Genomic DNA, 72089 nt, shown 5'->3' with positions numbered 1-72089 from the left:
GTTGTCGTGTCGTGGTTTGTGTGGCAGCAACAGGCAGCGCTGGTGCAGCTGGCACAAACTGTATTGGCTGTTGTGCGGCTGGCATGGACTGTGCATGCTGCGGAGCTCCTTGTTCATTCTGATCTTGTCTGAGTGGCCGTGATCTTTCTTGTGTTTTACCTATGCTGATATTATGTTTCAAAACTGGACAATCGTGTACGTAATGACCTGGCTTTTTACAATAATTACATGTCCCTTTTACAGGTCCTGCTGAATCACCGGAATGTGTCATACCCTTCTTATGTCCTTCAGCTGGAACTGTCTGGGAAACTAGCATTTTCATTTTCGTGTCTTTCATGCGTCTGTGTTCATGTTCTTGTTCCTCTCTAATTCTATTGTGATGGTATTGTAACATTTGTAACATTTGTGATGGAGTGTTACCTTGCCAGGTACTCTCGAATTTTAGTACTCTATTCTTTACTTGGTGTAGAGCATTTTCTACTAGTTTTGTTACAAACAGATGTGGGTATGATTCGCTACTTGCTTTTAGGCCACTATTTATACCAAAACATTTTTCAAATCGGGCATAGTAATCACTAGTGTCCTCATCTTGCTTCTGTTTACAGGCTGAAATTGTACCCCAATCTTCCTTTTTCGTAGTTAATAAACGTGGCAGTACCTGTACTAGTAAACCTGGTAATGCCTTAGTTTTGTCCCCAAGCCCTGCTCCTGCAGTTCGGGCCTTTTCTTCTTCTTCTAATGCTGACCATTCTATCTTTTGGTCTCCTACCTCCCACTCTTTTTCCTTGAGTTTTTCGTAAATGCCAGCAGGCATCAATACCTTCAGTATTGTCATAATGTCGGGATAGGTATACTCCCCCATGAGTAACATGTCTTTAATTTCTCGGTGAAAACCCGCTGGGTCTTTGTCATGACTGGGTACCACTTTCTTCATTTGTAACAATTCTATTTTCGATATGGGCGTATATACAAATACGCGTTTAAACTCATTGTCCTCGCCCTTTATTGGGTGCACTTCTCGTAAGGGATTCTGTCTATCCATGTAATACGTAGTTCTTTCCTTGACGGGTAATGAGACACGGTCTGAACATACAAAAAGAATATACTGCTTTCTTGATTCTAGAATTTCTTTAATTAATTTAGTACCTGAACCTCTCCATTTATTCATAAGCAATTCAGTCAATATGTCAGGTAAGGGACCAGGATCTGAATGTTGACTCCGATATAGTATAATGAGTTGTTGAATCATATAAATCCCAGCTAACTTCTGTTCATCTGGGGTGAGATTCAAAAACGTGCGTGCTACTGTATCATCACTATATTTTCCGGGACTGTCCACCCAATGGACAGCTGCCCTAGCTAAATCTTGTTCATCCATAGAATCGAGGAAATGATAACCCCTACGTTCTCGGAGTAGTTTGTCGGCGGTTTGGAACGAATGCTCGTTAGACCTTATATGGACTATGGGTGTTGGGAAACCCCTGTTATTGTCTGGACATATCGGACGTATCGGGTCAATAGGACATCTATTACTATTACAAGATCTTCCTCTACCTACATAGGCTATAGTGTCTGACTGTCCTGTGGGCAGTCCTGATCCTTCCTCCTCGTTTTGCTCGAACTCATCTATCGCTAATCTTTCTTCGTGTAGGCGTCCTATTTCTTTACGGATCTTTCGGCACATGGCTATTATACAATTTTGTTTATCATGTCTACCTTCTGATATATTCTGGCTCCATCTGGTAAGAATTTGCATTGCTTCCGGGTCTACCCCCGGTCGGTCTTCATTTCTGATCACACAATTTATAAGGAAACGCAACAGTTCCCCCTGTATTTCCACTTTCTGGTATTCCATAGCTCTGTTAATACATTCTGGATCTCGCCCTGTTTGGACAAAATGGTATATTTTATCTAGATGCGCAGTCATTCCTGGTAATTTCCCTAAATACACTGCGGCTCGTCTGATACGTAATGATGCTAGGGTCATTTCGTCCTCTTTTCCGGGCACAGGGTCATATCTACAATCTATCAGAAGTTCCTTAAGCGTACGGGCATTTATGAGTTTGGGTGTACGTGAATGTGCTGACTCTTGAAAAGTAAGTTTATTTATTCTGGGTGGCGTAGAAAAGATGTTGCTAGCACCTCCCGTAGCCCCATCTGGGGTGTCGGGTGTGAAAGGATTCGTTGAACGTGATACAGCAACTATAGGTGTGGACACAGCTATAGAAGCAGCTGTGGGAACAGATGTAGAAACAGATGTGCTTGCCGGAACTCGTTGCTGTAGAGATACGGGTACCGGATCTTGGCGTTGAACCTCCCTGATAGGTGGTCTATGTGGGGCGGAATTAGCATACTCGGGAGCTGCGTCATCTAAATATGAGGAAAGAAAAACATCTTCTGCGGTTCTAGGATGCCCCTTAGGATGTACCTTTATCGGGAACAATGGGGTTGGCAAGTCTTTCGGTATTTCTGGAGTAGCCTTAGGTAATCCTTCGGCCAGAAGGGGATACATACCATTCATAAGGGCATTCCTTTGTCTGTCTACTTGTTCTGATTTCACTCGGATACCTTCCTCAATTAATAGGTTTTCTCGGACTTCATTAGAATTCTCTTTACTCTTCTCTTCCTGTCTACGTGCTTTTTCTGTTCGTCTATGTGATTCTTTACGCCATAATTCAATGGCGTCTTTCTGTGACTGTCTGACTTTCCTTTTCCATAACTCTTCTTCTACTTTCATGATGCACTCTGCATCCCAGGTTCCCGCTGTGGGCCACCTCTGACTTTCTGGTAATTCCTTGGTGTAGTCTACCCATAAATCAAGAAATAATATAGCATCTAAGCCATGTTTATGATACATGAAGTACCCTGGAGTGTCCCTAGGAGGAATAGGAACGGCTTCTTCGAGTACCCCTTTTCTTGTAGTGATCTGTCTTAGTTTCGAAAAGAGCGGCATATTGAGAACTGATCTGATACTTAATCTTGAACACACTTAGTACAAAAGCACAATAATGAACAACCATTCATACCACAATATGCAGGACGTTTAACACATTAAACATTAAACATTAAACCTTTAACTGAAACAACAATGATGATCGTCTGCATAACTAATCACCAAGCATAATTCTTGACAATAACTAGATACTTCGGAATACTTGATATACTGCTAAACAGTACATATACACTGCTAAAACAGTGCAGACCGGATTTGTGTACCCAAATCCGTCTTGACCGGCACAACCTATGTGCACGTCAGAAATGCCTCCCCAGCAATGGTACTCACCGGGTAGCTTCGGAAACGGAAGGCCTCGGAAACTGGACTTGGACCGGACTGGACTCGACTCGACTCGTCGGAAACTGGACTCGACCTGGGACTTCGGAAACTGGTGGGCCTCTGTATACCTCGGATCTTGCTCTCTCAGCTAGGCTCTGGTCGGGATACTTCGCACTTCTCACCGCCTCGTCTGGGTGTTGATCGCAGCCTCAGTCGCCCCCGCTTGACCGGAGGGAGACACAGGAAATCCTGCTGGTACGCGTTATTGTCCGTCCAGCTGTGGCAGGAGACCGGGCCTGCAACTCACCGCCGGCGCGTGAGATGAGAAAGTGTCCCTGTTCGGGCGCCATTCATGTGGTAAATAATTTTCCTTTACCGGGACTTAATTTGATACGGAAACATAATAAAACAGCTCAGTAAAATGAGAGGCAGAATCCGTGGTATTAGAGGTTCGGAATGGGCTTTATTCCAATGAACGATTATAATCGGTTGCTCCAAGTTCCGTCACCACGAAGGTTCAGGAAGTGAAGTACATACATTATTGACATGAAATGACTTTTATAGATCATACATTACAATGAAGCGAATGCAATAGGCATAACAATTGATAAGGAAAATGACGATTTATCTGCGTAACCAAAAATGGGTGTAATAAGGAGTAAAAAGGAACATAATTGGTTATGATGTCATATATAGGTGGATCTATAAGATAACACTTGGCATAGATGCGCGCGCAGCAATATGACGCGTAATTGACGTGTAACTAGGGGGTGAAGGGGACTTGACGTTTAGCTCTACATGTGGAGACGAAAAGTCTGGGGGGTCAAGTCAACCTAATCCCAAATCATATCTAACATCCTATGTTTAAAGAACTATGTTATCCACAAAAGAAGGACTCTCGAACAGAATCTATTCTATACTGACTGTGCGTGCGTGTACAAGCGTCTAAGTGTCTACACTAGATGCGAGGGCAGGAATCTTCCATAGTAACAGGGCTATGAATTACTTGTATAAAGACAGAGAAGCCGGGCCTTTTGCTTGGTAACTGGAAGAATGTTTACTTAAACTACTGGACAGGAATGCATCGGCTGAGGGGGGAAGCAGATAATTCGAAGGTGAAATACAGTTCTTGGCAGAGAATAGGCTGATGTCAGGCTTCGTGAGCCGCGCAGAGAATGAGACAAAGTTCATGGTCACAGATGCAGGCTCAGACTGGAGGTTTCAGAGGCAGAAGGCAAGAAGAGTTTGATGACAGAATCAGGGCCTACTTGCCTGGACTGTAAAATGGCATAAGTGAACCATATAAAGGCGGTGGCCTTTCGTACTTAGGAATGGAATATCCGGCCTATTCATGGCGGATCTGACAGAGGACATGTTGACGGTGGACGCACATGTATTTGCGTCTTCATAACTGGAACTGGAGGGAACATACATGTACTTGTGACATGCACATAGAACCGTTGGGGTCCAAGATAGGGGACATAACTGACCAGAAAAATCCATATTTCCACAAATGCAATGTTCAGTCTGAGTTTCGAGTCAAAAACACGGGTTGCCAAGTACCAGCCAGACAATGCCCTCTTGACTCAAAGTAGAGCAAAGACCTATTTGCACAAAAAGGCAATTTCCAGTGTAAAAGGATTGAGGCTATGAAGTATCTCAGAAGCGGCTGGTGTCAGAGGAGATGGGAGCGGCGGAGGAGAGGAGGTAAAAGACGACGGACATTAAAAAAAAAAGAAATTACCTGCAGCCTGCACCATCACCGTCTTCTGCTCTTCTCCTGTCTCCACTGCAGACAGAGACTCCGAGACTCCCCTGCCGCCAATCCTGAAGCTGCTCTCGCGCATAAGAGGAGCTGCAGGATTGGGCTGAGCGCCTATGATTTGCGCTCCCAGGGGAGACCAGGAGCCCGTCCTGTGCTTTTCTGTATCCAACCCAGCAATGCAGCTGGGTGGGAGAGAGCATCAATGCTCATTGCAGTTTGGCCGTCCTGAGAGGGCCGGCCAAACCGTCATGCGCATTGATAACAGTGCATACCACTCCCTGTGGTGCCTGTTATCCCCTGTCTCTGCCCCCTAGACTCCTGTAAACAAAATAAAACGGTAACAAATGTTGGGTTATTATTGTTTTATTTAAATTTTTGTACGTTGCTGGTAAGGGGGGTGACGCTCCTCCACCATAGCGGAGGAGCTGCCCCTGAAGTAAATATCCTTCGAAGGCTTGGAGCTACTTTGTGTTACTCTTTGTGACTGCAGAGGCACAAAGTTTAGATACATTTACCCTATGGCTACGTTCTTTGTGCTACACTACACACACTAGTCCAGCAGAAAATTTTAAAACTAATTGTGGATTCCCCTCCAAATCAGAGTATCAGGTTTCCGTGTAACAAAGGCCTGAAAATAGAGAAAACGTACCTATTTCTGTAAAGGAAATTAAAGGTTTTGAAATTAGTTTTACAATTGCCGAAATTAAAAATCTGTCTTTAGACTTTAATCCATTGGTCTTTTAATCCAAGAAAATAAAAACAGCAATTCACGTTGTTAATAAATAAAAACAAGAGATTGGGAATACATTTACATAGTAAAAAGGTTATTATTTCCGTAACTTTTTTTTAAAGTTGAACCTTATTTGTTGATTCTTATTGTGAGAAAGTCACTGACAGGATGGAAATGAGAGAATGGCTGGAAGATTAATGTCCCTAAAATGATATGTCACAACATTCTAAACCAGTTTAACAAGAAAGGTTGTGAATCAGGGAACAAAGGCCTCAGCTCTTGGGGAAACTCTAGGTGGCAGGTGCCAGTCTCGATGCATAGCATCAATGTAGGGTGCAGTGAATACCATTACACACAGTTCTATTATGTAACTATTTTAATCTAAAAAAAATCTTCCTTTTTCCGCAAGGCAATTTTATCTGGGAGCGTGTGCAGGTGTGGATTCTACCAGTAACTGGCTTTGGAAGCAGTGCTTAATTTGTAAAGTGCTAGGGCTCATCTCGGAAGGCAACTGCAGCCTACACCATGCATTGCCCCTGCCAGCCCTGCACATGAGAGTGCCCATATAACACCTAACCATCACACTCCGACTATTTCAGGCCAAACACAGTTACAATAGTGGCGTGAGAGGCTGGTATTATTCATTTTCAATGCGCTTTGACTTAATAAACACGGTTGTTGTGCTCATCTTAAAATTAAGCAGACACCCCCACCATGTAGTGGACTGTCATTAGGGCGGTGTTGACAAGTGAGTGCCGGTGCCGAGCACTGGAAGCCACCAACTCAAATTAAGCACAGTGAAGCATAAAATCATTTTTGTAAATTGCATTATCTGGTTTGAAAGTTAACAACCCAGCATAGGAGTGGGGCAGGATAGTATTCCCTCCTCATTCAGATTTTTATACATGAGGTCACCAATGCAAAGCAAATTTTCACAGGAGTATGTGTCTTTTTCTGTTGCAATTTGTTTACCTGCACTCTGTCCATCACAGCAATTGGTTAAAAGAGGTAGCGTCAATTACTGCTGGTGGAGCCTCAGCTTCCTTAAAAGCATCAATTTGGCGCACAGATTCCCCTAACAAAAAACTGCTATTTACTTTCCACTTGAATTGCAGGGCAAATAATATTGTGTTTGTCCACAGGGAGCCAAAGGTTGCATTAACACTAGAATTAACTTTAAGCAAAAAATCGCCTAGGAAAAAATAAGTATTGAGTGCATCTACTCGCAAAGAAGTATACATGACTTTAAGTTTTTGATGGAGCAATATTCCCAAAGTCTGTGTTTGACTGTCTATACCCTCAGTCTGACTTGGCAGTGGCCTTAGTGAGAGGGGTGAGGGCAAGATGGAGAAAATACTGTTAGTGGATGCATAGGTCTTGTGATGTACCTACCAGGATACTTGGCTAAATGTTTTACTTTGTTTACCCCTGGTTGGTTTTCAAGATGAGCAAATAAATCTTCAGTGGAAATAGGTAAAAAGCAAAGTGCTAAAATGGCTGCAAAACTCAGACCAGACTGACAGCCTATGTACTAAATAATCTATGTTGAAGCAAAAACGTTACAAGAAGGAGTAGGTATGGCCAAAGTTGAGCAAGGCTGTAACTTGTGACAGTGCTCCTATCTGCCTCCTTCAGGTTATGCCCTAAACCCGTTGATCTGTTTGCCATGCTCACACTCTAAGTGCTCCCTCACTTAGTAGTTTACTTGGATTTGGACGCGTAAACATATTTAAAATGATGCTGTGTGGCGGTTTGGCAGCAAATTTAGGGGCATATTTATGTAGGTTTTGCATCGCCCTTGTACCTTGCATGGAGGCGTAAGGTTGACGCAAAACCTATGTCGGATTTAACAAGCCGCACAAGGCCATCTTTTTGTGGCCCTGAGTGGCTTGATAAATCCAGAGTGAAGCAAGGCAATGCAAATCGATGTGTTACGTTATTCTGCACCAGGGAGGCATTCAATGGGTGGAGCGTGGGTGTTCCCACGCATCCACCCATGGATTTTGGCACATTTCCAGATTTACCATTAGCGGTAGACATGGGAATGCATCAAAGGGCCACACCTCCCCAGGTGAGGGGTAACGAGGAGAAAGATCTATATTTCTCCTCATTACTTCCACTTTCTTTGTGTGTTACATTTTGCAGCAAACACAGAAAGGGGAATATGTGTCAGGGCTTTGCTTTTGTGTAGGAAATATTTCCCTTCCTGCAAAAAACAATCCTACTTACAATGCAGGCACCCATGAACCTTGGCTCAAGGGTGACTGCATTGACGCTAGGCCACACATTGTGCGCCAGCACTGTACAATTACAGGAATGTGGCGGATATTGTTAAGTACTGCAGCACATTCCTGCTCTTTCCCTATAACTCAGTGCAGTAAGATGTGCCCGTTATTCGCTAGGTGTTTGTAATAAAATAAACCAGGATAACGTTCTTGTGAAAAGCTTGAGTATGCTTAATTCTCCATAGGCAAAGCAGGCAACATGGCCACGCACAAATCTCAACTCCCAAAGCCCCACCTTGGAACATTTTCTATGTCATCTAGAATGCTCAACATGGCATAGCAGTCCTACTGTAGCTGCCTAACCATATTATAACACATCTCTTTACTTTCCATAACAGCTCTATATAATTCACAAAATGCTGATTAGGTTCGTATAGAACCTCGAAAGCCCACTTGGGACAGAGGACAGAGGAAACAAATTATGCATGACAAAAACCATACTAAAACGTAAAACAAAAACATAAAGAAACAAAGTAGCCTTCATGGCAATAAGGCTATGACACTAACTAGATTAAAATGCCATTCAATCAATGGAATGAGAAGAAAAACTATGGCATTTGTGATGCCATTTATTACATAGTTTGCAGTTCTATTCAGTCATAATGTCGCCTTTGAGCTTACACTGAGGGGTCGATTCCGATGTTGCTAAATATGCCTTCCCAATGCTATTTGTAGGCTTACCTGACGACCGACTCGTATCCGGATCTTCCCCCTCCAAACCAGCAAGTACGATGCGTCTAACCTGCAAAATTCCGACCGAATCATCCTCTCCCATTCGTGCACTATGTCAGTAGTGAACAGGCTCTGGAAACACTGAAAAACAATAGCATTTATGATGCCATTTATTATATAGTTTGCAGTTCTGTTCAGTCATAATGTCACCTTCCAGCTTACACACAGGGGTCGATTTCGATCACGGGTCAGACAGCTCTCCGAGAGCTGTCCGTAGCCTTACCGTGCGACTGACACGTACCCATAACCGGTCCGTCCTGTAGAGGAAGTACGATGCGCATAACTGCCAAAAACACGACCGACACGTAGGCTGTGATTCAAGCTCCATTCTCCGTCCGAGCCGTAACTCCTAACTCTGAACCGAGTCACCCGGAAGCAGTATCCATAGCAGTTTCCCGCCTGACAAGTACGATGCGTACTTCCTACGCGCCAGACGGGTCGCCACGTACGGCACGTCACAGCATCCGGAAAGCTACGATTCGCCCCACAACTCAATCCACGGCTACGAGACGGACCAGCTTGCAGCGGGTACTAGACGGAGCAACAAGCAGCGTGTACGACACAAACACATCATGAATTCCACCGCGCAGGTCATACCAGTACTCTACATCTATGACTGGATCAGGAACCAACGGCGCAGGCGGTAAGTCAGACACCTACCACACAAACAAACGACACGTACCCGTAAAATGGCACACAAACACAGGGGATCCACATTCTGCCCACTAACAACAGGCCACCATAGGGGTTGTATGGCCAGTACCACTACCACCCCCACCCATAGGGCTTATGTTCCCCAGCACCCCTGCCACCCCCAGCCATAGGGGACCTGGTGCCCATCACTACTGCCACCCCCACTCATAGGGGACCTGGTGCCCATCACTACTGCCACCTCCACTCATAGGGCTTATGTTGCCCATCACCCCTGCCACCCCCAGCCATAGGGCATATGTTGCCCATCACTATTGCCACCCCCACCCATAGGGGGCCTGTTGCCCATCACCCCTGCCACCCCCACTCATAGGGCTTATGTTGCCCATCACCCCTGCCACCCCCATTCATAGGGGACCTGGTGCCCATCACTACTGCCACCCCCAGCCATAGGGCATATGTTGCCCATCACTACTGCCACCCACACCCATAGGGGACTTGTTGCCCATTACCCCTGCCACCCTAAGCCATAGGGGACCTGGTGCCCATCACTACTGCCACCCCCACTCATAGGGCTTATGTTGTCCATCACCCCTGCCACCCCCAGCCATAGGGCATATGTTGCCCATAACTACTGCCACTCCCACCCATAGGGGACCTGGTGCCCATCACTACTTTATTATTATTATTATTAGGAGCTTATAAAGCGCGCTTATACCCAAAGGTGTCCTGGCGCTGAGAAACTGATCATGCCTGGAGAGCGAGTGTCTAATCCCTAAACAACCAAGTCTTCAAGCCCTTTCTGAAAGAGAGAAGTTCCTCCATTTTTCTCATATGTGCTGGCAGACCGTTCCATGCAGTAGCAGCACCATATGAAAACAGCTTTCCTCCCCAGCTGGCCTTTTTTATCCTAGGCACCACTACTAGATTGCCCTCCAAAGAGCGCAGTGCCCTCCCCGGCACATACTGCTTAAAACAGGCCTTAAGAAACTCCGGGCCAGTGCCTTTTAATGCCTTGAAGACTGTACACAAGGCCTTAAATTGGGAGCGTTTGTGAATTGGTAGCCAATGAAGTTTCCTCATTCCTTCTCGGATTGAGACATGTTTAGGAGTACCTGTCAACAGTCTCGCTGCCGCGTTCTGCACCAACTGCAGTCTGTACAGGTGTTTCTTTTGCAAGTTAAGGTACAGACTGTTGCAGTAGTCAAGACGCGAGAGAATGAGAGCCGACACTACTAGCCGGAGACCATCCGTGGGAAGCAATGTTTTAACTTTCCTCAGAATCCTGAGGATGTGAAAGCAGGATGAGACTACACCACTGACCTGATTTCCAAAGTCCAGTTTCTGGTCCATAATCACCCCCAGATTCCTAGCTTTGGGTGTGGGCACCGGTATCTTCCCCAGTACCTCGGGCCACATGGCTGGGGACCAGATGTTGGGATTATTTCCGAATATCATTACCTCGGTTTTTCCAGCATTAAGTTTAAGGCAATTTGCAGCCATCCAACTCGCTATACCTTGAAGACAGTCATGACACCTTGCTGTCAGATCAGCTTGGGACCCTCTTTGTACCGATAACACAATCTGCGTGTCATCAGCGTATGAGGTAAGTTGGAGTCCATAGGATCTAATCAAAGCTCCCAAGGGACTCACATATACGTTAAAGAGAGTGGGACTCAAAGATGAGCCTTGCGGGACCCCACAGGGAAGGACAAAAGGTTTAGATCTCTCTGCTCCCAATTCAACACTCTGGGATCTGTCGGCCATAAAAGACTTAGGGCCTCATGTAGGTAAATAAATTTTACCGGTTCTTAAATACCGAGCCGTACCGAATCGGTAAATTAGAATCGGTAAGTTACATGTAGGTAAAAATTCGGTAACAGTTACCGATTCGGTAACAGTCGGTAAATACGAATCGGAATTCACCGATTCGGTAAATACCGAGGTGATAATTACCGAATCGGAAAATACCGAGGTGGTATCTACCGAATCGGAAAATACCGAGGTGGTATCTACCGAATCGGAAAATACCGAATCGGTACGTACGGATTCGGTAAATAACATCACATGACTTGACGAAACCGCTAATCCTGTGCAACGACAGCCCACCCAACCAGGAACTGCCCACACCCAGGCAGGTGTACACAATTAGCCGAAGTGGCCACACCCAGGCAGGTGTACATAATTAGCCGACCCTGGAGAGGCTCGGAGTGCAGAGGAGAGGCAGGGAGCAGTTGCATGTGCGAGCGGGAAACGAACAGCATGTCCAGCCAGAGCACACAGAAAGACGGAGGGGAAAGGAGGAGGAAGCTCAAATTCAGCCCCAAGGAACTCCAGGTGCTGGTGGAGGAGGTGGTGAAGCAGCACCAGAAGCTGTTTGGGAGGCAATCCCTGCAAGTGCCTGAGGCCGAAAAGCGCAACATATGGCTGGCCATCCAGGCGCAGGTCAATGCTGTGGGAGTGACCCACAGGGAAATTGAGGTCCTCAAAAAGCGCTGGTATGACCTGAGGATTGTGACCAAGAGGAAGATGGGCGACATCCAGAAGGAGGCCAGCCAGACCGGAGGTGGAACCAACAGGGCACCTGCCCTCACCGAACTGGAGGAGCTGGTGGCGGCCACACTCGAGCAAGAGAGCGTCGTGGGTCTTGGGGACGCCGACAGCTCTGCCAGAGCCGCAACACACCAAGGTAAGACGAAAGCACAGCAATGTAGCCGCCCCTACCCCTATCCCACATCCCCCATTGTGACACGAGAATCACACTGCAGTCCACACGTGTCAGTGCAGACAGGCAATGCATTCCGGGAGATGTAGTCAGGGCAACACTAACCATGACGTAAATGTCACAGGGCAACAAGGCATGTCACGCACTCGAGGCACAAGGAGACAGAGGACAGATTGGAATGTGAAATGATTTATTGTGACGCTTGCAATGCAGCCCTTCGGGGACACTGAGCCAATGTTGTTTTTCTGTCCACAGATGTGACATCATGCAGTACAGGGCATGCTGCAGGGGAGACGGCACACCGGCCACAAAAATCACCTCTAGCCAGCACGAGTGCAGACCAGGGAGCAGGCCCACTTGCAGCCGCACCACCTACGCAGCCAGCCTCGCCGCACACAGAGCCAGCATCACCTCACCGAGAGCCAGCATCACCACCACCAGAGCCAGCATCGCCACTCATGTTCGATTCACCGGCCACATCTCCGCTTGCAGGTGTGAGAATGAGGAGGTGTCCAGCAGCCAGGCTACGAGCCTTAGACACCTCGTCAGACGACAGCATGGGCCCAGAAGACCGCACCGGGCCCCAGGAAGGGAGCCATCCCACTGTGCCCCAAACATCACAGGCAGCACAGACGGGAGCAAGAGGGCGCCGCAGGTCGCGTGTCCAGAGTCCACCAGCACCCACTGACGGCCATGGTGTCTTCTTGGGGCTCGAGGGCCAAATGTTGAAGCAACAGCGCCTGCAATCAAAGGCAGTAATGTCAGTCCAGAGGCACATGCGGGTGATGAGGACAAGCTTAGTCAACATGGACACAAACATTGGCGGCATGGCTGCGGGCATTCGGGACATGTCCCAGTCAATCCAGCAGTTGTGCAGCAAATTAGATGCTGACATCGAAGCACGGCGCCGGGAACGCCAGAGAAGGGACACTACCAGCAGGGCACTCAACCGTCTGGCAACTGCGACTTCCCTACTTTGCCGGCGCTCTGTGACGATGCAGGAGGGCCTAACACAGTGCTGCAGCGACCTGTCACGGGGGATGGTGCAGGTGACAAGTGCACTAGGGGTGCTATTGACAAGTCAGGCGTCGACAACTGCTGCAGGGGATGCTGCGGAGAGCATCGACACCAGCAGCAGCATCACACCCCCCGTCCCCGAAGCACGCAGGAGCAGCAGGCGGCTTGGGGTTGGCTCTAGTGAGGATGCACAGGCCGTGCAATCCACCACTGCAGCGCGTATGCGCAAACATTGATGTGGCCCTGCTTATCCACTTGCCATTGGGTGACGTAACCCTGGACATACTCATTGTATAGATGGCATATTGCCAGATTGGCCTGTTCATGTGTTCATGGCGTGGTGCCACATTAAACTACGTCATGACTTCTCACGACTCGCTGTGTCCCCTCACTTACTCAGAAATAGTTGCATGTGATCTCTGCCCGTCTCTCTCTCCCATCGATTGCAGTTGGCACTCTAGCTGCGCTGCCCTCTGGCTGGCCTGACTCATCCTCGTTGTCCTCAAAATATGTTAGTTCCACATCTGTACCTTTTTTCGTGGCAAGGTTGTGCAGCATTGCACAAGTGGCAATTATCTTGCAGCAGGTGATGGGTTTGTACCGGCGTGCGCCTCCGCTCTTGTGGAGGCAGCGGAACCTGCTCTTCAGCAGTCCAAACGTGCGCTCCACCACATTGCGTGTAGATTTGTGGGCCACGTTGTATCGTCTCTCACTCTGGGTTGCTGGGTGTAGGTAGGGAGTGAGGATGAATGAACGGCATGCATATGCACTGTCGCCTGGATGAGTAAAAGGGAACCATCAGTTACATGCCTCTATACACTCTGATTTGCAGGTTTCAAGGGGCGTCACTGTTACTTACCCAGCAGGTATCCCTCTCCGAATTCTCCGGCTCTCAGTCGTGTGTAGATCCCACTATTCTGGAAGATGTAAGAGTCGTGGGTGCTCCCAGGAAACTTTGCAACAATATCTGTGATGATGTTCCCTGCATCACAGATCACCTGCACATTGATGGAGTGGGTGGACTTCCTGTTCCTGTAGATGTGCTCTGTGTCAGCTGGAGGACAGATTGGGATGTGTGTACCATCAATACAGCCGATGACATGGGGGAACTGTGCCATGTGATAAAAGTCTGTTTTTGTTTTCTGCAGTGCAGCCTGTGTGTTTGGGAAGCTGATGTAGTGGTGCATTCTCTGCATCATGGCATCCAGGAACTTCCTGAAGAAACGTGACAGGCAACTCTGGGATACCCCACCCACCGCAGCTATCACCACCTGATAACTGCCGGATGCCAACAGATGTAGGCTGCAGAGCACCTGCACATGTGGGGGTATGGCGTGCGCCCTTCTTATTGGCTGGTCCAGGAGTGGGTGAAGGTCCCTGATTAAGTCCATGATGGTTTCGGGGTGTAGCCTGTACCTCTCATGTATCTCTGCATCAGTCAGCTGGAATAGTGTGATGCGCTGTCTGTAGATTTGTTCCTCCCGTCGCCACACCCTCAGTCCTGCTGCCTGTAGACGTAGGCGCCTTGCAATGACGTACATGGCGGCCATGTTGTCCACGCTGTTGCATTTTGGGATTGCTTATATGCACTGTTGATGGTTACCACCTGCTTTCCATCCGTGTTAATTACCGACTCTTATTTACCGATTTTCCTGGATTTCTTAATTACCGACTGCTCCTACATGTCATTTTCAATTTTTACCACTTCATATTTACCACTTCATATTTACCGATTCGTTAATAATGTATTCGGTAAATATGAATCGGTATTTTAGAATTAGGTAAATATGAATCGGTATTTACCGCCTCATATTTACCGAAAAGTGGTTTTTGGACTCCTACATCTCACTTGTCTGAATACCGGTCGGTAACGGCATATTTACCGAAAATCGGCCGTTACCGACCGGTATTTGGCTACCTACATGAGGCCCTTAAGGAGGTTCCAGGCAGTGCCTTCCACCCCGGCCAGAGCCAGTCGGTCCATCATAACACCATGATGGACCGTATCAAAGGCCGCCGACAGATCTAACAGAATGAGGATCGCCTCACCCCCTTGATCCACTGCCACTCTGATTTCCTCAGTCGCCTTAACCAGGGCAAGTTCTGTGCTGTGACCAGCACGAAACCCAAACTGTGTGGGATCAAGGGCCCTCGACCTTTCAAGGAAGGAGGTAAGTTGCTTGTTTATGGCCTTCTCTAATAATTTCGCTGGTAGTGGGAGCCGCGAAATAGGCCTATAGCTATTCGGGTCACACTTATCTAGAGTGGGTTTTTTAATTAATGGTAAAATGGAAGCCGCCTTCCACCTCCTGGGATAGCTACCTGACTCTATAATAGAGTTAAACAGTGGAGTGAGTGTGTCGGCAATAACCTGTGGACAATTCTGAAGAACCGCCACCGGGCATGGGTCACTGGGGGCTCCAGAACGTGCCGTCACCAGTAAACCCCTAACCTCCTCTGCTTGTAGCGGGCTGAAGCCACTAAGTTTATCCTGCGTCTCTACTGACCCAGCCTTCGTACTCCAAACTGCCATTCCAACCTCTTTGTAGACTTCAGAAAAGGAGGAAAAAATCCCTGCTACCTTGTTCTGAAAGAAAGTGGCCAATGTTTCACAAAGGTCAGGGCTAGTTGAGGAGATCGGTTCAGCTGGGATCGTGAGTTTAGTTAAAGTTTTAAACAGTTCTCTGGAAGATGAACTTGCCAACTCAATTTGCTCCGAAAAATATATTTTCTTTGCCTCATGTATTTTATTTTTGTAAATAGAGAGGCTATTTTTATATTTTTCTTTATCGGACGGACTGTAACCCTTCCGCCATAGTCTCTCCAATCTTTTACAGTCCGATTTCATGGTCTGTAGCGCATCAGAGAACCATGGCGCCGAGGGAGAGGCCCTTCTGGGCGTAAAAGATTTAACAGGTGCAAATATATTGCAGGCCCTCTCAATCCATTCAGAGTATGAATCTGCAGCCTTATTTGCATCCTGTGGGACACCAGGGGCGCTGGCCATTAGGTAATTACCGAACTTTGTCCCATCTATCTTTTTCCAAGCTCGGGTCACAATCTCCTCACTAGGCTTAGTCTTTGGTAATGTCTGGGTTCCAGTAGGGAGTGTGAAAATTATTGCGGCATGATCAGACCAAGGGAATGGCAAGACTTCCACTACATCCAGATCCGTTCGATTGGTAAAAATGCCATCAAGGGTGTGGCCAGCCGTATGCGAGGGGCCCACCACCCTTTGTTCCAATCCTCCGGCATCCATAAAATCCAGCAATTGCCTGGTATCCGGATCTAGTTTATCATCCAGGTAGAAGTTAAAGTCGCCCACAACAGTAAATGAATGGGCACAGAAACCATCCTCTACCAGGGTGCTGAGTGACTCCAAGAAGGGCGCTCTGGGACCTGGGGGGCGGTAAATCAACAGTGCTCTGAAAGTATTTTTGTGAGAGAGGCGGATAGTGATAGAAAGTGCCTCGCATGCTTGGTTAGATGCCGTGGAAAATAAAGGCTCAAGACTATTGTGATAAATAACAGCAAGTCCGCCCCCCCTTCCTGAGGGACGGTCCAACGTAAAACACATGAAATTAGCAGGGAGAGCCTTCACAATGTCTGGGCCTGCGGCACTGTTAGTCCATGTTTCCGTAATGAAAGCCAACTTAACCTGATGCTGTTCCATGAGCAGACAGCAGTCCATGCTGTGCTTCACTAGTGATCTAACATTCATCAGCAAACACTTCCATGGTACGGGTTTTCTTAGAAGTTGTGGGCCTGAATCCAGACTACCCCCTCCTCTACCCTTGCCTGCGAGGGTTTCTAGCAGTGGGGCCCTGCATGACCTGCAAGCAGTACCTGCATTTCTGATGATCATTTCAGGATGGTATTTAGGACAGTCAGCCCTCCCCCCTTCAGGGTCGAGAAGCCTCAGCTGGGCAGAAGTATAACTCACCAACCCCAATGTGGCAGAGCCAAGGTGATTAGCCCTCAGCCCGGACCGAGCGCGGACGGGCGCAGACGGGCTTACCTTAGGCGCGCCTTCGGCGCGCCAGCGGCGCGCCCGCTGCGCGGCCGAGGCATGCTAAGTTTAAATTTCCCCTGCCGGCTCCCGCGCCCAATCACAGCCCAGTTCCCGCCTCCGGTCTCCACCAATGACCCGCAGGTACTACGTCACTGGCGGAGCCCCGGAAAGAGATCGGCTCAAGCCCCAGCCGGTAAGCCTGTACAATCAGTGCAATGATAAAACCAATTAATACTTCCTACTAAAATGCAGCGTTAAAAGCTTTCTAAAATCAGTATTTGTTAAAAAAAGGAGCGTGACCTGGCGGGTATAACACACAACCCGTTCTCCAGGGATCAGCCCCGCGCGCACGAAGCAGCTGAGTTTAAATTTCCCCTGCCGGCTCCCGCGCCCAATCACAGCCCACTACTGCCACCCCCAGCCATAGGGGACCTGTTGCCCATCACTACTGCCACCCCCACTCATAGGGCTTATGTTGCCCATCACCCCTGCCACCTCCAGCCATAGGGCATATGTTGCCCATCACTACTGCCACCCCCACCCATAGGGGACCTGGTGCCATCACTACTGCCACCCCCAGCCATAGGGGACCTGTTGCCCATCACTACTGCCACCCCCACTCATAGGGCTTATGTTGCCCATCACCCCTGCCACCCCCAGCCATAGGGCATATGTTGCCCATCACTACTGCCACCCCCACCCATAGGGGACCTGTTTCCCATCACCCCTGCCACACCCAGCCATAGGGGACCTGGTGCCCATCACTACTGCCACCCCCACTCATAGGGCTTATGTTGCCCATCACCCCTGCCACCCCCAGCCATAGGGCATATGTTGCCCATCACTACTGCCACCCCCACCCATAGGGGACCTGGTGCCCATCACTACTGCCACCCCCAGCCATAGGGGACCTGTTGCCCATCACTACTGCCACCCCCACTCATAGGGCTTATGTTGCCCATCACCCCAGCCACCCCCAGCCATAGGGCATATGTTGCCCATCACTTCTGCCACCCCCACCTGTAGGGGACCTGGTGCCCATCACTTCTGCCACCCCGAGCCATAGGGGACCTGTTGCCCATCACTACTGCCACCCCCACTCATAGGGCTTATGTTGCCCATCACCCCTGCCACCCCCAGCCATAGGGCATATGTCGCCCATCACTGCTGCCACCCCCACCCATAGGTGACCTGTTGCCAATCAACCCTGCCACCCCCACTCATAAGGGACCTGTGCCCATCACTACTGACACCCCCAGCCATAGGGCATATGTTGCCCATCACTACTGCCACCCCCACCCATAGGGGACCTGTGTCCATCACCCCTGCCACCCCCAGCCATAGGGGACCTGGTGCCCATCACTACTGACACCCCCACTCATAGGGCTTATGTTGCCCATTACCCCTGCCACCCCCAGCCATAGGGCATATGTTGCCCATCACTACTGCCACCCCCACCCATAGGGGACCTGGTGCCCATCACTACTGCCACCCCCAGCCATAGGGGACCTGTTGCCCATCACTACTGCCACCCCCACTCATAGGGCTTATGTTGCCCATCACCCCTCCCACCCCCAGCCATAGGGGACCTGTTACCCATCACTACTGCCACCCCCACTCATAGGGCTTATGTTGCCCATCACCCCTGCCACCCCCAGCCACAGGTGACATATTGCCCATCACCCCTGCCACCCCCACTCATAGGGGACCTGGTGCCCATCACTACTGCCACCCCCAGCCATAGGTGACCTGTTGCCCATCACTACTGCCACCTCCACTCATAGGATGGGTGATGCACCACACATCGATCATATTCCAATATTAGGTATGTCAGCAAAATGCATCCCCCCTAACATCATGACAACAGTGTGTAGTCTGTGACAAATGCCCACAACAGTGATTATGACTTCGAACATACAATGTAACTAACAGCACATGTGTGACCAACAAATGAGTGTGCCCTACACAAGGCAAACATCACCATAGCGCTGTGTCAATGTAAAAAGAACACACCCTCACTGTGTAGAACAAAAGTTAAGTGTGGGCTTCCAAACTGCAACAGATGTTGAGCATTCTGGTGATGGGGTCTAAACCCCCCTCATCACAGTGACCAAAAGGTGTCATCATGGTCAAATCTGCAAATAACAAACAGCATGTATGATCCCTGCTCCCAACACATTAAACACTTCTGGGGCGAAGTAGTGGTTGTGTCCCAATCCCACAGAGATGTGATGAGGCTAACAGTGCTGTGAAAACATAACACACTCTCGGCCATGTGCAGACAGGCACCACACATGGGGGATGACAATGCATACAGTGTACAATGACACAAGAGCAGAAGTGACCATCACAAAGCATACACACATCTCGAAAATAGACACACTAATCAAAACAACCTGTGTAGACTGTAGGTGTCAGCTCACAAATTCCCATTCCATGCCAGCAATGGCACCTAACAACCAGGATGAATGTGCACAATGATGTGATATGACTCACAGGGACAGCAGGAAAACTCACAGAAACAGCATCCAGACAATGACCCACAATAGCAATACCAATGCACTGATGCAGATGCACATTCACAAACAGGCAACCTCACACTGCACATCTGACACAACATGTGTGTGTGTGTGTCTCAGCATCCCCAGGCAACTACACAACACATGAGGGGGTTTGAACCACAGTGACACAGATGTGGACACAGTGCCATACAAAAGTAAACCATCATTGGGACACCCTTAGTGGGCAATCAGGCATTGTAAGATGAGAGGGAGCACAACAGACACATGTGACACAAGCCAGAATGAACACCAACTAACACAGCAAGTGACTAACACACAAAAGCACTACCCCCAGTGACTGGACATTGGGGTGACACAAGCATGCTTGACACCTCCACTGTGATAAAAAAAGACAGATGTCGTACAAACTGGGAAATCCAGACATGTGTCCTGTTCCACAAACGTACATCCCACATACACAAACACAAATCCCTCAGCATGGCCCTTCATCCATGGACAAACGGGAGCTAGGGGACCATCCATGCAAACATTTACATCAGTCCACCCTCAACACCACACACCCTGAACTGCAACAATGTGCATCTGTGAAGCCCACATGGACAGGTGACATTGCACATGCACACATGACAAACAAAGAAATGTTGGGAGGAACTAAGGTGCACAGACTCATCACACAAGGACAGTTTACAACCCTGGGGAATAACAGACATACTGCACAGTATGCGGTACATGGCCATGACGTCAAAGCTCACGTAACCTTCAGAATACCTAACACAGTCCCAGGACAATGCAGAAGCCAAGGAGAACCACAAGTCACACATGCTGACACCTGCCAACATTGCAGCCCTGAACCAGACAAGTGGGAGCAGTCACACACACATACACATGCCTCAATCACTGAAAGGTACCACCTAAGGACAACTACATGACATTCCAAATAAACAAGTGCCTTGGGGAACCCTGACGGTGTCCCATCTGTGTCTGACAACATCATCACCACTCAGAACTGACAAATCCCAATGATAATACACCAATTAACAGTAGTGTGTCATGCACCCACACATCTGGTAGCCCATGGCAAAGTAGTGGGATGAACCCAGTACCTCTCAGCAAGCATCAACAACAGGAACATATCAAGGGAACACTGCCGTGTTTGAAAAGGGATGTGGACACACACACATGCTCATACAACACACACCATTGGCCCAGGCTATGTCACGGGACAACACACTTACTTGAGGGGACCCAACCCCTGTGGAAGCCCAGCTGTGCCAAACATATTCACAGCATGTCTCACTCATGTCAGCAGAACACTTGGTCAGTCAGCCATCAGTTACCACACAATGAAGGCTCTGGTCACAACAGCCTGGGTACGTGAGTCTCGCCTAAGTCATCTGCACTTACTCAATACATATGTACAGCAAGTTGCACAGAGGACCCAGTTGCTCCTATACCAATGATGCCCACACCTGTAGGTCCAGTGGTGATGCGCACAAAGTCTGTGAAATTGACAAATTGGACACTGGGAAGCACATCATATGTGCATGGGTGCAAGCCAGAGATGTGACCACTGTCACACGTTGCTTGCCTGCCCTGCTAAGGACCGGGGTCATCCCCTCCGAGGGGCATACATGGGGCAGGCCAGGCACCGCAGGGACAGGATCAGGGCACAGCGGAAGCTGGCAGTGAAGAGGTGGTGGATGCAGGTGAGACACTTGCAACTGCAGTGGAGCTGACTGAAGTGGTGGGTGCAGTCACAACTGTGGGGCACAAGTCAGATGGGGTGGGTGCTGGCACAACTCCAGTGGGCAGGTCAGATGGGGTGGTCGTGGACTCCACTGCAGTGCCTACATCCATGTGAGAGGAATGGGGTGAAGGTAAGGTGGGCAGGACGGGAGGATACACGGTCCCCACATCAGTGGCACTAACCATCTGACCAGGTGTGGAGGAGCAAGTGGTAGGGGGGAGGGCCTTAGCATTTTGGGGATGGTGTATCTGTGGGTGGGAGCCCGGGACAAGGAGTGGTGGGGGAACCTCTGGAATGGTGGCCTGGGGGATGGAGGACGGAGACTTTGCCTTGGAGCTGTGTGGTGGTGGGGAGGTCTTGCTCTTTTGGCTCCGGGGGGACTTGCGGGTGGGAGTCTCAGTCTGACTGCGCCTGGGAGGAGGGTGTCTGGGTGTGAGGGGCACTCCCCTCTGTGTGTGGGGACTTCCTCTTCCCCTTGTAATAAGGATCTGCTGGGTCGGTGGGGAAGAGGTCAAGGTCACAGAGAAAGAGCTTCTGGAGAGATGGGGTTGCAGATGAGGCAAGGGAAGGGGGCTGGGAGGGAGAGGTTTCGGAGGACTGCGGAGTGGTTATGGATGACTGTGTGTGTGTCTGCAAACCCGCCCCTGTGAGTGTGGTATCAGTCCCCTGCGCTTGCTTCTGTGAACGTCTAGACCTTGGTTTGGGTGTTTGTGTGTTGCCCGTGTCTGTGGCTCTGGGAGAATGTGCAGGTGTTTGTGTGCTTGGGACAGGTAGGCTGCTAGAAATCATGGGTAGTGCAGGGGTAGGAGGGGTGCGGGACTGTTGGAGGAGGGACACTGCTATCGTCAGGGAGGAGGCCATGGACTGATTGGTGCTCTGTAGGGCAGACATGCCTGATGAAATGCCCTCCATGAACGACACCAGTTGTGTCAACAGACTTGTGTGTGCATGGAGGACCTTCAGCATCGACGTCTGCCCTACATGGATCTGTCTAAGTAAGTCCACAGACTCCTCACTTAGGGTAGCATGGGACACAGGGGCAGGGGGTGCGGTGCCTGGCACAAAGGAGACATGCTCACGAACACGTGAGCCTACATGGACCTCTGGGATGGAGCCGATGGGAGGGTGGTGATGGTGGTGATGGTGGTGATGGTGACGGTGGCAGGGACAGTCTCACTTGCTGGGGTTTGTTGGCTGCTGACACCCGCCTCCACAAGGGAGTCGTCCTCAGAGCTGCTGTGGCCCTCAGCTGGGGGATGGTGCTCTCGGCTCCTCTGTGTGGCTCCACTCGCCCTCTGTGCCGCTGGGTCCCCCGACTCCTCTCCTTCTGTCCCTGTCAGGCTCTGTGGCTCCTCCTGGTCCATGGAGCTGTCACCTCCTGTGGCCGTGGATGTATCTGGATAGGAATAGGAAGTAAGAGAACAACATCAGTCACCTGAACCGACTGCACACACCACAGTGAGTACATCACATCACAGGGCAAGCCCTGGCATCATCAGCTGAACACAGCTCAAAGTGTCAACACTGTTCAGAATAAGCCAATTGTCATTCTCAACATCAACCATGGCACACATATCCCTCCTTGACTTGCACACATATGTCTAATGCATGTTGGATGCTAATACCCCAATGTGCCGACATGCACCACCCACACATTATTTGGACATGCAAGCGAACATGTATGAGTATGTCACTATACACAAAACACATCTCTTGCTACTGACTCAGTACAGGTGTCCGGATGAAGGGATGGGCAGAGACTCATTTCACATGCTTGTGATGCATGCCAGCAACACACACTATGATTTACTCATGTCCTGATGGGCAATACCACAATGGGGTGCATGGTGCACACTTGAACACAATGCAGGATCACTCATAGCAAGTTAAATGCCATGGCACTGGGATACCCTGAAAGTCAGTCAACACTGTCTCCTGTCACAGGGGCAGGGCATCCAGACAACAACAATATGCACTGACTCACAATCCTAGCTCAGGATTAAAGCTAACTCTGCAGATGACCGGTGCACTTGCCCATCCCCTGCAAACAACATATACAGGACCCAGAAGACCCCACATCATGCAAATCAGACATATGAGTCTCTGCAAACACAACTCCCAGTACATTAACACACCACAGTTTGCCATGCATGTAACCTAGTTGCATGAAGGACACAGTTGCATACACCATTGTGCGATGTCAGATGATCACACACCTATATGTCACACAGGTCTTGTCTCTCACAGTCACATCTCAGATGTCCTGCTGACCCTCTGAATCACGGACACCCCAGTTGTATGTAACAACCAGCCACACCCTAATGACACAGAGGCAGACACCTGAGGGCACATGTCACTAAGCACAACCTGTAATTTAATACACAGGAGTGGGATTAAAGAGTGTTTCTAAATGTCCTTGAGGAGGCCTGACTGCCCAGGTATCCATGAAACGGTGTTTGGCCCTGGACAGTAGTCAGGTGGCTAAGCAAGTGTGACATAATTGATATACATACTCCTGAGGCCCCAAAATTGGAGTCCCCTGCTGCATGGGTTTGTTTGGAATACCCCAGCCACATGTGGCGAGTCAGACCAGCAATTGGAACACATCATAGGGGCACATACAGATCATATGTCAGATCTCAGGCATTGTGCAAACAATTGACCCACCCATGAAACACACAACAGAGTCACGGAAACATATGCTGTCCGGTAGATGAAGCATAGCTGACTGCAGGGACACAGTGCCATAGTGACAAAAGCAACAGACTGTGGGGGCCACAACTGTGGAACAGATGAGGAGGGTGCATCACACAATTTAGGGACCTGAGTATTGGACTACAAGACCTACGTAATGTGGAAGTGTGACCAGGCCAAAAGACTGCAATTAGCATGTCAGACATAGTACACAGATTAGGCATGGACTTACCCCCTTCCTGCTGCTGTCTGGCCTTTAGCTCCCTATCCAGGTCCGGGAAGACCACTGCCAGTATCCGGAGAATGTGGGGGGTCAGGGTCCGGTGTCCGCCCCTCCTGCACGGAGGTGACAGCTTCAGCTGGACTCTAGAAATCCTCCGGGTCCAGCCCCGAAGGTCCTGCCACCTCTTCTGGCAGTTGCGGATCCGGCGCTTGTAGAGCCCCACCGAACGAACAGGTGGGCATCAACCTGTGAGGATGACAAAGTTAAAAGTACATTAACACACATGCCCCAGAATTATGCTGCACACATTTGGATATACATGTCATCATCACAAAGGGAAATGAGATACACAGGTAGTGCAACCATGGGGAAGGACAAATCACCTGCATGTCTGACATGTTAACAATGCCTGGATATTTTAAGCTTGCACTAATGCACTTTAGCAGCAGGACACCTGTTCATTACATGTACCTACACACTTTGGGGGATGAAAGTAGTCAGTGAGAATGCTTGCCACTGGTTTACACACTGCTAGTACTGCTAGTCAGACAACATGCATAATTAGGAAGGCAGTGGACTGCACACTCACCTGCTCCCCTGGTTTCCCATAGAGCTTGCTGTACTGTGGAAGGAGCCCATCCAGCAGGGCCTGGTTCTCCTCCTCAGTGAAGGCTGGGGCCCTCTCCAGAGTACATGCCAATAGCAGGAGCCAGAGGATGCAGAGACAGCAGCAGTGGTAGCAGGGATGTGGTCCAGTAGCATGTAGTGAAGGCAAGTGAGCTCCCTAGGGTCCAGCCAGCCTTATATCTGTGCTGCAGAGGCAGACTCTGTGCCATGTGTCCGAAGTGATAGGTCCCACATGGTTGCATTCTATGAATCTGGCCAATCCATGGAATTGTACGACTCGTACACGCCTTCCGCATCGTTCAAATCTTCACCTTCATGAAACACTTGAAATACGCATTGTCACCCGCGTCGGACCTCATTGCATTCAATGGCAAAGCGTATGCACGGCTCGGTAAGGAACCGTGCAATGCGTATGCATTGTCACCTGTGTCGGACCTCATTGGTGTGACTATTCTATGGATTCAACACACAATTACTTGCCAGGGACACCTGCGCACACCTACCACACTACAGCATTGGCCACACAGTGTCCCATGGCATATAATGCTGCATTCCCTGGGTGTTTGGGGGGGCACATTTGGTTTGTTGGGTGGCACTTTTGTGCAGCCACTCCCAGGCTGTGCATGTGTACGTGGGGGCAGAATTCTTTGTATGTCGTGTACATTACCACTGTGATGTGCAATTGTACAGTAACGGGCATGAGTCACGGACACAGTTTCATGTTGGATATGTTTGGGGCATGTCACATACACCCTGAGTCCAGGGGGTGATGACATGTACATCACAGTGAGACCTGTAGCCACAATACTAATGTGCACCCACAGCCTGTGTGCATGTTGTGTCTCAGATGTGTCTGATCAAATGTGCCCAATGGGTGACAGTCTCCACATCCTTGTGGTATGTGCATCAAACTTGATGGTGTGTGCGTGTCTAAGAGACGTACATGTAGGGCCTGCAGGAACAACAGTGGCCACTACCTGTGGGACTTACGCTTGCCTTGTGGTGTGTACGTGATACGCTATGTCCATGCCAGTGTCGATGTGGCAATACAGGGACCCTGGGTTTCTGCATGGCACAGATCTGTGATGCCTGGGAGACATCAGGCCTCAGTTGTCACTGTGGTGTGTGTTTGGAACATCACAGCAGTACATTGGTTGGGTGACACAGCCAGATGATTGGCCATTGCACTACATGGGACTCATATGGACATGTGGAATTGAGATGTGAGATGATGGTCATGTAGGTGACATATGTGTCCATGCCCAACAGCACACACCTCAGTACATTGTATAATGTCATGATCTAGCATGTGAAATTGAGCCTGTTCATGGCCACATGGGTGGATCAACTGACAATTTTCCTTTGTGCATCTCTGTACTGCAGGGCACCAGCTGTCCATAGACCATTCCCAGACCTTGCGACCATGCAGGAACACGACTGCATCAGACGGTACCGCTTTACCATGCCACTGATTGAGGAGTTGGCGGAGCAGTTGGCGCCACATCTGCTACTTGGCCGGACATACCCTACAGTACTGACCCAAGAAGTGAAGGTGATGGCAGCCTTGCACTTCTTTGCTACTGGTACCTTCCAGTACACTGTGGCTACTGCTGGTGGTATGTTGCAAACGATGTTTAGTCGGGTGCTACACGATGTCTTGGAGGGGATGTTGCATTTTCTAGACCTGTACATCAAGTTCCCTAGCCCAGCTGAACTCCCTGAAATAAAGGATGCCTTTTATACACTGGGGAGGATGCCGAATGTCATCGGATCTATTGATGGGACACATGTGGCCCTGATACCACGCAAAAACCAAAGGAATTGATGGACGGAGTGCTGAACATTGCAAGCACTCACCCCCAGTCAACTGATCTGGGTTTAATCCATCACTGTTCTTTAGCCCACTCTGCCACCCCAGTTCAGACATGGCCATATGCAAATCAGTCTGACCCTGTGCCTCATGGGAACAGTCCAGCCCGAACTGCCAAACCATGTCTTCCCTGGACCGGAAACAAGCTTCCTAGGACCGGTTTCTGGCATTTCAGCCGTCTTCAGCCAGGCTTGCTTGAATCCAGTGGCAAAGTGAGCAAGGGACTCACGTCTGAGCATACCCTGCCAACTTATGGCGAACAAAGCAAAAACCAAAGGAAATGATGGACGGAGTGTTGAACATTGCAAGCACTCACCCCCAGTCAACTGATCTGGGTTTAATCCATCACCGTTCTTTAGCCCACTCTGCCACCTCAGTTCAGACATGGCCATATGCAAATCAGTCTGACCCTGTGCCTCATGGGAACAGTCCAGCCCAAACTGCCAAACCATGTCTTCCCTGGACTGGAAACAAGCTTCCTAGGACTGGTTTCTGGCATTTCTGGCTGTGAGTGTTTGATTGGTTCTGATGCTCCGTCCATCACCACCCCCTTTTGTACCGCTTTGTTCGCCATAAGTTGGCAGGGTATGCTCAGACGTGAGTCCCTTGTTCACTTTGCCACTGGATTCAAGCAAGCCTGGCTGAAAACGGCTGAAATGCCAGAAACCGGTCCCAGGAAGCTTGTTTCCGGTCCAGGGAAGGCATGGCTTGGCAGTTCGGGCTGGACTGTTCCCATGAGGCACAGGGTCAGACTGATTTGCATATGGCCATGTCTGAACTGGGGTGGCAGAGTGGGCTAAAGAACGGTGATGGATCAAACCCAGGTCTGTTGGCTGGGTGTGAGTGTTTGATTGGTTCTGATGCTCCGTCCATCACCACCCCCTTTTGTACCGCTTTGTTTGCCATAAGTTGGCAGGGTATGCTCAGACGTGAGTCCCTTGCTCACTTTGCCACTGGATTCAAGCAAGCCTGGCTGAAAACGGCTCAAATGCCAGAAACCGGTCCTAGGAAGCTTGTTTCCGGTCCAGGGAAGGCATGGCTTGGCAGTTCGGGCTGGACTGTTCCCATGAGGCACAGGGTCAGACTGATTTGCATATGGCCATGTCTGAACTGGGGTGGCAGAGTGGGCTAAAGAACGGTGATGGATCAAACCCAGATCTGTTGACTGGGTGTGAGTGTTTGATTGGTTCTGATGCTCCGTCCATCACCACCCCCATTTGTACCACATTGTTCGCCATAAGATGGCAGGGTATGCTCAGACGTGAGTCCCTTGCTCACTTTGCCACTGGATTCAAGCAAGCCTGGCTGAAAATGGCTGAAATGCCAGAAACCGGTCCTAGGAAGCTTGTTTCCGGTCCAGGGAAGGCATGGCTTGGCAGTTCGGGCTGGACTGTTCCCATGAGGCACAGGGTCAGACTGATTTGCATATGGCCATGTCTGAACTGGGGTGGCAGAGTGGGCTAAAGAACGGTGATGGATCAAACCCCGATCTGTTGACTGGGTGTGAGTGTTTGATTGGTTCTGATGCTCCGTCCATCACCACCCCCTTTTGTACCGCTTTACCACCACAGGCACATGAGCAGGCATACAGGAACAGGAAGCACTACCACTCCATCAATGCTCTGGTGGTATGTCTTGCTGACATGTCTATCACACATGTGTGTGCACGGTTCCCTGGTTTGGCGCATGATGCCTACATAATGAGGAGTAGTCGCATTGCAACGCTGATGTCACAGATGCCAGCTCAGCATGCCTGGCTTGTCGGTGTGTACTGACTGTTTCTCATTGTGTGTGTTTGTCAATGTTGTATTCCGCACTCCTACAAAACTCAGCTACTTGTTCATTTTTGTTTGTGTAGGTGACTCCGGATACCCCAACATGCCGTGGTTGCTGACACCCCTCCGGAACCCTGTGACACCAGTCGAGATGCGCTACAATGAGGCACATGGTCGGAGCAGGAGGGTGATTGAGCGGACATTCGGCCTCCTTAAAAGCCGCTTTCGCTGCCTGGACAAGTGTCAGAACTCTTAGGGCGGCATGCGGTCTAGGGCCCGCCCCACCTTGCTTGCCATGTGTTAAACAGCGCATTTCTGTTGTTTTGCCATCCTGCGCCACGAAGCATTGCATTTCTGTTTTGCCATCCGGCGCCAAGAAACTCTGTGGCAAAGCTCATGAAGCCGCTTCTTTGGCAAAGCGCAGACTGTTATGCTTTTATCTAAGGTGACTGATAATGTGTTGCTGCATGATTTCACATTGTTTATTTGTTGTTATTTAACCATGAACCTTTTAGTTCAGGAAACAAAGAAACACTGTGTTCGTTTAAACTTGATTCACAAGACTAGAGCTTGGTCCTCTTTCCCATATTGCTTTGCACATGGGTGTGCTCACGCTGACGTTAGCGGCAACGCCCATGTATCCCTGCTCACTATTCCCGGGATTTTGAAGAGTAAAGACCTCTGGTTTCCTTTAGTTTCTTTGACCTTTCTTGGAGCAATTCATTTTGAAGGTCGGAAGCTTGGGACGATTTCTTTCATTGAAGGCAGAGGTACACTCCAGTTTGTTTCTGTTTCAGGAAACCTGCCGTTTGTTTTTTTCTTTGCGTGTGTGCCAGTTTCCTCATTTCCAGCTGGGCCGCTTTAATGTTTTGATGGCTGCTAATATTTTATGTCTTTGTAGAGCCTTCATTGTTTTTGTGTGCAGTTTCCAGCAATTAGAACGTGATCTCCCATTTCATTTAAGAGGCTTGTGGTAGTTTTGGCTTCTAATACAATATCTACTTTTAGTGCTGCCTGATTAGCAGGGCATTTTCTATGCATAGTAAATAGGCTCATTTAACATTACTATAACTGAGACAAGTACAGTTCTTTATTTGAATCATTACATGACTGTGAACGGATTCATATAACACTGTGTTGCTTTCAAGTAAGTGGATTCTTTGAATGAATCTTTCTGAATGATTGTTGAGTGTTCTTGGGCACAATTTGTGTTGATTTCTTTGGGCATTATATTACGGATTTTGAGATTGCAGTTCATATAAATAACAGAAGGTAAAGCTGAAACAAAGGGTTATTTTTGAAGGATTATAATATTAAAGAGAACACCCTAGCAATTTCGGATTTTCTAGGGTAGTAGTTGCCTTCATCTTGATTGTATATTAGCGAGAGAATTATGAGGACACATTGCTAATGTTTTATGTTGTATAGCCATTTTCCTTTGCAGATCTCCTTCCCAGCTGTTCCCTTCCCGCTTTCCCTTTCCCCTCGCTTGATCACTTCAATCCTCTGTAATATATAATCGCAGAGTTGAAGGTATCGAGAGAAGGGTCCTTGTATCTTCACATCCAGACCCTGAGGAAGGAAGCTCAATCTGACAGAATAGTGAGCCCACGGATAGTATTTCCTCCCGGTCTGCACGAGACGGTACAATGGCCACCTTGGACGACTTGTTTAAAGTTATTACGCAAATGCAGAGAGATTTGGCGGAAGCAAAGTCCGCAACAGTAGCTCTTAATGCTAAAGTTGATCGTATGCAGCAACCAGGTATTGGTAATCCATTTCCTACGACTTCTACATCGGCGTCTTGAACTTATTCGCAATCCTCGACCAACATTGTGGTTAATGTCCCTACGCAAATCCCTTTGGCTCCTCCTGTGCGTTTTGCGGGGAACCCTTCTAAAGTACAATTTTTTTTAACTCAGGTGGAACTTCATTGTACGTGTAGACCTGCCGCGTTTCCGGATCCGCAATCCAGAATAGCCTTTTTGATTTCATATTTGTCAGGAGATGCAGCCACTTGGGCAGTCCTTTTAGTGCGGCAAGATAGCCCACTTTTATATAATTGGCGACGCTTTGTGGAAGAATTTGAGAAAATCTTTGACAGACGAGCAGTTACGTTGTCAGCTGATCGAGAATTATTGGAACTTCGCCAAGGAAATAAAGACTTAATTTCGTACTTGTCACATTTCAATAGGTTGATAGCTGAAACGTCATGGCCAGAAGAAAAAAGAGCAGCTCTTTTTTATCAGGGTTTGAAGGACCAATTAAAAAATGTACTTGCACAAATCGATCCTCAACCTACAACTTGTCCTGAGTTAATTAATCTCACATTGCGTTTAGATCATAGACTTGTGGAGAGAAAAGCTGACAGGAAAAAACCTGAAAAAATTGGTTGGCGTTTTGAAAAACTGAAAACCCAATCGAGCACTAATGACACTGCGAGTGAACCTATGGAAATAGGAACGTTACGACAACCATTATCAAAATATGAAAAAGACGCTCGTCGTAAGAATGGACAATGTTTATATTGTGGACGAAAAGGACATTTTGTAAAGGAATGTCCGGTGAAACTAAAAGGAAAAACTTTTAATTCCAAAACAGTGGCAGTTACAACTGAGAGAGTGGAAGAAAACTGATCTGCCCAAGATGTTTTTCAAGGGGATCTCTTGGGTACTCTAGCCTTCCCTTCAATAAATTCTTGTATTTCAAATTATAAGGCTCATTTTCGTCAATCTGTCCAAATCACTTTGAACACCATTGTGCATCAAGTGGAAGTTTTAGTGGATTCAGGAGCCACAGGGAATTTTGTGGATTTGGAAACAGCTCAAAGATTACAAATTATGTGTACAAAAAAAGAAACACCAGAAATTGTACAAGCAGTCGATGGAAAGATGCTTTCTGGAGGACCAGTAACCATGCAAACAACAAAAATACACATGTCGTGTACTGATGCTAAAAAGAATATACATTACGAAGAAGTACAATTCGATGTTATTCAGGCTCCACAATACGGCTTCATCTTAGGTATGCCATGGCTTTGTTTACACAACCCTATGATTGATTGGGGGAAAAGAGAATTGACGTTTCTTTCCACATGTTGTACCTCTTATTGTTTAACAGTCAACCAAATAGCCACAGCTGAAGATAAAAGACATTACTTTGCCAGCGCAGTACCAACAATTTCAAGACGTTTTCAGTGAAGCTAAAGCCTCTGTTTTACCTCCACATCGGACATATGACTGTCAGATAGATTTGGTACCAGGTTCTTGTGTCCCGAATTGTCGTATTTACGCTTTATCTGAAAAGGAAAACCATCACTTACGTCAATACCTAGATCAATAATTGGAGAACGGATTTATACGCCCATCTCGGTCCCCAGCAGCGTCTCCTCTTTTTTTCATTCCAAAGGCTAATGGTGAATTAAGAACATGTATAGACTATAGAGCCTTAAATAAGATCACTATTAAAAATAAGTACCCACTTCCTTTGATCCCTGTCTTATTGGACCAGGTGAAAACAGCGGTCATTTACACAAAATTGGATCTCAGAGGAGCTTATCACCTGGTTCGGTTACGACAAGGTGATGAGTGGAAAACTGCTTTTAAAACAAGATATGGACTTTTCGAATATTTGGTAATGCCTTTTGGGCTCTGTAACGCCCCAGCCGCGTTTCAGTTCTTTTTAAATGACGTTTTGCGAGAATTCTTGGACATTTTTGTTATTGTGTACATCGATGACATCCTGATTTATTCAGATTCTGTCAAAAGTCATACAAACCATGTCACAAAGTTTTTAACTGCTTTACAGAAAAACCATCTATACTGTAAATTATCAAAGTGTGATTTTCACGTCACTCACGTTGAATTCTTGGGAGTGATTTTGACACCATCCGGGATGAAGATGTCACATAAGAAGATTCAAGCTGTAGCAAACTGGCCAACTCCAACATCGGTTAGAGATGTGCAATGCTTTTTAGGTTTTGCGAACTTCTACCGTCGTTTCATAGATCACTTTTCCTCAGTTGTAGCACCCATCACAAGACTGTTGAGGAAAAAGGTAAAGTTTGAATGGACGTCCGAAGCTGATTCTGCTTTTCAAGCTCTTAAAAGAGCCTTCACAGCAGCCCCGATTTTACGCCATCCAGACGTTCAGGAACCCTTTGTCATTGAAGCAGATGCATCTGATGTAGCCATTGGTGCGATTTTATCGCAAAGACATCCTAACACGGGCCAGTTACATCCTGTAGCCTATATGTCCAGAAAATTAAATGCTGCGGAGCAGAATTATACAATAGCTGAAAAAGAGTTACTCACCATCCACGACGCATTCAAAGAATGGCGTCATTACCTTTTGGGAGCAAGGTTTACTGTTACAGTATATACAGATCACAGAAATCTGCAATTTATGAGTGCGGCTCAAGTATTAACACCTAGGCAAATGTGTTGGATGATGTTCTTTGCTGAGTACGATTTTATAGTGACTTATCGGCCAGGACTTGATAATAAAAAAGCTGATGCTTTATCCAGGAGAGACTCTTCTTTACAAAAACTTGAAGGCCCACCACAATCTATTATTCATCCGGACAAAGTTGTGTGTGTATTAACAGCAGAACACTTTCTTGAACACATTCATACACACTTTCCTCCTTTGTCTTGGTCCCAATGGATGAAACAAAGTAAAGAACAAACTGTTAAAGAAGGAATACCTTTTCATGGACAACAAGTGTATTTGCCCACTGAAGAGTTACGAGAGACGGTATTTCATTGGTTTCATGTTCTTCCGTTGGCAGGTCATCCAGGACTAAAAAAGACATTGGAGAAAATACAAAAAAGTTTCTGGTGGCCCACATTGAATAAAAACATTACAAGAATGATTCAAGACTGTGAGGTGTGTGCACGAAACAAATCCGATCATAGTAAACCAAAAGGTTTATTACAAGTCCTTCCCACGCCTACCACACCATGGGAACATGTGTTTCTGGACTTCATTACTGGACTGCCTCCAGTTCAACAGCATTCAGTAATTTTAGTGGTTGTAGACAGTCTAACCAAGTATGCTCATTTCATTGCCTGTAAATCTTTACCAACATCTAGTCAATTGGCACAAATTTTGTTGCAACAAATAGTGCGTTTACATGGATTGCCCACAATACTTGTATCAGACCGTGGCTCCCAATTCTCATTTAAGTTCTGGCAACAATGGTGTCGTACTTTACAGATCACGTCAAACATGTCAACAAGTTACCATCCACAAACAGATAGTCAAACGGAGCGCCTCAATCAGACACTAAAACAATATTTACGATGTTATGTCTCAGAAGCAAAAGAGTCTTGGTTGAATCTTTTATGGATGGCTGAAATAGCATACAATACCTCACCACATTCATCTATTGGTACGTCCCCTTTTGTTGGGTTATATGGTTACGAACCTAATACTATTCCTGTGACTTTACCAAAAATTAGTTCCAATACACCAGTTGTACAAGATTCTGTTCGACTTATGCAAAGAATGCATCAACAAATCCATAAAAATCTTCTTCAAGCAAAAAAAAGGTACAAACTGCAATATGAAACCTGCCAGTAATACCTGTTCTGAGCGCCCAGCACCTCTTGTGCAGGGACAGTGGGGATATGAGGTACGTGACATTTTGGATTCCAAGTGGAGAGGTTCAGTGTTATGGTATTTAATTTCTTGGAAAGGGTATGGACCTGAAAATGATTCATGGGAGCCTGCACGTCATGTTCATGCTCCACGTTTGGTGAGACGCTTCCACCTCCGTTATCCTCAAAAGCCGGGCCCTAGACCGCGCTGGGGAGGGGGAAGTACTGTCAGAACTCTTAGGGCGGCATGCGGTCTAGGGCCCGCCCCACCTTGCTTGCCATGTGTTAAACAGCGCATTTCTGTTGTTTTGCCATCCTGCGCCAAGAAGCAGTGCATTTCTGTTTTGCCATCCTGCGCCAAGAAACTCTGTGGCAAAGCTCATGAAGCCGCTTCTTTGGCTAAGCGCAGACTGTTATGCTTTTATCTAAGGTGACTGATAACGTGTTGCTGCATGATTTCACATTGTTTATTTGTTGTTATTTAACCATGAACCTTTTAGTTCAGGAAACAAAGAAACACTGTGTTCGTTTAAACTTGATTCACAAGACTAGAGCTTGGTCCTCTTTCCCATATTGCTTTGCACATGGGTGTGCTCACGCTGACGTTAGCGGCAACGCCCATGTATCCCTGCTCACTATTCCGGGGATTTTGAAGAGTAAAGACCTCCGGTTTCCTTTAGTTTCTTTGACCTTTCTTGGAGCAATTCATTTTGAAGGTCGGAAGCTTGGGACGATTTCTTTCATTGAAGGCAGAGGTACACTTCAGTTTGTTTCTGTTTCAGTAAACCTGGAGTTTGTTTTATTCTTTGCGTGTGTGCCAGCTTCCTCATTTCCAGCTGGGCCGCTTTAATGTTTTGCAAGGCTCCTAATATTTTATGTCTTTGTAGAGCCTTCATTGTTTTTGTGTGCAGTTTCCAGCAATTAGAACGTGACCTCCCATTTCATTTAAGAGGCTTGTGGTAGTTTTGGCTTCTAATACAATATCTACTTTTAAAGCTGCCTGATTAGCAGGGCGTTTTCTCTGCATAGTAAATAGGCTCATTTAACATTACTATAACTGAGACAAGTACAGTTCTTTATTTGAATCATTACATGACTGTGAACGGATTCATATAACTCTGTGTTGCTTTCAAGTAAGTGGATTCTTTGAATGAATCTTTCTGAATGATTGTTGAGTGTTCTTGGGCACAATTTGTGTTGATTTCTTTGGGCATTATATTACGGATTTTGAGATTGCAGTTCATATAGATAACAGAAGGTAAAGCTGAAACAAAGGGTTATTTTTGAAGGATTATAATATTAAAGAGCACACCCTAGCAATTTCGGATTTTCTAGGGTAGTAGTTGCCTTCATCTTGATTGTATATTAGCGAGAGAATTATGAGGACACATTGCTAATGTTTTATGTTGTATAGCCATTTTCCTTTGCAGATCTCCTTCCCAGCTGTTCCCTTCCCGCTTTCCCTTTCCCCTCGCTTGATCACTTCAATCCTCTGTAATATATAAACGCAGAGTTGAAGGTATCGAGAGGTGGGTCCTTGTATCTTCACGTCCAGACCCTGAGGAAGGAAGCTCAATCTGACAACAAGACCGGAGGGGCCCTCCCATATGAGCCTGCAAAGGTGTGCAAAATAATCCTTGTATGCTGCATGCTAAACAACATGGCAGTGCGGAAGGAGGTGCCTCTCATCCAGGATGACGATGACAATAACCAACCTCCGGCACCTGTGGAGGATCCCGGCCTGGGCCAAGATGCCAGTGATGATGAGGATGAGGGTGATGTCTGATCACAGCTCATCTACAACTTCTTCACCTGAATGTGAGTTTCCAGGGTTGTTATGTCAATGTATGGAGGTAGCTTGGAATGTGTTGTGGCTGCTCTGTTGCTGTGTGAGTGTGTCTGTCTGCCACTTGACTGGATGCATGCAGTGATGTGTCCATTCAGGTGGTGTGTCCTCCACAATAGGGTAGTACTGCTAACTTATTTTTGTGTGGGTTTCTTGCAACATGTTGTGTGCATGTGTATTGCATTTCTCTCTGGTTCTGCTGTGCTTTTGATTGTGTCATGTGTCTGTCCTTCCCAGGGTACTTTGCCTGTTGTTTGGTCAACACTGACCCCCAACACCCTGAATCCAACACCAGTGTGGAAGTTGTCAATTCCCATCAACTGATGTACCACACATCCCTGGACTTCAATTATCCAACACTTTGTGAGCGTGTGTCCACTATTACGTAGAATTACCGTGCAACTATTGTGGAATAAACATGTTGCTGATGTGTAATGAACCTGTGCTACGCTTTGTTATGTGCGTTGTCTGTCTTCCCACAGCTGACTGACATCTGCTTACCTCACCTGTGGACTTGTTACCACTGACTGGGGTTGGTGTTGTGTCTGTGCATGCCAATGTGTTTCAGGTCTACATCATTGTGTGAGATGAGTAACTTGGCCATGGTGAGTATGTGTTCTGGTGCCATAGTGGTGTGTCTCCCTCACATGTGTCACATCACCATGATTCACGTTACGTTGGTCATATTGTTGCAGTATTTGGCATGCACTGTGTTGTGTAGCAGATCGACATCTCCATGACACATGACAAGTTGGAATCACAACAGAGGCAAGTATGGTGTACTGGTGAGTTTATTTTCAAACATGTGTGAGGAAAGAGCACAGGATGGTGGGTGCTGTACATTGGTTTTGGAATCCAAAGTTCACATTAGAGTTGGATGTGCTAGTAGATGAAATTTCCAGAGTAAAGTCCACAGGCATCTGCTACATTGGCCCAACATGAATCCTCCATGTCATGTGGGCGAGTTGTGTGCAATTGGACAAGGTGAACGGGTTGCGCACAAAGAACATTATCCAGAACAGGTTTAGAGGCCCTGGGGGATGTGCTGGGACATCTGCCTCTCACATGTCCTTCTTCGGATGACCCCACTTCTTCCTGGGGGGGGGGATCCTCAGGTGCAGGCCTCTGCGGTGCAGGGGACTCTCCACCAGAGTCCTCCTTCCTCCCTGTGGCGCTGGCAGATGGTGTTGCAACCGATGTTGTGGCTACACAGGGAGGTGTGGACAGGTTTGTGTTGATCTGGCGGAGGCATTGGAGTATGTCCCAATGCACCGCAGTAAGGGCATCCCACTTGGCCTCCATGCGGGCATGGTGGGCAGCCTGCTCCTGTTGCATGTCCTTGAGGATCCCCACTACCTGGCCAAATCCTCTGGTGCTATCCTGGTACGCATCTATGATGCGTGCCAGGTGGGAGTCATCATGCAGCCCAGACCCCTCTGCAAGGCGCGCCCTCTGCCTCCCACCCCTCCCAGCACCCCTATCAACACGGGCAGGACCAGCGGCGGGACGCACAGGTGACCCTGGGACCCCTTGGGTGGTGTTGCTGGTGGTGTTTGCTGTTGCTTCCGGGGGGTCCTGTTTCCCTGTGCTGTGGGTGTTCAGTGGCCTTGGTCTGTCCGTGTTGGCGGGGGTGCCCTGTCGGTTTTCATATGCTGGAGGCGTGGGTACAGGGGGTGCAGATGTTGATGCTGCTGGTGCTGCATGATGACTCACACCGGAGGGGCCAGGTTGGTCGCTGTCATCCGAAGAGGACAGAGACAGAGTCAAACCAGAGAGCTCAGTGTCCGCCAGAGTTGGGGACTAGGAATCCTCTTCATTTGGTGCTGGCTGCCCAGCACCACCTGGGTTTGGAAGAGACACACGATGTGAGTTATGTTTCTACATGCATCAATGGTTCACAAACATGACATTTTCTAGTTTACGAACAGATGCCTGCCTGTACACTGCTTTTTCCCAGCTTGTCACGGACAGACTTTGATATCGTTGTTGCCCATTTCCCAGCATGGCCTTGTGCTCCCCACAACAGAGCCCAGTGTCAGACATCCTGTCAGTCCCTTCCCACTCCCTGTGGGGCGAGTATAGTTCAGTGTGAGCTTGCTGGGCCATGTGGGTGGGTGTAGATTGTCTGTGACTGCAACTCCCATCATGCTCCTGGCTACACCCCCCTTCCCAGCATGCCCATACTTCCTTCCTCTTGACTCTGCTTCCCTGTGAGGGGGTGTGACAGCAATGGCAAGATGGCTGACTGTGTAGTCCTGGTGTTTGTTGGTGCCCATTTCCCAGCATGGCCTTGTGCTCGCCACAACAGAGCCCAGTGTCAGACATCCTGTCAGTCCCTTCCCACTCCCTGTGGGGCGAGTATTGTTCAGTTAGAACTTCCTGGGCCATGTGGGTGGGTGTAGATTGTCTGTGACTGCAACTCCCATCATGCTCCTGGCTACACCCCCCTTCCCAGCATGCCCATACTTCCTTCCTCTTGACTCTGCTTCCCTGTGAGGGGGTGTGACAGCAATGGCAAATTGGCTGACTGTGAAATCCTGGTGTTTGTTTGTCTACAAGTCCAAAGAGTGCCCCTGTGCTTCACACAGCAGCACCCAGTATGGTGTTTCTTTTAATGATATTTCACAGAGGTGTGGGTCAATGCATTCTACCCAGTGAGCTCTGTGGAGTTTGTGTTGAGGGGTGTGTGTGTCTCCACATGCTGCTACGTATGGTCAGAGCTGTCAGTCCTCCTTCCCACCCAGCCAGACATCCCACCATGAAACGTGCTTCCATTGTGGGGCATGCAAGTTGTCTACCAGGATGTCAGTCAGTGGTGTCCTGCTTCTGATTTGTGCACATGCCCTAGTAGGCCTTGTGCTCCCCACAGCAGGAGCCAGTGTCAGCCATCTTGTCCGTCATTTTCCACTCCCTGTGATGTGGGCATGTTTCAGAGAGGTCTTGATGGGTCAATCAGGAGGGGGAGCATTATCTGTGACTACAGGCCCCATCATGCTTTTGGATACACTCACTTCACCTGCATCCCCACAATTACTTCCTGTCAGTCAGCTGCACTGTGAGGTAGTGTGCTTGTGGTGGCAAACTCTCTGGCAGTGTCTATTTAGCTTTGTGCCACTGGCTTGCTCTATTTGTTTGTAGGTTGGTGCATGTCATGACACAGTTCCAAGTCACTATGAGATGGCAGGTATTGTGTTTGTCTGACTGGCATACACATCTTGGTATGATTATCTATTGGTTAGTGTAGCTTTGCTTGCGGTGCATGGTTTCACTGTCCCCTTGCCACACAATCTTGGGTATGTTGTTTGTGTACTCACCAGGCTCTGGTATGTCTGTTAGCCCATGGATGCTCTCTGGTGGTAGGATGTCCCGCACCTTCTCCTCCCAGGTCCTGAAGTAGACTGGTTTGGCAGGAGTGCCACCGCCGGTGCAATGACTCAGGGCGTGATCTTTTTCGATGAGTTTCTTGACCCTCCTGTGCACGTCATACCACCTGTTCTGGATATTGTCCTTTGTGCGCATTGCTGGTGCTTGAGCGTTAACTTTGTCCACAATCCTCACCCACATCTTGGTTTGCTGTGAAATGGGGGTCCTTTGGACCAATGTACCAAACAAATGTGGCTCTACTCTGATGATCTCATCTACCAGCACTTCTAACTCACTATCTGTGAACTTTGGATTCTTCTTTGGGGGCATGGTGATGGGTGGTGGTGGTGAGGGATGTGTGTGTGAGGGTTCAAGTGAGGGTGGGTTGGTGTTGGTTTTGCTGGCTGTATGTGTGTGTGCTTTTGGATGAGGTGCTGATGGTGTGTGGGTTGTGTGATGGGTGAGTTGTGAATGTGTCTGTGGTTGCTGTGTAATGGTGTTTGCTGCTGGCTGTGTCTCCTGTTTGCAAGGGATGATGGTAGTGATTGTAGTCCTTTATATAGTTGGAGTTGTGGGTGTTTCTTTGCCCCAGTTATTTTTATTTTATATTTGTTGGCTTTGTCATTGCTTGTTTGGTCCTTTTTTTGTCTTTTTTCCTTTGGGTTTTCAAGGCATGAAGGAGACGTTCATTTGATGGAAATGGACGCTGATGTTGGCTCGTGCGGGCTTCTCCACTTCGTTCACGCTGCCTATCTTCTGTGTTTCATGCGCGTCGGTCGCAAAGGTCTCTATTGCTTGTGGGCCCGGTTGTCTGTGCGTTTCGGTCGTGTGGCTTGGTCTCCGTGCAAGTCGGTCTGGTTCTACACGCATTGCATCGTACTATGCGGATCGGATATCACGGGTACGGGTCGGTCGGGTTCATTCCGGGTTTGTGTCGGTCGGTGAAATTCGCGTCAGTTTTCTGGACGGATCACTATTTTCCCTATGGCTCGGTCGTACGACTTGTATTCCGTACGTGTCGTATGTAACTCACATGCGTTGCATCGTACTGCACGGGTCGTACGGCGCTGGTCCATGTCGGTCGGTATCCGGTCCGGGTCCGTGTTGGTCGGTTTGTTTTGCTGCCAGAATCGGCCCCTGAGTGTTGAAGAATAAACTGAGTTCTCCTGGTGCGAAATGTAGAGTTGTTCATGACAAACTAGATGTAAGGAGTAGCAAACATTCAGTATCCATCCTTTACTGTCCTATTGGTACTAGGTTTTTGGAAGAATGCTGTCTTAAAGAGAAAAGGGTATAGCTTTCAAGAGTTTCTGAGACTCATTTGATTTTGCTTTCAGGCTGGGATTCAAGGTGTTCCAGAGTCTGAAACCCTGGAGACTCAGAGATTGACTACCATGTTATCATCATTTGAAGGTCCCTTCTTGAGTAAGGTGCAAAGTGGTCAATCACAGGTTCTTGACCTGGGTATGATGATCTGTCCTCTGTTCCAAAAGTCCTTGTGAATAGTACAGATAATCATTGTTTGGATCTTTAGTTGCACAATTGGCTCCACAAGGGATCAGTAGAGTGTATTTAAGGCTAGCTTGTTGTTGTCACATTTCTGAAAACAATTTAGGCACAATTTGGTTACCTAGTCCTCTAGGTGTTACAGTATGTCTGAGATTTTTTACAAGATCAGTGATAAATATATTTTATTAGTTGAATTAGCTCATTACTAATGACCTAGTGATCGCCACCCTGTTGTTGGATTGGAGCAGTGAAAGTATTTTCCTGATTCTTATAAACTTAGGCCAGTGAATTATCTGAACGCGTTTAATTAATTTAAAACCAATTACAGGAAATTGTTCTCTGAATCCAAAGCAGACTTGAATACATTGAATAGATTATACCCTTCCATTGCAGAGCCCAAAGCCATGATTAAGAACATGAGCCCACATTCTTTTCCCACTGTTTTCTGATTTTCTTCCTCAAATTCAATTCAACTTTCTCTCGCTACTTTCACATAAGCTAGAGGAAACCTCGAATAATAAAAAAAAAACTCCACTGATCCTTATTTAGGGGCCGATTCCGATACCGGTTCGGACAGCTGTCCGTAGCCTTACCTTGCGACCGACACATACCCGTATCCGGTCTGTCCTGCAGAGGAAGTACGATGCGCATAACTGCCAAAAACACGCCCGACACGTAAGCTGTGATTCAAGCTCCATTCTCCGTCCTGGCTGTAACTCCTAACGCTGAACCAAGTCGCCCGGAAGCAGTATCCATAGCAGTTTCTGGCATGACAAGTACGATGCGTACTTCCTACGCGCCGGATGGGTCGCCACGTACGGGACGTCACAGCATCCGGAAAACAAGCATATCAGCTACGATTCGCGCCACAACTCAATACACGGCTACGAGACTGACCAGTTTGCAGCGGGTACGCGACGGAGCAACAAGCAGCGTGTACGACACGAACACATCATGAATCCCATCGCGCAGGTCATACCAGTACTCTACACCTATGACCGGCTCAGGAACCGATGCAACGGCGCAGGTGGTAAGCCAGACACCTACCACATAAACAAACGACACATACCCGCAAAATGGCACACACACACAGGGGGATCCACATCCTGGCCACTAACAACAGCCCACCATAGGGGTTGCATGGCCAGCACCACTAACACCCCCACCCATAGGGGACCTGTTGCCCATCACTACTGCCACCCCCACCCATAGGGTTAATGTTGCCCATCACCACTGCCACCCCCAGCCATAGGGCTCATGTTGCCCATTACTACTGCCACCCCCAGCCATAGGGCTCATGTTGCCCATCACCCCTGCCACCCACACCCATAGGGGACCTGTTGCACAGCACTACTGCCACCTCCAGCCATAGGGGGCCTGTTGCCCATCACTACTGCCATCCCCGGCCATAGGGGACCTGTTGCCCATCACTACTGCCACCCCCAGCCATAGGGGACCTGTTGCCCATCACCCCTGCCACCCCCAGTCATAGGGGACCTGTTGCCCATCACCCCTGCCACCCCCAGCCATAGGGCTTATGTTGCCCATCACCCCTGCCACCCCCACTCATAGGGCTTATGTTGCCCATTACTCCTGCCACCCCCAGCCATAGGGCTTATGTTGCCCATCACGACTGCCATCCCCAGCCATAGGGGACCTGTTGCCCATCACTACTGCCACCCCCACCCATAGGGGACCTGTTGCCTATCACTATTGCCACCCCCACCCATAGGGGACCTGTTGCCCATCACCCCTGCCACCCCCAGCCATAGGGGACCTGTTTCCCATCACTAGTGCCAGACCCAGCCATAGGGCTTATGTTGCCCATTACTCCTGCCACTCCCACCCATAGGAAATAAGTTGCCCATCACTCCTGCCACCCCAGCCATAGGGGACCTGTTGCCCATCAATACTGCCACCCCCACCCATAGGGGACCTGTTGCCCATCACTACTGCCACCCCCAGCCATAGGGGACCTGTTGCCCATCACCCCTGCCACCCCCAGTCATAGGGGACCTGTTGCCAATCACCCCTGCCACCCCAGCCATAGGGCTTATGTTGCCCATCACTACTGCCACCCCAAGCCCTAGGGCTCATGTTGCCCATCACTACTGCCACCCCCAGCCATAGGGCTTATGTTGCCCATCACCCCTGCCACCCCACTCATAGGGCTTATGTTGCCCATTATTCCTGCCACCTCCACCCATAGGGCTTATGTTGCCCATCACCCCTAACACCCCCAGCCATAGGATGGGTGATGCACCACACATCCAGCATACTCCAACATCAGGTATGTCAGCAAAATACATCCCCCCTAACATCATGACAACAGTGTGTAGTCTGTGACAAATGCCCACAACAGTGATTATGACTTCGAACATACAATGTAACTAACAGCACATGTGTGACCAACACATGAGTGTGATATACACAAGGCAAGCATCACTATAGCACTGTGACAATGTAAAAAGAACACCCCCTCACTGTGTAGAACAGAAGTTAAGTGGGGGCTTCCAAAATGCAGCAGATGTTGATCATTGTGGTGATGGAGACTAAACCCCCCCCTCATCACAGTGACCAAAAGGTAAGTGTCATCATGGTCAAAGCTGCAAATAACAAACAGCATGTATGATCCCTACTCCCAACACACTAAACACTTCTGGGGCAAATTAGTGGTTGTGTCTCATACACACAGAGATGTGGTGAGGCTAACAGTGATGTGAAAACATAACACACGCTTGGCCATGTGCAGACAAGCACCACACATGGGGGCTGACAATGCATACAGTGTACAATGACACAAGAGCAGAAGTGACCATCAGAAAGAATACACACATCTCGAAAATAGACACGCTAATCAAAACAACATGTGTAGACTGTAGGTGTCAGCTCACAAACTCACATTCCATGCCAGCAATGGCACCTAACAACCAGGATAAATGTGCACAATGATGTGATATGATTCACAGGGACAGCAGGCAAAATCACAGAAACAGCATCCAGACAAAGGCCCACAACAGCAATACCAATGCACTGGTGCAGATGCACAAACCCAAACAGGCAAACTCACACTGCACATCTGACACAGCATGTGTGTTTGTGTGTCACAGTATCCCCAGGCAGCTAAACAACACATGAGAGGGGCTGAACCACAGTGACACAGATGTGGACACTGTGCCATACAAAAGTAAACCATCATTGGGACACCCTCAGTGGGCAATCAGGCATTGGGAGATGAGAGGGAGCACAACAGACACATGTGACACAATCTGGAAGGTAAACCACCTAACACAGCAAGAGAGTGACACACAACAGCACTACCCCCAGGGTCCAGACATTGGGGTGACACAACCATGCATGACACCTCCACTGTGATTACAAAGGCAGATGTCGTACAAACTGGGAAACCCAGTCATGTGTCCTGTGTCACAAATGTACATAACACATACACAAACACAAATCACTCAGCATGGCCCCTCATCCATGGACAAATGTGAGGTAGGGGACCATCCATGCAAACATTTACATCAGTCCACCCTCAACACCACACACCCTGAACTGCAACAATGTGCATCTGTGAAGCCCACATGGACAGGTGACATTGCACATGCACCCATGACAAACACAGGAACTAAGGTGCACAGACACATCACACAAGGACAGTTTACAACCCTGGGGAATGACAGACATACTGCACAGTATGCGGTACATGAACATGACCTCAAAGCTCACGTAACCTTCAGAATCCCTGCCACAGTCCCAGGACAATGCAGAAGCCAAGAAGAACCACAAGGCACACATGATGACACCTGCCACCATCGCAGCCATGAACCCGACAAGTGGGAGCAGTCACACACACATACAAATGTCTCAATCACTGAAAGGTACCACCTAGGGAAAACGACATGATTTATCAAATAAACAGGTGCCTTAAGGAACCCTGACTGTGTCCCATCTGTGTCTGACAACATCATCACCACTCAGAACTGACAAATCCCAATGATGATACACCAATTAACAGTAGTGTGTCATGCACCCACACATCTGGTAGCCCGTTGGAAAAGTAGTGGAATTAACCCAGTACCTCTCAGCAAGCATCAACAACAGGAACATATCAAGGGAACACTGTCTGTGTCTGAACAGGGATGGGGACACACACACATGCTCATACAACACACACCATGGGCCCAGGCCATGTCACTGGACAATACACTTACTTTAGGGGACCCAACTCCTGTGGAAGCCCAGCTGTGCCAAACATATTCACTGCACGTCTCACGAATGTCTGCAGAACACTTGGTCAGTCAGCCATCAGTTACCACACAATGAAGGCTCTAGTCACAACAGCCTGGTTACGTGAGTACTCCCTAAGTCATCTGCACATACCCAAAACATATGTCTAGCAAGTTGCACAGAGGACCCAGTTGCTCCTACACCAATGATGCCCACACTTGTAGGTCCAGTGCTGATGAGCACAAAGTCTGTGGAAGTGACAAATTGGACAACGGGAAGCACATCATATGTGCAGGGGTGCAAGCCAGAGATGTGACCATGCAAATGAAATGCTCATAGAGAGATGTCCACAAATAGTTGATCCTGACACACCCAGGTAGCTGCATAGGATGACATGGATACCCACCAGAATAGGATACATATCTCATGGACCACAGGGAGTACCTCACAGCAACACATCAGTATTCAACATTATAAAAAAAGCATCACAGGTGCAAGGGCATGTTAAACATCATAAACATAATGTACAGCTAAATCTAGTTAACAAGGATAAAGAAAAAAGCTTTATTCTGCATATTAAAAGTTAAACGTCTGTTCAAACAAAAGGCCAATTGCCAGTCCATGTCCAAATGCCAACGAGTGAAGTAGAATGACAACTGTCACACCTTGCTTGCCTGCACTGCTAAGGACCGGGGTCATCCCCTCACAGGGGCATACATGGGGGCAGGCCAGGCATCGCAGGGACAGGATCAGGGCACAGCAGAAGGAGGCAGTGAAGAGGTGGTGGATGCAGGCGAGACACATGCAACTGCAGTGGAGCTGACTGAAGTGGTGGGTGCTGTCACAACTGTGGGGCACAAGTCAGATGGGGTGGGTGCCGGCACAACTTCAGTGGGAAGGTCAGATGGAGTGGATTGGGTCACCACTGCAGTGCCCAAGTCAGACGGGGTGGTCGTGGACTCCAATGCAGTGCTTACATCCATGGGAGCGGAATGGGGGGCAGGTGAGGTCGGCAGGGCAGGGGGGGACACGGTCCCCACATCAGTGGCAGTAACCGTCTGACCAGGTGTGGAGGAGCAAGTGCTACGGGGGATGGCCTGAGCATTTTGGGGATGCTGTATCTGTGGGTGGGAGAACCCGGGGCAGGAAGTGGCGGGGGAACCTCTGGAGTGGTGGCCTGGGGGATAGAGGATAGAGACTTTGCCTTGGAGCTGCGTGGTGGCAGGGGTCTTGCTCCTCTGGTGCGGGTGGGGGTCTCTGTCTGACTGCGCCTGGGGGAGGGTGTCCGGGTGTGAGGGGCACTCCCTCTTCCCCTTGTAATCAGGATCTGCTGGGTCAGTGGGGAAGAGGCCAAGGTCACAGAGGAAGAGCTTCTGGGGAGATGGGGTTGCAAGTGATGCAAGGGAAGGGAGAAGTCTCGGAGGACTGCGGAGTGGTTGTGGATGACTGTGTGAATGCCTGCAAACCAGGCCCTGTGAGTGTGGTATCAGCCCCCTGCGCTTAATTGTGTGCACATCTAGACCTTGGTTTGGGGGTTTCTGTGCTTGGGACAGGTAGGCTGCTAGGAATCATGGGTGGTGCAGGGGTAGGAGGGGTGCGAGACTGTTGGAGGAGGGACACTGCTGCCATCAGTGAGGAGGCCACGGAATGATTGGTCCTCTGTAGGGCAGACATGCCCAAGGAAATGCCCTCCATGAATGACACCAGTTGTGTCAACAGACCTGTGTGTGCATGGAGTACCTTCAGCATAGACGTCTGCCCTACATGGATCTGTCTAAGTAAGTCCACAGACTCCTCACTCAGGGCAGCAGGGGACACAGGGGAAGGGGGTGCGGTGCCTGGCACAAAGGAGACATGCTCACGAACACGGGAGCCCACAGGGACCTCTGGGATGGGAGCCGATGGGAGGGTGGTGGCTGTGGTGGTGGTGGCGGTGGCGGGGACAGCCTCACTAGCTGGGGTTTGTTGGCTGCTGACACCCGCCTCCAAAAGGGAGTCATTCTCAGAGCTGCTGTGGCCCTCAGCTCGGGGGGATGGTGCTTACAACTACTCTGTGTGGCTCCACTCGCCCTCCGTGCCACTGGGTCCACCCGACTCCTCTCCTTCTGTCCCTGTAAGGCTCTGTGACTCCTCCTGGTCCATGGATGTATCTGGATAGGAATAGGAAGTAAGAGAACAACATCAGTCACCTGCACCGACTGCAAACACCACAGTGAGTACATCACGTCACAGGGCAAGGCCTGACATCATCAGCTGAACACAGCTCAAAGTGCTAACGCTGTTTAGAATAAGACAATTTTCATTCTCAACATCAACCATGGCACACATATCCCTCCTTGACTTTCACACATATGTCTGTTGCATGTTGGATGCTAACACCCCAATGTGCCAACATGCACCACCCACACATTAGTTGTACATGCAAGTGAACATGTAGGAGTATGTCACTATACACACAGCACATCTCTTGCTACTGACTCAGTACAGGAGTCCGGATGAAGGGATGGGCAGAGACTCATTTCACATGCCTGTGATGCATGCCAGCAACACACACTATGATTTACTCATGTCCTGATGGGCAATGCCACAATGGGGTGCATGGTGCACACTTGAACACAATGCAGGATCACTCATAGCAAGTTAAATGCCATGGCACTGGGATGCCCTGAAAGTCAGTCAACACTGTCTCCTGTCACAGGGGCAGGGCATCCAGACAGCAACAATATGCACTGACTCACAATCCTAGCTCAGGGGTAAAGCTAACTCTGCAGATGACCGGCGCACTTGCCCCTCCCCTGCAAACAACATATCCAGGACCCAGAAGACCCCACATCATACAAATCATACATATGAGTCTCTGCAAACACAAATCCCTGTACATTAACACATCACAGTCTGCCATGCATGTAACCCAGCTGCATGAAGGACACAGTTGCATACACCATTGTGCTCTGTCAGATGATCACACACCTATATGTCACACAGGTCTTGTCTCTCACGGTCATGCTGACCCTCTGAATAATGGACACCCCAGATGTACGTAACAACAAGCCACACCCTAATGACACAGAGGCAGACACCTGAGGGCACATGTCACTAAGCACAACCTGAAATTTGATACACAGGAGTGGGATTACAGAGTGTTTCTAAATGCCCTTGAGGAGGCATGACTGGCCAGGTCTACATGAAACAGTGTTTGGCCCTGGACAGTAGTCAGGTGGCTAAGCAAGTGTGACATACTTGATATACATACTCCTGAGGCCCAAAAATTGGAGTCCCCTGCTGCATGGGTTTGTTTGGAATACCCCAGCCACATGTTGCAAGTCAGACCAGCAATTGGTACACATTTCAAGGGCACACACAGATCACATGTCAGATCTCAGGCATTGTGTAAACAATTGACCCACCCATGAAACACACAACAGAGTCACGGGAACAGATGCTGGCCAGTATCTGAAGCATAGCTGACTGCAGGGACACAGTGCCCTAGTGACACAAGCAACAGACTGTAAGGGCCACAACTACACCGCAAGAAAGTGACACACAACAGCACTACCCCCAGGGTCCAGACATTGGGGTGACACAACCATGCATGACACCTCCACTGTGATTACAAAGGCAGATGTCGTACAAACTGGGAAACCCAGTCATGTGTCCTGTGTCACAAATGTACATAACACATACACAAACACAAATTACTCAGCATGGCCCCTCATCCATGGACAAATGGGAGGTAGGGGACCATCCATGCAAACATTTACATCAGTCCACCCTCAACACCACACACCCTGAACTGCAACAATGTGCATCTGTGAAGCCCACATGGACAGGTGACATTGCACATGCACCCATGACAAACACAGGAACTAAGGTGCACAGACACATCACACAAGGACAGTTTACAACCCTGGGGAATGACAGACATACTGCACAGTATGCGGTACATGAACATGACCTCAAAGCTCACGTAACCTTCAGAATCCCTGCCACAGTCCCAGGACAATGCAGAAGCCAAGGAGAACCACAAGGCACACATGATGACACCTGCCACCATCGCAGCCATGAACGCGACAAGTGGGAGCAGTCACACACACATACAAATGTCTCAATCACTGAAAGGTACCACCTAGGGACAACTACATGATTTATCAAATAAACAGGTGCCTTAAGGAACCCTGACTGTGTCCCATCTGTGTCTGACAACATCATCACCACTCAGAACTGACAAATCCCAATGATGATACACCAATTAACAGTAGTGTGTCATGCACCCACACATCTGGTAGCCCATTGGAAAAGTATTGGAATTAACCCAGTACCTCTCAGCAAGCATCAACAACAGGAACATATCAAGGGAACACTGTCTGTGTCTGAACAGGGATGTGGACACACACACATGCTCATACAACACACACCATGGGCCCAGGCCATGTCACTGGACAATACACTTACTTGAGGGGACCCAACTCCTGTGGAAGCCCAGCTGTGCCAAACATATTCACTGCACGTCTCACGAATGTCTGCAGAACACTTGGTCAGTCAGCCATCAGTTACCACACAATGAAGGCTCTAGTCACAACAGCCTGGTTACGTGATTACCCCCTAAGTCATCTGCACATACCCAAAACATATGTCTAGCAAGTTGCACAGAGGACCCAGTTGCTCCTACACCAATGATGCCCACACCTGTAGGTCCAGTGCTGATGAGCACAAAGTCTGTGGAAGTGACAAACTGGACAATCGGAAGCACATCATATGTGCAGGGGTGCAAGCCAGAGATGTGACCATGCAAATGAAATGCTCATAGAGAGATGTCCACAAATAGTTGATCCTGACACACCCAGGTAGATGCATAGGATGACATGGATACCCACCAGAATAGGATACATATCTCATGTACCACAGGGAGTACCTCACAGCAACACATCAGTATTCAACATTATAAAAAAAGCATCACAGGTGCAAGGGCATGTTACACATCATAAACATAATGTACAGCTAAATCTAGTTAACAAGGATAAAGAAAAAAGCTTTATTCGGCATATTAAAAGTTAAACGTCTGTTCAAACAAAAGGCCAATTGCCAGTCCATGTCCAAATGCCAACGAGTGAAGTAGAATGACAACTGTCACGCAGGGCATCCAGACAACAACAATATGCACTGACTCACAATCCTAGCTCAGGGGTAAAGCTAACTCTGCAGATGACCGGCGCACTTGCCCCTCCCCTTCAAACAACATATCCAGGACCCAGAAGACCCCACACCATACAAATCATACATATGAGTCTCTGCAAACACAAATCCCTGTACATTAACACATCACAGTCTGCCATGCATGTAACCCAGCTGCATGAAGGACACAGTTGCATACACCATTGTGCTCTGTCAGATGATCACACACCTATATGTCACACAGGTCTTGTCTCTCACTGTCACATCTCAGATGTCATGCTGACCCTCTGAATAATGGACACCCCAGTTGTACGTAACAACAAGCCACACCCTAATGACACAGAGGCAGACACCTGAGGGCACATGTCACTAAGCACAACCTGAAATTTGATACACAGGAGTGGGATTACAGAGTGTTTCTAAATGCCCTTGAGGAGGCATGACTGGCCAGGTCTACATGAAACAGTGTTTGGCCCTGGACAGTAGTCAGGTGGCTAAGCAAGTGTGACATACTTGATAAACATACTCCTGAGGCCCAAAAATTGGAGTCCCCTGCTGCATGGGTTTGTTTGGAATACCCCAGCCACATGTTGCAAGTCAGACCAGCAATTGGTACACATCTCAAGGGCACACACAGATCACATGTCAGATCTCAGGCATTGTGTAAACAATTGACCCACCCATGAAACACACAACAGAGTCACGGGAACAGATGCTGACCAGTATCTGAAGCATAGCTGACTGCAGGGACACAGTGCCCTAGTGACACAAGCAACAGACTGTAAGGGCCACACCTGTGGAACAGATGAGGAGGGTGCATCACACAATTGAGGGACATGAGTATTGGACTACAAGACCTATGTGATGTGGAAGTGTGAGCAGGCCAAACGACTGCTATTAGCATGTCAGACATAGTACACAGATTAGGCATGGACTTACCCCCTTCCTGCTGCTGTCTGGCCTTCAGCTGCCTATCCAGGTCCAGGAAGACCACCGCCGGTATCCGGAGCATGTGGGGAGTCAGGGTCCGGTGTCCGCCCCTCCTGCGTGGAGGTGACAGCTTCAGCTGGACTCTAGCTATCCTCCGGGTCCAGCCCCGAAGGTCCTGCCACCTATTCTGGCAGTTGTGGATCCGTCGCTTGTAGAGCCCCACCGAACGAACAGCCCGGGCGATGGTCAGCCAGATCTCCTGCTTCTGGTGGGCATCAACCTGTGAGGATTACAAAGTGAAAAGTACATTAACACACAAGCCCCAGCACACATTTGGATATACATGTCATCATCACAAAGGGAAATGAATTACACAGGTAGTGCAACCATGGGGAAGGACAAATCACCTGCATGTCTGACATGTTAAATATGCCTGGATAGTTTAAGCTTGCAACAATGCACTTTAGCAGCAGGAAACCTATTCATTACATGTACCTACACACTTTGGGGGATGAAAGTAGTCAGCGAGAATGCTTTCCACTGGTGTACACACTGCTAGTACTGCTAGTCAGACAGCATGCATAATTAGGAAGGTAGTGGACTGCACACTCACCTGCTCCCCTGGTTTCGCATAGAGCTTTCTGTACTGTGGAAAGAGCCCGTCCAGCAGGGCCTGGTTTTCCTCCTCAGTGAAGGATGGGGCCCTCTCCAGAGCACGTGCCATAGCAGGAACCAGAGGATGCAGAGACAGCAGCAGTGGCAGAAGGGATGTGGTCCAGGAGCATGTAGTGCAGGCAAGTGAGCTCCCTTGGGGCCAGCCAGCCTTATATCTGTGCTGCAGAGGCAGACTCTGTGCCATGTGTCCCAACTCATAGGTCCAACACAGTTGCATTCTATGAATCTGGCCAATCCATTTAAATGTACAACTCGTACACGCCTTCCGCATCGTTCAAGTCTTCACCTTCATGGAACACTTAAAATTGCAACATTGTTGTAGGCATCCAACTGAATTTCCAGTGCACAACTCGTACAAATTTTGAATCCGCATCCGTCTCCATGACAGTCCGGAGCCAATGGGTGCGCCCGGCTCGTTCAACTGACTGTACAATGCATATTTTGAATATACACATGCACCCGTCTCCATACGATTCAATGGCCAAGGCGTACGCCTGTCTCGGACCATGCCTGTCCGACGTGTATGCATGATAGTCACCCGCGTCGGACCTCATTGCATTCAATGACAAAGTGAGCGCACGGCTCAGTCATGAACCGTGCAATGTGTACGCATTGTCACCCGCGTCGGACCTCATTGCATTCAATGACAAGATGTACGCATGGCTCGGTCATGAACCGTGAAATGCGTACTCATTTTCACCCGCGTCGGACATCATTGCATTCAATGACAAGGCGAACGCACGGCTCGGTCATGAACCGTGCAATGCATACGCATTGTCACCCATGTAGGATCTCATTGCATTCAATGACAAAGCGTACGCACGGCTCGGTCATGAACCGTGCAATTCGTACGCATTGTCACCCGCGTCGGACCTCATTGCATTCAATGACAAAGCGTACGCACGGCTTGGTCATGAACCGTGCAATGCGTGCGCATTGTCACCCGCGTCGGACCTCATTGGTGTGACTATTATACGGATGCAACACACATTTACTGGCCAGGGACACCTGTGCACACCTACCACACTACAGCGTTGGCCACACAGTGTCCCATGGCATGTAAGTCTGCATTCCCTGGGTGTTTGGGGGGCCACATATGGTTTGTTGGGTGGCTCTTTGTGCAGCCACTCCCAGGCTGTGCACGTGTACATGGGGCAGAATCCTTTGTGTGTTGTGCACATTACCACTGTGATGTGCAATTGTACAGTAATGGGCATGAGTCACGGACACAGTTTCAGGTTGGATATGTTTAGGACATGTCACATACACCCCGAGTCCTGGGGTTGATGGCTTGTACGTCACAGTGAGACCTGAAGCCACACTACTGATGTGCACCCAAAGTCTGTGTGCATGTTGCGTCTCAGATGTGTCTGATCAAATGTGCCCAATGGGTGATAGTCTCCACATCCATGTGGTATATGCATCAACCTTGATGGGGTGTGTATCTAAGAGACGTACATGTTGGGCCGGCAGGAACAACAGTGGCCACTACCTGTGAGACTTACGCTTGCCTTGTGGTGTGTACGTGCTACGCCATGTACATTGCTGTGTCGATGTGGCAATACAGGGACCCTGGGTTTCTGCATGGCAAAGATCTGTGATGCCTGGGAGACATCAGGCCTCACTTGTCACTATGGTGTGTGTTTGGAATGTTGCAGCAGTACATAGGTTGGGTGACACAGCCAGATGATTGGCCATTGCACTACATGGGACTCATGTGGACATGTGGAACTGAGATGTGAAGTGGTGGTCATGTAGGTGACATATGTGTCCATGCCCAACAGCACACACATCAGTACATTGTGTAATGTCATGATCTAGCATGTGATATTGATCCTGGTCATGGCCATATGGGTGGATTAACTGACAATCTTCCTTTGTGCATCTCTGTACTGCAGGGCACCAGCTGTCCATCGACCATTCCCAGACCTTGCAACCATGCAGGAATACGACTGCATCAGACGATACTGCTTCACCAGGCCACTGATTGAGGAGTTGGCGGAGCAGTTGGCGCCACATCTGCTACCTGGCCGGACATACCCTACAGCACTGACCCCAGAGGTGAAGGTGATGGCAGCCCTGCACTTCTTTGCTACTGGTACCTTCCAATACACTGTGGCTACAAACGATGTTTAGTTGGGTGCTGCGTGATGTCGTGGAGGGGATGCTGCATTTCCCAGACCTGTATATCAAGCTCCCGAGCCCAGCTGAACTCCCTGAAATAAAGGATGCCTTTTATACACTGGGGAGGATGTCGAACGTCATCGGATCTATTGATGGGACACATGTGGCCCTGATACCACCACAGGCACATGAGCAGGCATACCGTAACAGGAAACACTACCACTCCATCAATGCTCTGATGGTATGTCTCGCTGACATGTCGATCACACATGTGTGTGCACGGTTCCCTGGTTCTGCGCACAATGCCTACATTATGAGGAGTAGTCGCATTGCAACGCTGATGTCACAGATGCCAGCTCAGCATGCCTGGCTTGTTGGTGTGTACAGACTGTTTATCATTGTGTGTGTTTGTCAATGTTGTATTCCGCACTCCTACAAAACTCAGCTACTTCTTCATTTTTGTGCGTGTAGGTGACTCCGGATACCCCAACATGCCGTGGTTGCTGACACCCCTCAGGAATCCTGTGATGCCAGCCGAGCTGCGCTACAATGAGGCACATGGTCGGAGCAGGAGGGTGATTGAGCGGACAGTCGGCCTCCTGAAAAGCCGCTTTCGCTGCCTGGACTAGACCGGAGGGGCCCTCCCATATGAGCCTGCAAAGATGTGCAAAATAATCCTTGTGTGCTGCATCCTACACAACACGGCAGTGCGGAAGGAGTTGCCTCTCATCCAGGATGACGATGACTATGACCAACCTTCGGCACCTGTGGAGGATCCTGGCCTGGGCCAAGATGCCAGTGATGATGAGGGTGACGTCCGCTCACAGCTCATCAACAACTTCTTTACCTGAATGTGAGTTTCAAGGGATGTTATGTGAATGTATGGAGGTTTCCTGGAATGTGTTGTGGCAGCTCTGTTGCTGTCTGAGTGTGTCTGTGTGCCACTTGACTGGATGCGTGCAGTGATGTGACCATTCAGGTGGTGTGTACTCCACAATAGGGTAGTACTGCTAACTAGTTTTTGTGTAGGTGTCTTGCAACATGTTTTGTGCATGTGTATTGCAGTTCTCTCCTGTTCTTCTGTGCTTTTGACAGTGTCTTGTGTCTGTCCTTCCCAGGGTACTTTGCCTGTTGTTTGGTCAACACTGACCCCCAAACTTCAGAAGCCAACACCAGTGTGGAAGTTGACAATTCCCATCAACTGATGTACCACACATCCCCTGACTTACTTTTTCCAACACATTGTGAGTGTGTGTCCACTGTTACGTAGAATTACAGTGCAACTATTGTGGAATAAACGTGTTGCTGATGTGTAATGAACCTGTGCTACACTTTCTTATGTGCGTTGTCTGTATTCCCCTATCTGAGTGACATCTGCTTACCTCACCTGTGGACTTGTTACCACTGACTGGGGTTGGTGTTGTGTCTGTGCATGCCAATGTGTTTCAGGTCACCATCATTGTGTGTGATGAATACCATGGCCATGGTGAGTATGTGTTGTGGTGCCATAGTGGTGTGTCTCCCTCACATGTGTCACATCACCATGACTCACCTTAAGTTGGTCACATTGTTGCAGTATTTGGCGTGCACTGTGTTGTGTAGCAGATCGACATCTCCCTGAACATGACAAGTTGGAATCACAACAGAGGCAAGTATGGTGTACTGGTGAGTTTATTTTCAAACATGTGTGTAGGAAGTGCACAGAATGGTGGGTGCTGTACATTAATTTTGGAATCCAAAGTTCACATTAGAGTTGGAAGTGCTGGTAGATGAAATGTCCAGAGTAAAGTCCACAGTCATCTGCTACATTGGCCCAACATGAACCCTCCATGTCATGTGGGCGAGTTGTGTGCGACTGGACAAGGTGAACGGGTTGCGCACAAAGAACATTGTCCAGAACAGGTTTAGAGGCCCTGGGAAATGTGCTGGGACATCTGCCTCTCACATGTCCTTCTTTGGACGATCCTTCTTCTTCCGGGGGGATCCTCAGGTCCAGGCCTCTGCGGTGCAGGGGACTCTCCGCCAGAGTCCTCCTCCCTCCCTGTGGTGCTGGCAGATGGTGTTGCAACAGATGTTGTGGCCACACAGGAAGGTGTGGACAGGTTGTTGTTGATCTGGTGGAGGCATTGGAGTATGTGCCGATGCACCGTAGTAATGTCATCCCACTTGGCCTCAATGCGGGCATGGGGGGTGACCTGCTCTTGTTGCATGTCCTTGAGGATCCCCACTACCTGGCCAAATCCTCCAGTGCTATCTGGTACGTTTCTAAGATGCATGCCAGGTGGGGGTCATCATGCAGTCCAGAACCCTCTGCAAGGTGCGCCCTCTGCCACCCACCCCTCCCAGCACCCCTATCCACACGGGCCGGACCAGCAGTGGGCTGCACAGGTGACACTGTGACCCCTTGGATGGTTTTGCTGGTGGTGTTTGCTGTAGCTTCCATGGGGTCCTGTGTCCCTGTGCTGTGGGTGTTGATTGGCCTTGGTCTGTCCGTGTTGGCGGGGGTGCCCTGTCGGTGTCCAGATGCTGGCGGCATGGGTACAGGGAGTGCAGATGTTGATGCTGCTGGTGCTGCATGATGGCTCACACTGGAGGGGCAGGTTGGCCGTCGTCATCCAGAGAGGACAGTGAGAGAGTCAGACCAGAGAGCTCAGTGTCCGCCAGAGTCTGGTACTGGGTATCCTCATCATTTGGTGCTGGGTTATGTTTCTACATGCATCAATGGTTCACAAACATGACATTTTCCACTTTTTGAACAGATGCCTGCCTCTACACTGCGTTTTCCCAGCTTGTCATGGACAGATTTTGATATTGTTGTTGGCCATTTCCCAGCATAGCCTTGTGCTCCCCACAACAGAGCCCAGTGTCAGACATCTTGTCAGTCCCTTCCCACTCCCTGTGAGGCGAGTATGGTTCAGTTTGAGCTTGCTGGGCCATGTGGGTGGGTCTAGATTGTCTGTGACTGCGAGTCCCATCATAATCTTGGCTACACCCCCCTTCCCAGCATGCCCATACTTCCTCTCTCTTGACTCTGCTTCCCTTTGAGGGGGTGTGACAGCAATGGAAAGATGGCTGACGGTGTAGTCCTGATGTTTGTTGTTGGCCATTTCCCAGCATGGCCTTGTGCTCCCCACAGCAGAGCCCAGTGTCAGACATCTTGTCAGTCCCTTCCCACTCCCTGTGAGGCGAGTATGATTGTAGTCCTTTATATAGTTGGAGTTGTGGGTGTGTCTTTGTCCCATTTTTTTTTCTTTGGTATTTATTGGCTTTGTCATTGCTTGTTTGGTCCTTTTTTTGTCTTTTTTCCGTTGGGTTTTGTAGGCATGAGGGAGACGTTCATGTGATGGAAACGGACGCTGCTGTTGTCTCGTGCGGACTTCTCTGCCTCATTCACGCTGCTTATCTTCTGTGTTTGGTACGTGTTGGTCGCGCCGGTCTCTATTGCTTGTGTGCCTGGTTGTCTGTGCGTGTCGGTCGTGCGGCTTGGTCTCCGTGCGAGTCGGTCTGGTTTTACACGCATTGCATCCTACTGCTCGGATCGGACATCACGGGTATGGGTCGGACGGTTTCATTCCAGGTTCGTGTCGGTGAAAATCGCGTCGGTTTTCCGGCCGGATCAATATTTTCCCTACGGCTCGGTCGTACGGCTTGTATTCTGTACGTGTCGGTTGTAATTCACTCGCGTTGCATCATACTGCACGGGTCGTACGGCGCTGGTCCGTGTCAGTCGGTATTCGGTCCAGGTCCGTGTTGGTCGGTTCGTTTTGTGGCCGTAATCGGAATCGGCCCCTTAATGTCAATGAGCACGATTGAGCATGCAACCATATTTTTCTGCCTCAAACACAAAATAATTTTGCTTTATTTCAACTGTCTTTTTGAGCAGACTATTGAAAAAGTCCGATTACATTTTTAGGTGCCACTAAGGGAATTTTAAGGTAAATGGATATCCACTGGCAGTTGAAGCCATGAGTCAATTTTGTCAACCTTTTTGTTGAGGGTTGATTGTTGAAAAAAGTTAACTTCAGACATTCTATCTGTAGGTCTTCTCCGCCCAGTAGGGACTACACAGAGTTAGTATATAAAGTAGGTTTAGTAGCTTCAACTCAGTTTGAGGAGAGTCCTTGTTGTGTTGAGTTGCAATTGAGAATTGAGGAAAATTGGTTGTGCCACTTTGAAACATGTTTTAACAGAGGATTACAATTTTGTACTATTGCAAAAAGGCAATGGTATTCCACGAAGCATAATTGTACCATGAATTTATTAATGTATAGTGGCAATACCTCAACCAATGATAAATTGGACTCCACAAGCCTTTTTAGGATTATATCTGGAAAGCTGCCAAAAGTGTATGCTTACAGGTGTAATCTGGAGAAGGTCTTTGAATCCCAGACAGTCGTAAAAATGCAACGATTCCTGGTTATTTAATAGCAGGGGCAAATTTTCACTTGCAATTGTTAGTCAGATCTCAATTTGTTAATTGCCAATGTCCTGCTTTTCCTGTGTTCTTAGCACGGTGCCATGAAGCAATTGCTCTAGACATCATTGATCACTGATTTGGAATTCTATTACTGAAGTGGCCATCTTTAGACACTTTGGACATTTCTTCTCTGGGTAACTCTAAACTCATCTCCCGATACCTATAAAAAACAAATCTTATCTTTACTTATTTATTTTAGAGATTTTCTAATTCATTCTGTTCAAACTGGATTCTGACCTTAAAACTGTCCAAATGTATTTTTGCTCTTAAAATATAGTAAACTTTGAATGATACTGATTCAGGAAGGTACAGTTGGGTCGATAAACCTATTTACAACCTTCAATACTGTGTCCTATGGGGCTCTCAGAGAGGGGATATGGGGTTTAGAGATCGGAGGCAAGACTTTATACTGGATCTCGTCCTTTCTATCTCATCATAGCCAGATGGTAATCATGCGTTATTTGTCTCATTACAGTGGTCCTCTTAAGCTTATGGCCCATGGAGTGCTGCATGGGTTTTAAACCCCACATTATTTAATCTATACGTGGCCACATTAACCAGTCTTGTAGAGTCTTTTAGTTTTAATATGTCATGTAAGAGCTATGCTGACAATATTCTGCTCATAGTATGGCTTGATGGAAAAGGGTATAGAGACAGAATACTGAGTTGTAATGTCGACTTGCACTAATATCGAGTTGAAATTATCGAGATACAGAAATATCGACAGCAAGAATATTGTGGTCAAGAATATCGAGTTTAAGGTCAGAAATATTGTTATGAAAAATATCAAAGTCATTAATATCGTTTGCAAAAATATAGCTGTTAAAAATATAGTTTTTTTAGTGTTATGTTTTTTAGTATGTGTTTTAAATGTATGTACTCTATTTTCTATTTCGGTAAGTATTGCTTTTTAATATATGTGTTACATTTTTAGTGGTTATTAATTTTATTTTAATTACATTTTGCGTTTTAGTTCCGTAGCGGGTTGTGGGTTTATAGGGGAATAGGGTGGGAAGTAATTTAATTATAATAAATTATTATTTTTTATTAATAAATATGTATTTATTTAATATTTTATATTGTGAATTGTGGGAATTCATGTATTGTTAATTATTTACTAATTGGTTGTTGATTATTATCAATGAATTGATAATTATGTTAAGTGTGCCATTTTTTTAGAAGTGGGTTGTGGATTGATAGGGTAGTAGGGCGGGAAGTAAGTTAATTTTAATAAATCTATTATGATGTTTTATATAATATTTATTTAATTAAATCATTGTGGGAATATATTAATAATTATTTTAAATGTTCTTATTTGTTAATAATTAATTAATTAATTGTAAATTAATTATGTTAATTGTGTAATGTTTTTAGAAATGGGTGGTGGGGTTTATAGAGGAATAGGGTGGGAGGTAATTTATTTATAAATAATAAATTTTTTGTTAAGTAATCCAAATTAATCAATTAATTAAAATTTAAATATGGAAATTGTGTAATTAATTTGATGTGTGAGTTGTGGTGTTTATTTGGGTAGAGCGTGGAAAGTAATTTAGCTTAAATGAATTAATAATTACTTGATCATTAATATTAATTTGTTACTTGATAAATATTTTGGTAATTGCTTGTTTTTATATTGTTTGTGGATTTTGGTTCTATAGTGGTGATGTTCGGTTAGTACCTTAATTGTTATCTGTTTTAATGTGGTTTTTTATTTATTAATATTTGTTTTATTGATCATTAATTGTGTAAATTATGGAGGTACACTTATATTTTTAAATTTAGATGTGTGTTGTAAATTGTGTGTTGTTATAGGGTAGGAAAGAAAATATTAAATGTATTTAATAATTAATGTTTTTGATTATAAATAATTTCTAATACAAAATATGTATTTGTTTGTAAATGATTTTGAAAGTTTGACAAATTAATCTTTGTATGTAATTTTTAGATTGTTTTAACATAATAATATGTTTAATCTTTTGTAATTTTTTATTGTTTTATATATGTTTTGTGTTTTGTGTTTTTTGTTATCTGTTGTATTGCAGTTGATATATTTTTTTTTTTTAAATTTGAATTGTCTTCAGTGGTGGTAGTAATTTGTACCACTCTGCTATCCAACACTTTCCCTACTGTTGCACTCGCTGGATTGGGAATAATAATTTTATCCCCTCCGCTATCCAACACTTTCCCTACTGTTGCACTAGTTGGAGTGGTTATAGTAATTTTTACTCCTCCGCTATCCAACATATTCCCTACTGTTGCATTTGTTGGAGTGGGAATCGTAATTTTTACCCCTCCGCTTTCCAACACCTTCCCTACTGTTGCACTCAATGAGGTAGGAATAGTTAATTATTCTCCACCGCTATCTAACACTTTCCCTACTGCTGCATTTGTCGGAGTGCAAATAGTAATTTATACCCCTCTGCTATCCAACACTTTCCCTACTGTTGCACTTGTTGAAGTGGGAATAGTAATTGTTGCCCCTGCACTATCAAACCTTACTGTTGCACTTGCTGGAGCCGGAATAGTCATTTTTTTCTCTTTGCTATCCAACTCTTTCCCTACTGTCGCACTCACTGGAGTGGGAATAGTAAATAATTCCCCTCCACTAGCCAACACTTTCCCTACTATTGCATTCACTGGAGTGGGAATACTTATTTTTACCTCACCGCTATCCAACACTTTCCCTACTGTTGCACTCGTTGCAGTTGAAATAGTAAATTGTAACCCTTCGCTATCCAACAGGTTCCCAACTGTTGCACTAGTTGGAGTGGGAAGAATAATTTTTACCTATCTCCTATCCAACACTTTCCCTACTGTTGCATTTGCTGGAGTGGGAATAGTATTTTTTACCTATCTGCTATCCAATACTCTCCCTACTGTTGCATTTGCTGGAGTGGGAATAGTAATTTTTACCTCTCCGCTATCCACACTTTCCCTACTGTAGCACTAGCTGGAGTGGGAGTAGCAATTTGTACCCCTATGCTCTCCAACACTTTCTCTACTGTTGCACACAATGTAATGCAAAATGTAGGATTGAAAAATATTAAATATTTTAATATTTTAATGTATAATATAATTTTTTTAAATAATTGTTATGTTACAGGTGCCTGTATATATATATATATTTATAATGTAAACAAATCTGGGTCCTTCCGGGATCAGTCCCGTTGTCAGGTGGTGCATCAGCCGACAGGAGCCCCAAGCTGGTTCGTAAATATTCCAAAAGTTACTTAAAGTAAAAATGCACACTCAGAAGTCCATTTGCTAATCACCAGGGTTTAATCCTGTAAACCGCTACGCGTTTCGACACTAAAAGTGTCTTGATCACACAAATTTAACAGGCACTCAGTTAAGCAGCCTACATCTGACATTACCGATGGCAGCCATCTTAGAACGGTCACAAAGTTTTTTTTGCACAAACTGACATAGCTTAATTCATTATTTCGTGATTACGAGATAATGATGTAGATAAAAGACAGACTGAACAAAATTAATAAATGTCTACAGCATGTCCTGTTCATAATCCAAGATAATTATTCTAATTTGAATTATTTAATCGTAATATAAACATGCTGTTGTGTCTGTCAGGACCGTGAGGAATAACATACAAAGCAAGTTACCAAGTTAAGCAGTAATACTGAATACAATATTAAAACCTGGCTGTGTATGGCTCAAACCAAAAGACCTCTAAGTAGAGAACCAATTGCTGAGGGCTGAATTTAATACGAACTAGTGCGCAAATGGAAAATCCATCATATGCAATGGGCATGTGGCCAGTTGAAACTCCCCATACGGTGAAACTAGATATAGAGTGAAAAAATCAAAAGCCAGGTGGCTATATTCAGAGGCCTTCCTATAGTTTAGTAAATCAAACTGTGCCACCAAACACAAAACATTCAATAATTAAAGAAAATTATTATTATAAAAAGTGCTCATGATAGTCTCTTATCTTAGTGGAAAGTGCACCGACATTCCTGCTGAAGAAAAGGGTAGGGTACCTGTGAGGTATCGATCAAAAGTGCAGGTGATGGGTCCCTTACTTTCCTCCTGTAAATACAATAAAACAAGAGACTAGATTAAAATCAAATTATAAAAATTAACCTCTTAGATTAACTGCAGCAACATTTTTTATCATATCTTAACACAGTTTAAACAAAAATAAACTCTTAAGCCTCGTGTAGATGAGTGGCAAATTCCTCATCAAGGTTATGCCCTCCAGGGAATCTAGTTTCAAGTTCAATAATCCATTTGGATCCCTTTTTCCTTAGAGCTAACTCTCTATTGCCACCTCTCTTACCTACATTTACTTGCTCAATTGCAAAAAATCTTAGGAAAGAGTTATTTGATTGGTGTTTTTCCTGAAAATGGCGGGCGATGGGGTAATGCAGATCTATGTTGGTAATGGCCCGCAAGTGTTCCTGAACATGTTTTTTGACCATGCATGTAATGCTACCAACATACCTCAATTTACACGGGCATTCCAAGACATATATTGCAAAACTGGTACTGCATGTCAAGAACTGACCTATGGTTCTGTTTTGTCTAAGCCCCGGTATCCCGAACTCCTTAACCATGTGGCTACTTCTACATGCCCTGCAGTGGCCACAAGGATAAAAACCTTTGAGATTGTGGACATTTCTGTTAGGGATTTCTGAAATATCTCCTTTTACCAAGATGTCACTGAGACTTCTACCTCTTCGATATGTTACACGGGGTCTATTGCTTATACTGGAACCTATAACGTTATCTGATTTAAGGATTTTCCAGTTATCGGAAAGTATCTATTTAACCTTAGCAGAGTCATGGTTGAATGTAGTAATAACTCTGGATACCATTTCCTCATTAGTCGTTTGTTGTTTAACTTCCAGAGTACTTGACCTGGTCGTTTCCTTGATCTTATTTAGAGCCCTAGTAAGAGCCCACTCAGGATACCCACGTTCCCTGAATCTGATAAGCATTCTCTCTTGTTCAAGATTGTACATTTCATCAGTGCTGCAGTTCCTTCTCACCCTCAGTAACTCTCCAAAAGGAATGCTTCACTTCAAGGCTTCTGGATGAGCACTGAGGGCATGAAGGAGACTGTTACCTGCAGTTTCCTTTCTATGGAGACTAGTTACTAGTCTGTCTCCCTGTACCGTAACCAAGGTATCAAGAAATTCAAGGCTTTCTTTACTCATATTGGAAGTGAGTATAATATTGTACAGGTTAGTGTTTAACTTTAAAATGAAGTTCTTTGCTTCAAGTTCAGAGCCACTCCATGCAATGAAAAGGTCGTCAATATATCTAATCCAGACCGTAACCAAGTTAAAGTCTGGTTTAAGATTTTCATCATTCTGAATCTCCTCCTCCCATTTGCCCAGAAACAGATTCGCAAAACTCGGTGCGAATCACGAACCCATCGCAGTACCACGCACCTGCTTGTAGAGATCACCATCAAACATGAAGATATTGTTGGTAAGACATATCCTCATCATCTCTACAAGCATGTGCGTGTGCTCAAGATAACCTATGTCCCTTCCTTCAAGAAATGAAAGCAGGCCTCTATACCCTGGTCATGGTCAATAATGGTGTACAATGAATTCACGTCCAGGGTAATCAGTATATAATCACTTGCCCATTCCACTTTCTTTGGTGTCTTTTGTATAAGAAGGTAAGAGTGTCACTTATTCTCTCAAAAAATGGTCTATATATTTTGATATATTCTCATTGACACTCCCTATAGATGATACAATGGGTCTACCCGGTGATTTTGTGGGATCCTTGTGTATCTTGGGCAAAAGGTACAATATAGGCAATTTGGGATAGTCTTTTTTCAGGAAACAATACTCTTGCCATGTATTCAAACCTAGTGAGAAAAGGGGGTCTAAGGGAATATGATTTATAGACCTGCCCAAGTACCACTACCCTACTGATAACTTATGCACAAAACAACAGGAACTGGGGGTCTTATAACAGACAGCACAAAGGTAATAAGTGAAGATAGACTATAGTGCAGCAGACCAAATGAAACCTGGCCACGAGCAGAGCATGGATTACCATCAATCTTACTCGAAGTACAGAGCAAATGGTGAGAGAAAGGTGGCTCTCATGATCAGTAATATCATTTGGTGATCCAACTATTTGGCAGAGGTATGTCCCATGATCATGGGGACTGCCTCGCTAGTTTGAAGCTCTGTTGTTATCTCAGGCTGGTAAATATTAGCCAGCAACACATGAAGTGTAAGAGGTTGTGAAAAACAAGGATCGTGATCCTATAGTGTGCAGTGCAAGAAAATGGAAAATGTGAGAACTAAAAAAGGTTGTGTAGAGAGGACAAATCTGAATGTGCTGAGTACTCCACACACCTTGATTAAAAAGGTGTAACAGGTTATAGCAGTACTAGCAAGTGACTACTATGTAAAGGTCAACATGTTTCAGCCATCCGGGTATGACTCCCTACGGCTTTCGTCAGGACCTGTGTTGCACTGAAACAAGCTACTGCAAAAAGTACAGAAAGTACATAACTAGGCATGAAAAAATCACACTTATCTTCAATATAGGTTGAATAGAATTGGAAAAATACAACCTTCAACGCTCAAAATCCTCAGAGGCGTAGAGTGTGATCATCACCTAGAAAATAAAGCACCCATTGCACATAGTCCAAAATACACTAAAACAAAAGTGCTGTCATTTTAAAGCAAGTATCTATCTTGACATTATCAATCAGCATATCAAAATTGCTTACCCAACGTGCTCTAGGATTGTACCTCACCTACCCTGGAACCATGCTCGGGTGTAGGAGGCCCCGCTCTGTGACGTGGGTAACAGAAAAGCAAAACAAGCAAAGAGATTCTCTTAGATTTTTCAGTGTTTTGTGATTATTTCCTTTTTTGTATATTTACAATTTTTTCGATCAGCCGTGATTATTGATTTGGCTTAGAGGTGCTCCCCTAGTGTACCCCTATGTGATTCTGGCTTAACATCCAGAATAAAACACTGCACTCTCACTACAATTAAATCACCCTGAGAACAATCCTGACTACCAGATTAACATGACGCTACTATTTAAATCAGGCTGCAATCTCAGCCAAGCGCTATTAACTAATAAACTAAACAACTGAAAAACTAAAAACAAGGCACCAGGTCCAATGAGTCCTATATTAACAGTACGCGCACACATTATGAAGGAAAACGCATCCGTTCTGAATAGATAGGAACGCTTACCTCTCCGTCGTTGCCCCAGACCTGGTCGAGCTGGGTGGGAGGCAGCGAGTGGACTGAGGAATGAGCTTAAATCCTGTTATCTGTCTCGCCTCGTAGCGATCAGTGGTAGCTGCCACGCCCCCTGAAGTCACCCCTCGCTGTCTGTGAGCGGCGTGTGTTGAGAACTACAAAGTGACGTAATACTACTAGGGAAATGTAGTTCAGAAGGAAGGAAAACCCGACCATACTCCGCCGCTAAGTTTACATGTGATATGTAATGCGCAATGCCCAATGTCACAAGAATGAATAAACTGCAACCAATTGATAAAGTCAAATAATGAAATATTAAAATCATAAATTAATGAAAATTGCCCGTTGTTTAGATTCTGCAGCGTCTGCTCGAGTCTGCTATCTGCGGACAGTGTCACATTTAAAGTGTAAGCCTTAGATTATAAGCGGACCAAAAGTGTCGAGGAGCTGTATTTATCCTACATGGTCCGGGGGTACTCTAATCTGTTGGCTATTTAAATGGTCCTCACTAGAACAAACCGCCAAGTGATATCATACAGAGCACAAGCGTGGTTCAAAAAGGAGTCATAGATGTGTCTAATGACTCCTTAGCTCCGTTTTAATAATACCTAATACTGCGTCGCATATAAGAAAAAGAGTTTTAAAGGGGCATCATGTAATAAGGATGTTATATGAATCAGCCACCTGGTCGATCATACTGGCAAGCTAAGGATGAGGTACTAGGCACTAGAAGTTCCTCATACATACAGATCTCTATAAATCAAGTTTAAAGATTAAATCTATATGTCGCAAGTAGTTAAATTACCAGTTAGTGGTTTATGAAGCCCAGTTATAAACTGTGTATCTATAGGCTGGTCCAAGGTATATCATCATTTAGACCTGAAGTGTCACTGTGAAGTTTGTATACCCATTTTTGTTCTTTGATAAACAGGAATCTGGAAACATCACTCGTATGTGGAGGTATAATAGGTTTTTCTAATACCGTCCAGTAAAACTCTTCTGCAGCATGGTTCGCCTCTACAAAGTGTCTAGTAAGTCTGGTTGTAAGTTTTTTGCACCTGAACGTGCTCTTGTGTTCAAGCATGCGTGCCCTCACTTTGCGAGTGGTCATACCCACATATCGGATGTGGCATGGACATGTGAGTAAGTAAATCAAGTTACTACTATTGCAATTAGTAAATTGATTCTGAATCCAAGGGCTGTCGGAACCAATATCTATAGTAGTACTATGGGTGGTTTGTGGGCAAACTGAACACCCCCCACATGGATGATGTCCAGAAACTGGCGGTAAATCCCAAAGAGTCCCCTGTGGCCTAGGTAGGCACGCCTGGGGACGTGTGTACCAGTCTGTCTCTTAAATTGCCTGATCTTTTGAAGGCAAACAATGGTGGAGCTATATTGTCATTGCAGCTATTTAAGATACGCCAATGTTTTTTGATACTCTTTTTGATACTGTTAGAAAGAGTGCTGAACGTGTTGACAAACGTCAACCGTTCAAGGGGTGGTTTAGATATGGGTATCTCTAGCAAAGCTTCACGGTTATTGTTTGAGGCTCTCTTACATGACCGTTTGATCAGTTTGTGTGGATAGAGTCTCTCTTTGAGTTGGTCTGTTAGGAAGTTTGAATGTTTAGTAAAGCCCTCTGTTGTAGAGCAGTTCCTTCGGACCCTTAAAAACTGACCGTAGGGTAAATTATCCCTAAGGGCCTTCGGGTGCTGGCTGTCATATCTCAACAGTGAATTGCGTGCCATGGGTTTCCGGTACAATTCGCTTGCTAGGCCTTGTGGTGTTACAAAGATGGATAAATCTAGGAAGGCCAGACGCTCCTTGTCACTCTCTACTGTGATCTTCAAGTAGTCATTGCGTGTATTTAGCCAGCGATGGAATAAGCCAATTGACTCTTGGTCACCACGCCACACCACCAACACATCGTCAATATACCGCTTCCATAAGCGAATCGATGTGAGGAAAGGATTGGTGGGGGCCAACACATGTTCCTGTTCAAAGGAAGGCACGTACAGGTTCGCTAAGCTGGGCGCGAAAACGCTGCCCATGCTGGTACCTGAGACCTGCAAATAGATGGTGTTCTCAAATTTGAAAAAGTTTTCTTTCATAGCTATGCGTGCCAAAGACATAATGAAATGTACTGGTGTAATGGACTGTAAATCAGTTGCTTCCAAAATAGTGCATATTGTGTCGAGTGTCTCATTTTGAGGGATTGATGTATAAAGAGACTCGACGTCAAAGGAGACTAGGAAATCTGTCTCGGCGACAAATTCAACTTGTGGAAGCAGTCGCAGGACATCCTTAGTGTCCTGTAAGCATTTTCTGGACAATGGGTCTTAGAAAATGGTCCACGAAGGTAGACAAAGGTTCCAAAAGGGAACCTATGCCAGAGATAATGGGCCTCCCCGGAGGTGGCCTCATGGGCTTGTGCACCTTGGGTAGAACGTAAAAGTACGGAATAACAGGGAATTTTGTTTGTAAAAACTGTGCTTCACGTGTTGTTATCCACTCCTCTCTCTGAGCTTCTTCAATAAGTTGCCCAATAGTGCTTTTTAGTCTCTCCGTGGGATCCTGTGTCAGGACTTTGTAAGAATTCTCATCACTCAACTGACGAAGGCATTCTGCCCTATAGTCGGCGGTGTCCAGAATGACAATGGAACCACCCTTGTCCGCAGGTTTAATAGTAATCTCATTGTCTTTGGCCAAAGTGGTGAGTGCCAGTTGTTCGCAACGAGGTAGGTTGTAGAACCTTGGTTGCTTCTGTTCGTATAGGGTAGTGACCTCGCTAGTCACAGCTTTCTCGAAGGTCAAAACTTGAGATGGAACTAAGTGTGTAGGAGGATTGAAAGTCGATTTCAATCTAAGACCCGTATTTAGCTCATTCTCAACGGTATCAGTGAGTGGTTTGTCCCTAAAAAAGTAATGAAGCCTGAGTTTTCTAAAGAACTGTGCCAATTCACATTGAGTCCGAAAGGGGTCACCTTCAGAGGTGATTACGAAACCTAGACCCCTATTAAGAACGGACTGTTCCGTCTTGGTGAGAATGCGTTTGCTCAGATTGACTACTAGGTCTAGCTTGGGTTGTTCTCCACCGGAGCTGAGTTTTTCTTGGTATTGCTCCGAGTCCCTGAATGGGGGCCTGTCGCTGGGTCCCAGTGAACCTGTGCCTGCGCATTTCTTCTTCGGCCTCTGGGTCTTGATGGGCCATACCCTAAAAAAGACTGGTTATCGTATTCAGGTTGGAGAAGTGCCATAGGAGGCTGGTATGGTTGTTGTGGAAAACCCCACGGAGTGGGAGGCCACCACTGTGAAAAAGGCGGTGCACCGTAACCCCTTTGGTTGTAAGGTCTGGGGTATCTCCCTCTGCCTCTGAATCTGGGTTTAGGGACATTTAATCCCTCGTTGTCACTGGAGACATCGTCGGAACTTGAACCTGAGTAGGTAGAGCCATATCTCTTACCGTTCTTTCTAAACTCAGGGGGTGAGTAGTTGTCGCTGGTATATGGATAAACTCTATCATGCTTAAACTTGGCCAAGTCTTTTTTAAATTTCTCAATTTTGGCAAGTAAAATAGAGTCTTTGAACTCCTTATTGTTCTTATTGGATTCATCCAAGTTCTTCTTAAATAAGGTCGCAGTGATGGTTACTTTGATTTGTGCTTCCAACGTCTGTATTTCTATCAGAATGGAATCAGCGACTCTCTTTGCTGTGCTGATAATTAAAATCAGCCAGTCGCGAGTACATCGCCAGGCTATAAGGGACCAGTCTTTTAAAAAAACCTTGTCCTCTAAGAATAGCCTGGGGGCGTTAGTGACTATCAGTCCTGGAGGGGCACAGTTAGCTCTTAAATACTCAGCCATGATGGCACCGTGTATGGAGGATCGTAAATGCGACTTCTTCAGAACGAGGACACGACCCCATTCATTACCTGTATCTAACGGGGGGCATTAGGTCCCTCAAGAATGCTGGGGGTGTTGTCTAGAATTGATTGATAAATAGTGTCATCGTATGCTAAGCAGCTAAACTCAGCCACGATGGATGAATGAGGAAATCTGGTAATGGATGTAAGCAAGGAGAAAGAAAGAAAGGAGAAGCAGTGAGTGTAAATAATGCAGTTAAGGAAATCTGCAACCAAACAAACGCTACCCTACCCACAACTAGGTAGGATCATGAAAGAGACCCGCAGCTAAACGCTGCTCAAGAGCATCAATAAACCTAGTGAGAAAAAGGGGTCTAAGGGAATATGATTTATAGACCTGCCCAAGTACCACTCCCCTACTGATAACTTATGCACAAAACAACAGGAACTGGGGGTCTTATAACAGACAGCACAAAGGTAATAAGTGAAGATAGACTATAGTGCAGCAGACCAAATGAAACCTGGCCACGAGCAGAGCATGGATTACCATCAATCTTACTCGAAGTACAGAGCAAATGGTGAGAGAAAGGTGGCTCTCATGATCAGTAATATCATTTGGTGAACCAACTATTTGGCAGAGGTATGTCCCATGATCATGGGGACTGCCTCGCTAGTTTGAAGCTCTGTTGTTATCTCAGGCTGGTAAATATTAGCCAGCAACACATGAAGTGTAAGAGGTTGTGAAAAACAAGGATCGTGATCCTATAGTGTGCAGTGCAAGAAAATAGAAAAGGTGAGAACTAAAAAAGGTTGTGTAGAGAGGACAAATCTGAATGTGCCGAGTACTCCACACACCTTGATTAAAAAGGTGTAACAGGTTATAACAGTACTAGCAAGTGACTACTATGTAAAGGTCAACATGTTTCAGCCATCCGGGTATGACTCCCTACGGCTTTCGTCAGGACCTGTGTTGCACTGAAACAAGCTACTGCAAAAAGTACAGAAAGTACATAACTAGGCATGAAAAAATCACACTTATCTTCAATATAGGTTGAATAGAATTGGAAAAATACAACCTTCAACGCTCAAAATCCTCAGAGACGTAGAGTGTGATCATCACCTAGAAAATAAAGCACCCATTGCACATAGTCCAAAATACACTAAAACAAAAGTGCTGTCATTTTAAAGCAAGTATCTATCTTGACATTATCAATCAGCATATCAAAATTGCTTACCCAACGTGCTCTAGGATTGTACCTCACCTACCCTGGAACCATGCTCGGGTGTAGGAGGCCCCGCTCTGTGACGTGGGTAACAGAAAAGCAAAACAAGCAAAGAGATTCTCTTAGATTTTTCAGTGTTTTGTGATTATTTCCTTTTTTTGTATATTTACAATTTTTTCGATCAGCCGTGATTATTGATTTGGCTTAGAGGTGCTCCCCTAGTGTACCCCTATGTGATTCTGGCTTAACATCCAGAATAAAACACTGCACTCTCACTACAATTAAATCACCCTGAGAACAATCATGACTACCAGATTAACATGACGCTACTATTTAAATCAGGCTGCAATCTCAGCCAAGCGCTATTAACTAATAAACTAAACAACTGAAAAACTAAAAACAAGACACCAGGTCCAATGAGTCCTATATTAACAGTACGCGCACACATTATGAAGGAAAACGCATCCGTTCTGAATAGATAGGAACGCTTACCTCTCCGTCGTTGCCCCAGACCTGGTCGAGCTGGGTGGGAGGCAGCGAGTGGACTGAGGAATGAGCTTAAATCCTGTTATCTGTCTCGCCTCGTAGCGATCAGTGGTAGCTGCCACGCCCCCTGAAGTCACCCCTCGCTGTCTGTGAGTGGCGTGTGTTGAGAACTACAAAGTGACGTAATACTACTAGGGAAATGTAGTTCAGAAGGAAGGAAAACCCGTCCATACTCCGCCGCTAAGTTTACATGTGATATGTAATGCGCAATGCCCAATGTCACACGAATGAATAAACTGCAACCAATTGATAAAGTCAAATAATGAAATATTAAAATCATAAATTAATGAAAATCGCCCGTTGTTTAGATTCTGCAGCGTCTGCTCGAGGCTGCTATCTGCGGACAGTGTCACATTTAAAGTGTAAGCCTTAGATTATAAGCGGACCAAAAGTGTCGAGGAGCTGTATTTATCCTACATGGTCCGGGGGTACTCTAATCTGTTGGCTATTTAAATGGTCCTCACTAGAACAAACCGCCAAGTGATATCATACAGACCACAAGCGTGGTTCAAAAAGGAGTCATAGATGTGTCTAATGACTCCTTAGCTCCGTTTTAATAATACCTAATACTGCGTCGCATATAAGAAAAAGAGTTTTAAAGGGGCATCATGTAATAAGGATGTTATGTGAATCAGCCACCTGGTCGATCATACTGGCAAGCTAAG

The sequence above is a fragment of the Triturus cristatus genome, chromosome 2_2, assembly GCF_964204655.1.
Source record: "Triturus cristatus chromosome 2_2, aTriCri1.1, whole genome shotgun sequence".
Taxonomy (NCBI): Eukaryota; Metazoa; Chordata; class Amphibia; order Caudata; family Salamandridae; genus Triturus; species Triturus cristatus.
This window is presented reverse-complemented; position numbering follows the sequence as displayed.